Consider the following 69,454-nt stretch of genomic DNA (forward strand, 5'->3'; position numbering starts at 1 on the left):
TGTGTTACTGGGTGTCAGTGTGTGTTTGTGTTCCAGCTGTCGGTGCATCTCTGTGTTACTGGGTGTCAGTGTGTGTCTCTGATGTTACTTAGTGCCCGTTTGCATCTGTGTTACTGGGTAACAGTGTGTGTTTGTTTGTATTAGGGGTGTCAGTGTGAGTCTGTGACATTGGGACTCAGTGTGTGTTTGTGTTAATGGGTGTCAGTGTGTGTTTGTGTTACTGGGTGTCAGGGTATGTCTGTGTTACAGGGTGTCAGTTTGTGTTTGTGACACTGGGTGTCAGGGTGTGTGTGTGTTACTGGGTGTCAGTGTGTGTTTGTGACAATGGGTGTCAGGGTGTGTCTGTGTTACTGGGTGTCAGTGTGTGTTTGTGTTCCAGGTGTCGGTGCATCTCTGTGTAACATCTCTGTTTCATTGCAGCAGCTTTTTCGGGAGCAGTGAGTGAGCGAGTGAGCAGCTGGGAAGGTCAGTTTGAAAGTAAATTTAATTTCCTTTTGGTTTTCGGTGGAGGCCAGGGGGCTGCTGGGTAAGTAAAACACTATATATTTGGGCGCTTTAAAATAACTTTCCTTTCATTGCAGCAGCTTTTTCGGGAGCAGTGAGTGAGCGAGTGAGCAGCTGGGAAGGTCAGTTTGAAAGTAAATTTAATTTCCTTTTGTTTTTCGGTGGAGGCCAGGGGGCTGCTGGGTAAGTAAAACACTATATATTTGGGCGCTTTAAAATAACTTTCCTTTCATTGCAGCAGCTTTTTCGGGAGCAGTGAGTGAGCGAGTGAGCAGCTGGGAAGGTCAGTTTGAAAGTAAATTTAATTTCCTTTTGTTTTTCGGTGGAGGCCAGGGGGCTGCTGGGTAAGTAAAACACTATATATTTGGGCGGTTTAAAATAACTTTCCTTTCATTGCAGCAGCTTTTTCGGGAGCAGTGAGTGAGCGAGTGAGCAGCTGGGAAGGTCAGTTTGAAAGTAAGTTTAATTTCCTTTTGTTTTTCGGTGGAGGCCAGGGGGCTGCTGGGTAAGTAAAACACTATATATTTGGGCGGTTTAAAATAACTTTCCTTTCATTGCAGCAGCTTTTTCGGGAGCAGTGAGTGAGCGAGTGAGCAGCTGGGAAGGTCAGTTTGAAAGTAAATTTAATTTCCTTTTGGTTTTCGGTGGAGGCCAGGGGGCTGCTGGGTAAGTAAAACACTATATATTTGGGCGGTTTAAAATAACTTTCCTTTCATTGCAGCAGCTTTTTCGGGAGCAGTGAGTGAGCGAGTGAGCAGCTGGGAAGGTCAGTTTGAAAGTAAATTTAATTTCCTTTTGTTTTTCGGTGGAGGCCAGGGGGCTGCTGGGTAAGTAAAACACTATATATTTGGGCGCTTTAAAATAACTTTCCTTTCATTGCAGCAGCTTTTTCGGGAGCAGTGAGTGAGCGAGTGAGCAGCTGGGAAGGTCAGTTTGAAAGTAAATTTAATTTCCTTTTGTTTTTCGGTGGAGGCCAGGGGCTGCTGGGTAAGTAAAGCACTATATATTTGGGCGCTTTAAAATAACTTTCCTTTCATTGCAGCAGCTTTTTCGGGAGCAGTGAGTGAGCGAGTGAGCAGCTGGGAAGGTCAGTTTGAAAGTAAATTTAATTTCCTTTTGTTTTTCGGTGGAGGCCAGGGGGCTGCTGGGTAAGTAAATCACTATATATTTGGGCGCTTTAAAATAACTTTCCTTTCATTGCAGCAGCTTTTTCGGGAGCAGTGAGTGAGCGAGTGAGCAGCTGGGAAGGTCAGTTTGAAAGTAAATTTAATTTCCTTTTGTTTTTCGGTGGAGGCCAGGGGGCTGCTGGGTAAGTAAAACACTAGATATTTGGGCGGTTTAAAATAACTTTCCTTTCATTGCAGCAGCTTTTTCGGGAGCAGTGAGTGAGCGAGTGAGCAGCTGGGAAGGTCAGTTTGAAAGTAAATTTAATTTCCTTTTGTTTTTCGGTGGAGGCCAGGGGGCTGCTGGGTAAGTAAAACACTATATATTTGGGCGGTTTAAAATAACTTTCCTTTCATTGCAGCAGCTTTTTCGGGAGCAGTGAGTGAGCGAGTGAGCAGCTGGGAAGGTCAGTTTGAAAGTAAATTTAATTTCCTTTTGTTTTTCGGTGGAGGCCAGGGGGCTGCTGGGTAAGTAAAACACTATATATTTGGGCGGTTTATAATAACTTTCCTTTCATTGCAGCAGATTTTTCGGGAGCAGTGAGTGAGTGAGTGAGCAGCTGGGAAGGTCAGTTTGAAAGTAAATTTAATTTCCTTTTGTTTTTCGGCGGAGGCCAGGGGGCTGCTGGGTAAGTAAAACACTATATATTTGGGCGCTTTAAAATAACTTTCCTTTCATTGCAGCAGCTTTTTCGGGAGCAGTGAGTGAGCGAGTGAGCAGCTGGGAAGGTCAGTTTGAAAGTAAATTTAATTTCCTTTTGTTTTTCCGTGGAGGCCAGGGGCTGCTGGGTAAGTAAAACACTATATATTTGGGCGGTTTAAAATAACTTTCCTTTCATTGCAGCAGCTTTTTCGGGAGCAGCGAGTGAGCGAGTGAGCAGCTGGGAAGATCAGTTTGAAAGTAAATTTAATTTCCTTTTGTTTTTCGGTGGAGGCCAGGGGGCTGCTGGGTAAGTAAAACACTAGATATTTGGGCGGTTTAAAATAACTTTCCTTTCATTGCAGCAGCTTTTTCGGGAGCAGTGAGTGAGCGAGTGAGCAGCTGGGAAGGTCAGTTTGAAAGTAAATTTAATTTCCTTTTGTTTTTCGGCGGAGGCCAGGGGGCTGCTGGGTAAGTAAAACACTATATATTTGGGCGGTTTAAAATAACTTTCCTTTCATTGCAGCAGCTTTTTCGGGAGCAGTGAGTGAGCGAGTGAGCAGCTGGGAAGGTTAGTTTAAAAGTAAATTTAATTTCCTTTTGTTTTTCGGTGGAGGCCAGGGAACTGCTGGGTAAGTAAAACACTATATATTTGGGCGCTTTAAAATAACTTTCCTTTCATTGCAGCAGCTTTTTCGGGAGCAGTGAGTGAGCGAGTGAGCAGCTGGAAAGGTCAGTTTGAAAGTAAATTTAATTTCCTTTTGTTTTTCGGCGGAGGCCAGGGGGCTGCTGGGTAAGTAAAACTCTATATATTTCGGCGCTTTAAAATAACTTTCCTTTCATTGCAGCAGCTTTTTCGGGAGCAGTGAGTGAGCGAGTGAGCAGCTGGGAAGGTCAGTTTGAAAGTAAATTTAATTTCCTTTTGTTTTTCGGTGGAGGCCAGGGGGCTGCTGGGTAAGTAAAACACTATATATTTGGGCGGTTTAAAATAACTTTCCTTTCATTGCAGCAGCTTTTTCGGGAGCAGTGAGTGAGCGAGTGAGCAGCTGGGAAGGTCAGTTTGAAAGTAAATTTAATTTCCTTTTGTTTTTCGGTGGAGGCCAGGGGGCTGCTGGGTAAGTAAAACACTATATATTTGGGCGGTTTAAAATAACTTTCCTTTCATTGCAGCAGCTTTTTCGGGAGCAGTGAGTGAGCGAGTGAGCAGCTGGGAAGGTTAGTTTAAAAGTAAATTTAATTTCCTTTTGTTTTTCGGTGGAGGCCAGGGAGCTGCTGGGTAAGTAAAACACTATATATTTGGGCGCTTTAAAATAACTTTCCTTTCATTGCAGCAGCTTTTTCGGGAGCAGTGAGTGAGCGAGTGAGCAGCTGGAAAGGTCAGTTTGAAAGTAAATTTAATTTCCTTTTGGTTTTCGGTGGAGGCCAGGGGGCTGCTGGGTAAGTAAAACACTATATATTTGGGCGGTTTAAAATAACTTTCCTTTCATTGCAGCAGCTTTTTCGGGAGCAGTGAGTGAGCGAGTGAGCAGCTGGGAAGGTCAGTTTGAAAGTAAATTTAATTTCCTTTTGTTTTTCGGCGGAGGCCAGGGGGCTGCTGGGTAAGTAAAACACTATATATTTGGGCGGTTTAAAATAACTTTCCTTTCATTGCAGCAGCTTTTTCGGGAGCAGTGAGTGAGCGAGTGAGCAGCTGGGAAGGTCAGTTTGAAAGTAAATTTAATTTCCTTTTCTTTTTCGGTGGAGGCCAGGGGGCTGCTGGGTAAGTAAAACACTATATATTTGGGCGGTTTAAAATAACTTTCCTTTCATTGCAGCAGCTTTTTCGGGAGCAGTGAGTGAGCGAGTGAGCAGCTGGGAAGTTCAGTTTGAAAGTAAGTTTAATTTCCTTTTGTTTTTCGGTGGAGGCCAGGGGGCTGCTGGGTAAGTAAAACACTATATATTTGGGCGGTTTAAAATAACTTTCCTTTCATTGCAGCAGCTTTTTCGGGAGCAGTGAGTGAGCGAGTGAGCAGCTGGGAAGGTCAGTTTGAAAGTAAATTTAATTTCCTTTTGGTTTTCGGTGGAGGCCAGGGGGCTGCTGGGTAAGTAAAACACTATATATTTGATCGGTTTAAAATAACTTTCCTTTCATTGCAGCAGCTTTTTCGGGAGCAGCGAGTGAGCGAGTGAGCAGCTGGGAAGATCAGTTTGAAAGTAAATTTAATTTCCTTTTGTTTTTCGGTGGAGGCCAGGGGGCTGCTGGGTAAATAAAACACTAGATATTTGGGCGGTTTAAAATAACTTTCCTTTCATTGCAGCAGCTTTTTCTGGAGCAGTGAGTGAGCGAGTGAGCAGCTGGGAAGGTCAGTTTGAAAGTAAATTTAATTTCCTTTTGTTTTTCGGTGGAGGCCAGGGGGCTGCTGGGTAAGTAAAACACTATATATTTGGGCGGTTTAAAATAACTTTCCTTTCATTGCAGCAGCTTTTTCGGGAGCAGTGAGTGAGCGAGTGAGCAGCTGGGAAGGTTAGTTTAAAAGTAAATTTAATTTCCTTTTGTTTTTCGGTGGAGGCCAGGGAACTGCTGGGTAAGTAAAACACTATATATTTGGGCGCTTTAAAATAACTTTCCTTTCATTGCAGCAGCTTTTTCGGGAGCAGTGAGTGAGCGAGTGAGCAGCTGGAAAGGTCAGTTTGAAAGTAAATTTAATTTCCTTTTGTTTTTCGGCGGAGGCCAGGGGGCTGCTGGGTAAGTAAAACTCTATATATTTCGGCGCTTTAAAATAACTTTCCTTTCATTGCAGCAGCTTTTTCGGGAGCAGTGAGTGAGCGAGTGAGCAGCTGGGAAGGTCAGTTTGAAAGTAAATTTAATTTCCTTTTGTTTTTCGGTGGAGGCCAGGGGGCTGCTGGGTAAGTAAAACACTATATATTTGGGCGGTTTAAAATAACTTTCCTTTCATTGCAGCAGCTTTTTCGGGAGCAGTGAGTGAGCGAGTGAGCAGCTGGGAAGGTCAGTTTGAAAGTAAATTTAATTTCCTTTTGTTTTTCGGTGGAGGCCAGGGGGCTGCTGGGTAAGTAAAACACTATATATTTGGGCGGTTTAAAATAACTTTCCTTTCATTGCAGCAGCTTTTTCGGGAGCAGTGAGTGAGCGAGTGAGCAGCTGGGAAGGTCAGTTTGAAAGTAAGTTTAATTTCCTTTTGTTTTTCGGTGGAGGCCAGGGGGCTGCTGGGTAAGTAAAACACTATATATTTGGGCGGTTTAAAATAACTTTCCTTTCATTGCAGCAGCTTTTTCGGGAGCAGTGAGTGAGCGAGTGAGCAGCTGGGAAGGTCAGTTTGAAAGTAAATTTAATTTCCTTTTGGTTTTCGGTGGAGGCCAGGGGGCTGCTGGGTAAGTAAAACACTATATATTTGGGTTCTTTAAAATAACTTTCCTTTCATTGCAGCAGCTTTTTCGGGAGCAGTGAGTGAGCGAGTGAGCAGCTGGGAAGGTCAGTTTGAAAGTAAATTTAATTTCCTTTTGTTTTTCGGTGGAGGCCAGGGGGCTGCTGGGTAAGTAAAACACTATATATTTGGGCGCTTTAAAATAACTTTCCTTTCATTGCAGCAGCTTTTTCGGGAGCAGTGAGTGAGCGAGTGAGCAGCTGGGAAGGTCAGTTTGAAAGTAAATTTAATTTCCTTTTGTTTTTCGGTGGAGGCCAGGGGGCTGCTGGGTAAGTAAAACACTAGATTTTTGGGCGGTTTAAAATAACTTTCCTTTCATTGCAGCAGCTTTTTCGGGAGCAGCGAGTGAGCGAGTGAGCAGCTGGGAAGATCAGTTTGAAAGTAAATTTAATTTCCTTTTGTTTTTCGGTGGAGGCCAGGGGGCTGCTGGGTAAGTAAAACACTAGATATTTGGGCGGTTTAAAATAACTTTCCTTTCATTGCAGCAGCTTTTTCGGGAGCAGCGAGTGAGCGAGTGAGCAGCTGGGAAGGTCAGTTTGAAAGTAAATTTAATTTCCTTTTGTTTTTCGGTGGAGGCCAGGGGGCTGCTGGGTAAGTAAAACACTATATATTTGGGCGGTTTAAAATAACTTTCCTTTCATTGCAGCAGCTTTTTCGGGAGCAGTGAGTGAGTGAGTGAGCAGCTGGGAAGGTCAGTTTGAAAGTAAATTTAATTTCCTTTTGGTTTTCGGTGGAGGCCAGGGGGCTGCTGGGTAAGTAAAACACTATATATTTGGGCGCTTTAAAATAACTTTCCTTTCATTGCAGCAGCTTTTTCGGGAGCAGTGAGTGAGCGAGTGAGCAGCTGGGAAGGTCAGTTTGAAAGTAAATTTAATTTCCTTTTGTTTTTCGGTGGAGGCCAGGGGGCTGCTGGGTAAGTAAAACACTATATATTTGGGCGCTTTAAAATAACTTTCCTTTCATTGCAGCAGCTTTTTCGGGAGCAGTGAGTGAGCGAGTGAGCAGCTGGGAAGGTCAGTTTGAAAGTAAATTTAATTTCCTTTTGTTTTTCGGTGGAGGCCAGGGGGCTGCTGGGTAAGTAAAACACTAGATTTTTGGGCGGTTTAAAATAACTTTCCTTTCATTGCAGCAGCTTTTTCGGGAGCAGCGAGTGAGCGAGTGAGCAGCTGGGAAGAACAGTTAGAAAGTAAATTTAATTTCCTTTTGTTTTTCGGTGGAGGCCAGGGGGCTGCTGGGTAAGTAAAACACTATATATTTGGGCGCTTTAAAATAACTTTCCTTTCATTGCAGCAGCTTTTTCGGGAGCAGTGAGTGAGCGAGTGAGCAGCTGGGAAGGTCAGTTTGAAAGTAAATTTAATTTCCTTTTGTTTTTCGGTGGATTCCAGGGGGCTGCTGGGTAAGTAAAACACTATATATTTGGGCGGTTTAAAATAACTTTCCTTTCATTGCAGCAGCTTTTTCGGGAGCAGTGAGTGAGCGAGTGAGCAGCTGGGAAGGTCAGTTTGAAAGTAAATTTAATTTCCTTTTGTTTTTCGGTGGAGGCCAGGGGGCTGCTGGGTAAGTAAAACACTAGATTTTTGGGCGGTTTAAAATAACTTTCCTTTCATTGCAGCAGCTTTTTCGGGAGCAGCGAGTGAGCGAGTGAGCAGCTGGGAAGATCAGTTTGAAAGTAAATTTAATTTCCTTTTGTTTTTCGGTGGAGGCCAGGGGGCTGCTGGGTAAGTAAAACACTAGATATTTGGGCGGTTTAAAATAACTTTCCTTTCATTGCAGCAGCTTTTTCGGGAGCAGCGAGTGAGCGAGTGAGCAGCTGGGAAGGTCAGTTTGAAAGTAAATTTAATTTCCTTTTGTTTTTCGGTGGAGGCCAGGGGGCTGCTGGGTAAGTAAAACACTATATATTTGGGCGGTTTAAAATAACTTTCCTTTCATTGCAGCAGCTTTTTCGGGAGCAGTGAGTGAGTGAGTGAGCAGCTGGGAAGGTCAGTTTGAAAGTAAATTTAATTTCCTTTTGGTTTTCGGTGGAGGCCAGGGGGCTGCTGGGTAAGTAAAACACTATATATTTGGGCGCTTTAAAATAACTTTCCTTTCATTGCAGCAGCTTTTTCGGGAGCAGTGAGTGAGCGAGTGAGCAGCTGGGAAGGTCAGTTTGAAAGTAAATTTAATTTCCTTTTGTTTTTCGGTGGAGGCCAGGGGGCTGCTGGGTAAGTAAAACACTATATATTTGGGCGCTTTAAAATAACTTTCCTTTCATTGCAGCAGCTTTTTCGGGAGCAGTGAGTGAGCGAGTGAGCAGCTGGGAAGGTCAGTTTGAAAGTAAATTAAATTTCCTTTTGTTTTTCGGTGGAGGCCAGGGGGCTGCTGGGTAAGTAAAACACTAGATTTTTGGGCGGTTTAAAATAACTTTCCTTTCATTGCAGCAGCTTTTTCGGGAGCAGCGAGTGAGCGAGTGAGCAGCTGGGAAGAACAGTTAGAAAGTAAATTTAATTTCCTTTTGTTTTTCGGTGGAGGCCAGGGGGCTGCTGGGTAAGTAAAACACTAGATATTTGGGCGGTTTCAAATAACTTTCCTTTCATTGCAGCAGCTTTTTCGGGAGCAGCGAGTGAGCGAGTGAGCAGCTGGGAAGATCAGTTTGAAAGTAAATTTAATTTCCTTTAGTTTTTCGGTGGAGGCCAGGGGGCTGCTGGGTAAGTAAAACACTATATATTTGGGCGGTTTAAAATAACTTTCCTTTCATTGCAGCAGCTTTTTCGGGAGCAGTGAGTGAGTGAGTGAGCAGCTGGGAAGGTCAGTTTGAAAGTAAATTTAATTTCCTTTTGGTTTTCGGTGGAGGCCAGGGGGCTGCTGGGTAAGTAAAACACTATATATTTGGGCGCTTTAAAATAACTTTCCTTTCATTGCAGCAGCTTTTTCGGGAGCAGTGAGTGAGCGAGTGAGCAGCTGGGAAGGTCAGTTTGAAAGTAAATTTAATTTCCTTTTGTTTTTCGGTGGAGGCCAGGGGGCTGCTGGGTAAGTAAAATACTATATATTTGGGCGCTTTAAAATAACTTTCCTTTCATTGCAGCAGCTTTTTCGGGAGCAGTGAGTGAGCGAGTGAGCAGCTGGGAAGGTCAGTTTGAAAGTAAATTTAATTTCCTTTTGTTTTTCGGTGGATTCCAGGGGGCTGCTGGGGAAGTAAAACACTATATATTTGGGCGGTTTAAAATAACTTTCCTTTCATTGCAGCAGCTTTTTCGGGAGCAGTGAGTGAGCGAGTGAGCAGCTGGGAAGGTCAGTTTGAAAGTAAATTTAATTTCCTTTTGTTTTTCGGCGGAGGCCAGGGGGCTGCTGGGTAAGTAAAACACTATATATTTGGGCGGTTTAAAATAACTTTCCTTTCATTGCAGCAGCTTTTTCGGGAGCAGTGAGTGAGCGAGTGAGCAGCTGGGAAGGTCAGTTTGAAAGTAAATTTAATTTCCTTTTGTTTTTCGGTGGAGGCCAGGGGGCTGCTGGGTAAGTAAAACACTATATATTTGGGCGGTTTAAAATAACTTTCCTTTCATTGCAGCAGCTTTTTCGGGAGCATTGAGTGAGCGAGTGAGCAGCTGGGAAGGTCAGTTTGAAAGTAAATTTAATTTCCTTTTGTTTTTCCGTGGAGGCCTGGTGGCTGCTGGGTAAGTAAAACACTACATATATTTGGGCGGTTTAAAATAACTTTCCTTTCATTGCAGCAGCTTTTTCGGGAGCAGCGAGTGAGCGAGTGAGCAGCTGGGAAGATCAGTTTGAAAGTAAATTTAATTTCCTTTTGTTTTTCGGTGGCGGCCAGGGGGCTGCTGGGTAAGTAAAACACTAGATATTTGGGCGGTTTAAAATAACTTTCCTTTCATTGCAGCAGCTTTTTCGGGAGCAGTGAGTGAGCGAGTGAGCAGCTGGGTAGGTCAGTTTGAAAGTAAATTTAATTTCCTTTTGTTTTTCGGCGGAGGCCAGGGGGCTGCTGGGTAAGTACAACACTATATATTTGGGCGCTTTAAAATAACTTTCCTTTCATTGCAGCAGCTTTTTCGGTGGCAGTGAGTGAGCGAGTGAGCAGCTGGGAAGGTCAGTTTGAAAGTAAATTTAATTTCCTTTTGTTTTTCGGTGGAGGCCAGGGGGCTGCTGGGTAACTAAAACACTATATATTTGGGCGCTTTAAAATAACTTTCCTTTCATTGCAGCAGCTTTTTCGGGAGCAGTGAGTGAGCGAGTGAGCAGCTGGGAAGGTCAGTTTGAAAGTAAATTTAATTTCCTTTTGGTTTTCGGTGGAGGCCAGGGGGCTGCTGGGTAAGTAAAACACTATATATGTGGGCGCTTTAAAATAACTTTCCTTTCATTGCAGCAGCTTTTTCGGGAGCAGTGAGTGAGCGAGTGAGCAGCTGGGAAGGTCAGTTTGAAAGTAAATTTAATTTCCTTTTGTTTTTCGGTGGAGGCCAGGGGGCTGCTGGGTAAGTAAAACACTACATATTTGGGCGGTTTAAAATAACTTTCCTTTCATTGCAGCAGCTTTTTCGGGAGCAGTGAGTGAGCGAGTGAGCAGCTGGGAAGGTCAGTTTGAAAGTAAATTTAATTTCCTTTTGTTTTTCGGTGGAGGCCAGGGGGCTGCTGGGTAAGTAAAACACTATATATTTGGGCGCTTTAAAATAACTTTCCTTTCATTGCAGCAGCTTTTTCGGGAGCAGTGAGTGAGCGAGTGAGCAGCTGGGAAGGTCAGTTTGAAAGTAAATTTAATTTCCTTTTGTTTTTCGGTGGAGGCCAGGGGGCTGCTGGGTAAGTAAAACACTATATATTTGGGCGGTTTAAAATAACTTTCCTTTCATTGCAGCAGCTTTTTCGGGAGCAGTGAGTGAGCGAGTGAGCAGCTGGGAAGGTCAGTTTGAAAGTAAATTTAATTTCCTTTTGGTTTTCGGTGGAGGCCAGGGGGCTGCTGGGTAAGTAAAACACTATATATTTGGGCGCTTTAAAATAACTTTCCTTTCATTGCAGCAGCTTTTTCGGGAGCAGTGAGTGAGCGAGTGAGCAGCTGGGAAGGTCAGTTTGAAAGTAAATTTAATTTCCTTTTGTTTTTCGGTGGAGGCCAGGGGCTGCTGGGTAAGTAAAACACTATATATTTGGGCGGTTTAAAATAACTTTCCTTTCATTGCAGCAGCTTTTTCGGGAGCAGTGAGTGAGCGAGTGAGCAGCTGGGAAGGTCAGTTTGAAAGTAAATTTAATTTCCTTTTGTTTTTCGGTGGAGGCCAGGGGGCTGCTGGGTCAGTAAAACACTATATATGTGGGCGGTTTAAAATAACTTTCCTTTCATTGCAGCAGATTTTTCGGGAGCAGTGAGTGAGCGAGTGAGCAGCTGGGAAGGTCAGTTTGAAAGTAAATTTAATTTCCTTTTGTTTTTCGGTGGAGGCCAGGGGGCTGCTGTGTAAGTAAAACACTATATATTTGGGCGGTTTAAAATAACTTTCCTTTCATTGCAGCAGCTTTTTCGGGAGCAGTGAGTGAGCGAGTGAGCAGCTGGGAAGGTCAGTTTGAAAGTAAATTTAATTTCCTTTTGTTTTTCGGTGGAGGCCAGGGGGCTGCTGGGTAAGTAAAACATTATATATTTGGGCGGTTTAAAATAACTTTCCTTTCATTGCAGCAGCTTTTTCGGGAGCAGTGAGTGAGCGAGTGAGCAGCTGGGAAGGTCAGTTTGAAAGTAAATTTAATTTCCTTTTGTTTTTCGGTGTAGGCCAGGGGGCTGCTGGGTAAGTAAAACACTATATATTTGGGCGGTTTAAAATAACTTTCCTTTCATTGCAGCAGCTTTTTCGGGAGCAGCGAGTGAGCGAGTGAGCAGCTGGGAAGGTCAGTTTGAAAGTAAATTTAATTTCCTTTTGTTTTTCGGTGGAGGCCAGGGGGCTGCTGGGTAAGTAAAACACTATATATTTGGGCGGTTTAAAATAACTTTCCTTTCATTGCAGCAGCTTTTTCGGGAGCAGTGAGTGAGCGAGTGAGCAGCTGGGAAGGTCAGTTTGAAAGTAAATTTAATTTCCTTTTAGTTTCCGGTGGAGGCCAGGGGGCTGCTGGGTAAGTAAAACTATATATTTGGGCGCTTTAAAATAACTTTCCTTTCATTGCAGCAGCTTTTTCGGGAGCAGTGAGTGAGCGAGTGAGCAGCTGGGAAGGTCAGTTTGAAAGTAAATTTAATTTCCTTTTGTTTTTCGGTGGAGGCCAGGGGCTGCTGGGTAAGTAAAACACTATATATTTGGGCGGTTTAAAATAACTTTCCTTTCATTGCAGCAGCTTTTTCGGGAGCAGTGAGTGAGCGAGTGAGCAGCTGGGAAGGTCAGTTTGAAAGTAAATTTAATTTCCTTTTGTTTTTCGGTGGAGGCCAGGGGGCTGCTGGGTCAGTAAAACACTATATATGTGGGCGGTTTAAAATAACTTTCCTTTCATTGCAGCAGATTTTTCGGGAGCAGTGAGTGAGCGAGTGAGCAGCTGGGAAGGTCAGTTTGAAAGTAAATTTAATTTCCTTTTGTTTTTCGGTGGAGGCCAGGGGGCTGCTGTGTAAGTAAAACACTATATATTTGGGCGGTTTAAAATAACTTTCCTTTCATTGCAGCAGCTTTTTCGGGAGCAGTGAGTGAGCGAGTGAGCAGCTGGGAAGGTCAGTTTGAAAGTAAATTTAATTTCCTTTTGTTTTTCGGTGGAGGCCAGGGGGCTGCTGGGTAAGTAAAACATTATATATTTGGGCGGTTTAAAATAACTTTCCTTTCATTGCAGCAGCTTTTTCGGGAGCAGTGAGTGAGCGAGTGAGCAGCTGGGAAGGTCAGTTTGAAAGTAAATTTAATTTCCTTTTGTTTTTCGGTGGAGGCCAGGGGGCTGCTGGGTAAGTAAAACACTATATATTTGGGCGGTTTAAAATAACTTTCCTTTCATTGCAGCAGCTTTTTCGGGAGCAGTGAGTGAGCGAGTGAGCAGCTGGGAAGGTCAGTTTGAAAGTAAATTTAATTTCCTTTTGTTTTTCGGTGGAGGCCAGGGGGCTGCTGGGTAAGTAAAACACTATATATTTGGGCGGTTTAAAATAACTTTCCTTTCATTGCAGCAGCTTTTTCGGGAGCAGTGAGTGAGCGAGTGAGCAGCTGGGAAGGTCAGTTTGAAAGTAAATTTAATTTCCTTTTAGTTTCCGGTGGAGGCCAGGGGGCTGCTGGGTAAGTAAAACTATATATTTGGGCGCTTTAAAATAACTTTCCTTTCATTGCAGCAGCTTTTTCGGGAGCAGTGAGTGAGCGAGTGAGCAGCTGGGAAGGTCAGTTTGAAAGTAAATTTAATTTCCTTTTGTTTTTCGGTGGAGGCCAGGGGGCTGCTGGGTAAGTAAAACACTATATATTTGGGCGGTTTAAAATAACTTTCCTTTCATTGCAGCAGCTTTTTCGGGAGCAGTGAGTGAGCGAGTGAGCAGCTGGGAAGGTCAGTTTGAAAGTAAATTTAATTTCCTTTTGTTTTTCGGTGGAGGCCAGGGGGCTGCTGGGTAAGTAAAACACTATATATTTGGGCGCTTTAAAATAACTTTCCTTTCATTGCAGCAGCTTTTTCGGGATAAGTGAGTGAGTGAGTGAGCAGCTGGGAAGGTCAGTTTGAAAGTAAATTTAATTTCCTTTTGGTTTTCGGTGGAGGCCAGGGGGCTGCTGGGTAAGTAAAACACTATATATTTGGGCGCTTTAAAATAACTTTCCTTTCATTGCAGCAGCTTTTTCGGGAGCAGTGAGTGAGCGAGTGAGCAGCTGGGAAGGTCAGTTTGAAAGTAAAATTAATTTCCTTTTGTTTTTCGGTGGAGGCCAGGGGGCTGCTGGGTAAGTAAAACACTATATATTTGGGCGCTTTAAAATAACTTTCCTTTCATTGCAGCAGCTTTTTCGGGAGCAGTGAGTGAGCGAGTGAGCAGCTGGGAAGGTCAGTTTGAAAGTAAATTTAATTTCCTTTTGTTTTTCGGTGGAGGCCAGGGGGCTGCTGGGTAAGTAAAACACTATATATTTGGGCTGTTTAAAATAACTTTCCTTTCATTGCAGCAGCTTTTTCGGGAGCAGTGAGTGAGCGAGTGAGCAGCTGGGAAGGTCAGTTTGAAAGTAAATTTAATTTCCTTTTGTTTTTCGGTGGAGGCCAGGGGGCTGCTGGGTAAGTAAAACACTATATATTTGGGCGGTTTAAAATAACCTTCCTTTCATTGCAGCAGCTTTTTCGGGAGCAGTGAGTGAGCGAGTGAGCAGCTGGGAAGGTCAGTTTGAAAGTAAATTTAATTTCCTTTTGTTTTTCGGTGGAGGCCAGGGGGCTGCTGGGTAAGTAAAACACTATATATTTGGGCGCTTTAAAATAACTTTCCTTTCATTGCAGCAGCTTTTTCGGGAGCAGTGAGTGAGCGAGTGAGCAGCTGGGAAGGTCAGTTTGAAAGTAAATTTAATTTCCTTTTGGTTTTCGGTGGAGGCCAGGGGGCTGCTGGGTAAGTAAAACACTATATATTTGGGCGCTTTAAAATAACTTTCCTTTCATTGCAGCAGCTTTTTCGGGAGCAGTGAGTGAGCGAGTGAGCAGTTGGGAAGGTCAGTTTGAAAGTAAATTTAATTTCCTTTTGTTTTTCGGTGGAGGTCAGGGGGCTGCTGGGTAAGTAAAACACTATATATTTGGGCGCTTTAAAATAACTTTCCTTTCATTGCAGCAGCTTTTTCGGGAGCAGTGAGTGAGCGAGTGAGCAGCTGGGAAGGTCAGTTTGAAAGTAAATTTAACTTCCTTTTGTTTTTCCGTGGAGGCCAGGGGGCTGCTGGTTAAGTAAAACACTATATATTTGGGCGGTTTAAAATAACTTTCCTTTCATTGCAGCAGCTTTTTCGGGAGCAGTGAGTGAGCGAGTGAGCAGCTGGGAAGGTCAGTTTGAAAGTAAATTTAATTTCCTTTTGTTTTTCGGTGGAGGCCAGGGGGCTGCTGGGTAAGTAAAACACTATATATTTGGGCGCTTTAAAATAACTTTCCTTTCATTGCAGCAGCTTTTTCGGGAGCAGTGAGTGAGCGAGTGAGCAGCTGGGAAGGTCAGTTTGAAAGTAAATTTAATTTCCTTTTGTTTTTCGGTGGAGGCCAGGGGGCTGCTGGGTAAGTAAAACACTATATATTTGGGCGGTTTCTGAACCCGAGGCACCACACTTGTCGTGTCTCCCACCCCCCCTCCTACTCTAACCAAAAAAAAAGGACTCGGTGGTGTGTTTATAAGGTAAGGCTTTTTCGATTTCTCTGGTTTATTGTGATAAAAACTTTTTGTTCCTTTTTCATTTAACTAAGTTAAGCTTAAGATTAAAAATGGCAGGAGATCTCAGACCCGTGTCATGCTCCTCTTGCTCAATGTGGGAGCTCAGGGACACGGCTGATGTCAGGATGTGTCTGTTACTGAGTGTCAGTGTGTGTTTGTGTTCCAGGTGTCGGTGCATCTCTGTGTAAAATCTCTGTTTCATTGCAGCAGCTTTTTCGGGAGCAGTGAGTGAGCGAGTGAGCAGCTGGGAATGTCAGTTTAAAAGTAAATTTAATTTCCTTTTGTTTTTCGGTGGAGGCCAGGGGGCTGCTGGGTAAGTAAAACACTATATATTTGGGTGGTTTCTGAACCCGAGACACCACACTTGTCGTGTCTCCCACCCGCCCTCCTCCTCTAACCAAAAAAAAAGGACTCGGTGGGGTGTTTATAAGGTAAGGCTTTTTCGATTTCTCTGGTTTATTGTGATTGGTAAAAACTTTTCGTTCCTTTTTCATTTAACTAAGTTAAGCTTAAGATTAAAAATGGCAGGAGATCTCAGACCAGTGTCATGCTCCTCTTGCTCAATGTGGGAGCTCAGGGACACGGCTGATGTCCCTGACTCCTTCACGTGCAGGAAGTGTGTCCAACTGTAGCTCTTGTTAGACCGCATGACGGCTCTCGAGCTGCGGATGGACTCACTTTGGAGCATGCGCGATGCTGAGGAGGTCGTGGATAGCACGTTTAGTGAATTGGTCACACCGCAGATTAGGATTGCTGAGGGAGAAAGGGAATGGGTGACCAAAAGGCAGAGAACGAGCAGGAAGACAGCGCAGGAGTCCCCTGCGGTCATCTCCCTCCAAAACAAGTATACCGTTTTGGATACTGTTGGGGGAGATGGCTCACCAGGGGAAGGCAGCAGTAGCCAGGTCCATGGCACCGTGGCTGGCTCTGCTGTTCAGAAGGGCGGGAAAAAGAGTGGAAGGGCTATAGTCATAGGGGACTCGATTGTAAGGGGAGTAGATTGGCGGTTCTGTGGTCGAAAACGAGGCTCCCGAATGGTATGTTGCCTCCCAGGTGCACGGGTCAGGGATGTCTCAGATCGGCTGCAGAACATTCTAAAGGGGGAGGGTGAACAGCCAGTTGTCATTGTGCACATAGGCACTAATGATGCAGGTAAAAAACGGGATGAGGTCCTACAAGCAGAGTTTAGGGAGTTAGGAGCCAAGATAAAAAGCAGGACCTCAGAGGTAGTAATCTCAGGATTACTACCAGTGCCACGTGATAGTCAGAGTAAAAATGAAAGAATAGTCAGGATGAATGCGTGGCTTGAGATGGTGCAGGAAGGAGGGGTTCAGATTTTTGGGACATTGGGACCGGTTCTGGGGGAGGTGGGACTATTACAAATTGGACGGTCTACACCTGGGCCAGACTGGAACCAATGTCCTTGGAGGTGCTTTTGCTAACGCTGTTGGGGAGGGTTTAAACTAATGTGGCAGGGGGATGGGAACCAATTGAGGTCAGTTGACAGTAAGGAGGCAGTAACTAAAGCCTGAAAGGAACTAGATAATGAAGTCAGTGTGACTAAGGGGAAGAACAGGCAGGGAGCAGATGATGAATATAAAGGGACTGGTGGTCTGAGGTGCATTTGTTTTAATGTAAGAAGTGTAGTAGGTAAGGCAGATGAACTTAGGGCTTGGATTAGTACCTGGGAGTATGATGTTATTGCTATTACTGAGACTTGGTTGAGGGAAGGGCATGATTGGCAACTAAATATCCCAGGATATCGATGCTTCAGGCGGGATAGAGAGGGAGGTAAAGGGGGTGGAGGAGTTGCATTACTGGTCAAAGAGGATATCACAGCTGTGCTGAAGGAGGGCACGATAGAGGACTCGAGCAGTGAGGCAATATGGACAGAACTCAGAAATAGGAAGGGTGCGGTAACAATGTTGGGGCTGTACTACAGGCTTCCCAACAGCGAGCGTGAGATAGAGGTACAAATATGTAAACAGATTATGGAAAGATGTAGGAGCAACAGGGTGGTGGTGATAGGAGATTTTAATTTTCCCAACATTGACTGGGATTCGCTTAGTGTTAGAGGTCCAGATGGAGCAGAATTTGTAAGGAGCATCCAGGAAGGTTTTCTAGAGCAGTATGTAAATAGTCCAACTCGGGAAGGGGCCATACTGGACCTGGTGTTGGGGAATGAGCCCGGCCAGGTTGTTGAAGTTTCAGTAGGGGACTACTTTGGGAATAGTGATCACAATTCTGTAAGCTTTAAAATACTCATGGACAAAGACGAGAGTGGTCCTAAAGGAAGAGTGCTAAATTGGGGGAAGGCCAACTATACCAAAATTCGGCAGGAGCTGGGAAATGTAGATTGGGAGCAGCTGTTTGAAGGTAAATCCACATGTGATATGTGGGAGGCTTTTAAAGAGAGGTTGATTAGCGTTCAGGAGAGACATGTTCCTGTGAAAATGAGGGATAGAAATGGCAAGATTAGGGAACCATGGATGACAGGTGAAATTGTGAGACTAGCTAAGAGGAAAAGAAGCATACATAAGGTGTAGGCGGCTGATGAAAGACGAAGCTTTGAAAGAATATCGGGAATGTCGGACCAATCTGAAACGAGGAATTAAGAGGGCTAAAAGGGGTCATGAAATATCTTTCGCAAACAGGGTTAAGGAAAATCCCAAAGCCTTTTATTCATATATAAGGAGAAAGAGGGTAACTAGAGAAAGGATTGGCCCACTAAAGGACAAAGGAGGAATGTTATGCTTGGACTCAGAGAAAATGGGTGAGATTCTAAACGAGTACTTTGCATCGGTATTCACCAAGGAGAGGGACATGACGGATGTTGAGGTTAGGAACAGATGTTTGATTACTCTAGGTCAAGTCGGCATAAGGAGGGAGGAAGTGTTGGGTATTCTAAAGGGCATTAAGGTGGACAAGTCCCCAGGTCCGGATGGGATCTATCCCAGGTTACTGAGGGAAGCGAGAGAGGAAATAGCTGGGGCCTTAACAGATATCTTTGCAGCATCCTTAAACACGGGTGAGGTCCCGGAGGACTGGAGAATTACTAATGTTGTCCCCTTGTTTAAGAAGGGTAGCAGGGGTAATCCAGGTAATTATAGACCGGTGAGCCTGACGTCAGTGGTAGGGAAGCTGCTGGAGAAGATACTGAGGGATGAGATCTATTCCCATTTGGAAGAAAATGGGCTCATCAGTGATAGGCAACATGGTTTTGTGCAGGGAAGGTCATGTCTTACCAACTTAATAGAATTCTTTGAGGAAGTGACAAAGTTGATTGATGAGGGAAGGGCTGTCGATGTCATATACATGGACTTCAGTAAGGCGTTTGATAAGGTTCCCCATGGCAGGCTGATGGAGAAAGTGAAGGCGCTTGGGGTCCAAGGTGTACTAGCTAGATGGATAAAGAACTGGCTGGGCAACAGGAGACAGAGAGTAGCAGTAGAGGAGAGTTTCTCAAAATGGAGACGTGTGACCAGTGGTGTTCCACAGGGATCCGTGCTGGGACCACTGTTGTTTGTGATATACATTAATGATTTGGAGGAAAGTATAGGTGGACTGATTAGCAAGTTTGCAGACGACACTAAGATTGGTGGAGTAGCAGATAGTGAAGGGGACTGTCAAAGAATACAGCAGAATATAGATAGATTAGAGAGTTGGGCAGAGAAATGGCAGATGGAGTTCAATCATGGCAAATGCGAGGTGATGCATTTTGGAAGATCCAATTCAAGAGTGAACTATACAGTAAATGGAAAAGTCCTGGGGAAAATTGATGTCCAGAGAGATTTGGGTGTTCAGGTCCACTGTTCCCTGAAGGTGGCAACGCAGGTAAATAGAGTGGTCAAGAAGGCATACGGCATGCTTTCCTTCATCGGACGGGGCATTGAGTACAAAAGTTGGCAGGTCATGTTACAGTTGTATAGGACTTTGGTTCGGCCACATTTGGAATACTGCGTACAGTTCTGGTCGCCACATTATCAAAAGGATGTGGATGCTTTGGAGAGGGTGCAGAGGAGGTTCACCAGGATGTTGCCTGGTATGGAGGGCGCTAGCTATGAAGAGGTTGAGTAGATTAGGATTATTTTCATTAGAAAGACGGAGGTTGAGGGGGGACCTGATTGAGGTGTACAAAACCATGAGAGGTCTCGACAGGGTGGACAGCAAGAGGCTTTTTCCCAGAGTGGGGGTTTCAATTACTAGAGGACACGAGTTCAAAGTGAAAGGGGAAATGTTTAGGGGGGATATGCGTGGAAAGTTCTTTACACAGAGGGTGGTGGGCACCTGGAACGCGTTGCCAGCGGAGGTGGTAGATGCGGGCACGATGGAGTCTTTTAAGATGTATCTAGACAGATACATGAATGGGCAGGAAGAAAAGAGATACAGAAGCTGAGAAAATAGGCGACATGTTTAGAGAGAGGATCTGGATCGGCGCAGGCTTGGAGGGCCGAAGGGCCTGTTCCTGTGCTGTAATTATCTTTGTGTCTGCTAATGTTACTTAGTGTCCGTTTGCATCTGGGTTACTGGGTGTCAGTGTGTGTCTGTTTGTGTTACTGGGTTTCACTGTCTGTGTTCCTGGTGTTGGTGCATCTCTGTGTTACAGTGCGCTATTGCGTGATGTTTATTTTACTCACTTTCAGTGTGTGTCTGTGATACAGGTGTCAGTGTGTATCTGTGTTACTGTGTGTCACTGTGTGTATCTGTGTTACTGGGTGTCACTGTGTGTATCTGTGTTACTGGGTGTCAGTGTGTATCTGTGTTACTGGGTGTCAGTGTGTGTTTGTTTGTGACACTAGGTGTCAGTGTGTGTCTGTGACACTAGGTGTCAGTGTGTGTCTGTGTAACTGTCACTGTTTTTGTTAGTGTTACTGTGCATCAGTGTTTGTCTGTGTTACTGGGTGTCAGTGTGTATTTGTGTTCCTGGGTGTCAGTGTCAGTTTATTTGTGTTACTGCGTGTCATTGTGTGTCTGTGACACTAGGTGTCAGTGTGTGTCTGTGTTACTGGGAGTCAGTGTGTGTCTGTGTTAATGGGGATCAGTGTGTGTTTCTAACTGGGTGTCAGTGTGTGTATGTTACTGGGTGTCAGTCTGTCTGTTTGTGTTACTGGGTTTCACTGTGTGTCTGTGTTCCTGGTGTTAGTGCATCTCTGTTACAGTGTGTTAGTGCGTGATGTTTGTTTTGCTGACTTTTAGTGTGTGTCTGTGTTTCTGGGTCTCAGTCTGTGTCTGTGACACTAGGTGTCAGTGTGTGTCTGTGTTACCGGGTGTCAGTGTATGTCTTTGTTACTTGGTGTCAGTGTATGCCTTTGTTACTTGGTGTAAGTGTGTGTCTGTGTTACTGGGTATCAGTGTATGTCTTTGTTACTTGGTGTCAGTGTATGTCTGTGTTACTTGGTGTAAGTGTGTGTCATTGTTACTTGGTATCAGTGTATGTCTGTGTTACTTGGTGTCAGTGTGTGTCTGTGTTACTGGGTATCAGTGTATGTCTTTGTTACTTGGTGTCAGTGTGTGTCTGTGTTACTGGGTGTCAGTGTATGTCTTTGTTACTTGGTGTAAGTGTGTGTCTGTGTTACTGGGTATCAGTGTATGTCTTTGTTACTTGGTGCTAGTGTGTGTCTGTGTTACTTGGTGCTAGTGTGTGTCTGTGTTACTTGGTGCTAGTGTGTGTCTGTGTTACTTGGTGCTAGTGTGTGGCTGTGCTACTGGGTGTCAGTGTATGTCTTGTTACTTGGTGTCAGTGTGTCTGTGTTACTGGGTGTCAGTGTGTTTGTTTGTGCTACTGGGTGTCAGTGTGTGTCTGTGTTACTTGGTGTACGTGTGTGTCTTTGTTACATGGTGTCCGTGTGTGTCTGTGTTACTGGGTGTCAGTGTGTCTTTGTGACTTGGTGTCAGTGAGTGTCTTTGTGACTTGGTGTCAGTGAGTGTCTTTGTGACTTCGTGTCAGTGAGTGTCTTTGTTACTTGGTGTAAGTGTGTGTCTGTGTTACTGGGTATCAGTGTATGTCTTTGTTACTTGGTGTAAGTGTGTGTCTTTGTTACTTGGTGTAAGTGTGTCTTTGTTACTTGGTGTAAGTGTGTGTCTTTGTTACTTGGTGTAAGTGTGTGTCTGTGTTGCTTGGTGTCAGTGTATGTATTGGTTACTGTGTATCAGTGTGTGTTACTGGGTATCAGTGTCTGTCCTTGTTACTTGGTTTCAGTGCTTGTCAAAATACTTGGTGCAAGTTTATGTCTTTGTTACTTGGTGTCAGTGAGTGTCTTTGTTACTTGGTGTAAGTGTGTGTTTGTGTTACTTGGTGTAAGTGTGTGTTTGTGTTACTTGGTGTAAGTGTGTGTCTTTGTTACTTGGTGTAAGTGTGTGTCTTTGTTACTTGGTGTAAGTGTGTGTCTTTGTTACTTGGTGTAAGTGTGTGTCTGTGTTCTTGGGTGTCAGTGTATGTATTGGTTACTGTGTATCAGTGTATGTCTTTGTTACTTGGTGTAATTGTCTGTCTTTGTTACTTGGTGTCAGTGTATGTCTGTGTTACTTGGTGTAAGTGTGTGTCTTTGTTACTTGGTGTAAGTGTGTGTCTTTGTTACTTGGTGTAAGTGTGTCTTTGTTACTTGGTGTAAGTGTGTGTCTTTGTTACTTGGTGTACGTGTGTGTCTGTTACTTGGTGTCAGTCTGTGTCTTTGTTACTTGGTGTCAGTGTATGTCTTTGTTACTTGGTGTCAGTGTGTGTCTTTGTTACTTGGTGTCAGTGTGTGTCTTTGTTACTTGGTGTCAGTGTATGTCTTTGTTACTTGGTGTCAGTGTATTTCTTTGTTACTTGGTGTAAGAGTGTGTCTTTGTTACTTGGTGTAAGTGCGTGTCTGTGTTACTGGGTAAGAGTGCATGTCTTTGTTACTTGGTGTCAGTGTATGTCTGTGTTACTGAGTGTCAGTGTATGACTTTGTTACTTGGTGTCATTGTATGTCTATGTTAATTTGTGTCATTGTATGTCTGTTACTTGGTGTAAGTGTGTGTCTGTGTTACTGGGTATCAGTGTATGTCTTTGTTACTTGGTGTCAGTGTGTGTCTGTGTTAATTGGTGTCAGTGTATGTCTTTGTTAATTGGTGTCAGTGTATGTCTTTGTTACTTGGTGTCAGTGTATGACTTTGTTACTTGGTGTCAGTGTGTGTCTGTGTTACTTGGTGTACGTGTGTGTCTTTGTTACTTGGTGTCAGTCTGTGTCTTGTTACTTGGTGTCAGTGTATGTCTTTATTACTTGGTGTCAATGTTTGTCTGTGTTAATGGGTATCAGTGTATGTCTTTGTTAATTGGTGTCAGTGTGTCTGTGTTACTGGGGGTCAGTGTATGTTTCTAACTGGGTGTCCGTGTGTCTGTGTCACTGTGTCAGTGTATGTCTTTGTTACTGTGTGTCAGTGTATGTCTTTGTTACTTGGTGAAAGTGTATGTCTTTGTTACTGTGTGTCAGTGTATGTCTTTGTTACTGTGTGTCCGTGTATGTCTTTGTTACTTGGTGTACGTGTGTGTCCGTGTTACTGGGTATCAGTGTATATCTTTGTTACTTTGTGTCAGTGTATGTCTGTGTTACTTGATGTAAGTGTATGTCTTTGTTACTTGGTGTAATTGTGTGTCTTTGTTACTTGGTGTCAGTGTATGTCTTTGTTACTGGGTGTCAGTGTATGTCTTTGTTACTGGGTGTCAGTGTATGTCTTTGTTACTTGGTGTAAGTGTGTGTCTTTGTTACTTGGTGTGATTGTGTGTCTTTGTTACTTGGTGTCAGTGTATGTCTTTGTGACTTGGTGTCAGTGTATGTCTTTGTTACTGGGTGTCAGTGTATGTCTTTGTTACTTGGTGTAAGTGTGTGTCTGTGTAGCTTGATGTAAGTGTATGTCTTTGTTACTTGGTGTAATTGTGTGTCTTTGTTACTGGGTATCAGTGTCTGACTTTGTTACTTGGTGTCAGTGCATGTCTGTGTTACCTGGTGTTAGTGTGTGTCTGTGTTACTGGGTGTCAGTGTGTTTGTTTGTGTTACTGGGTGTCAGTGTGTGTCTTTGTTACTTGGTGTAAGTGTGTGTCTTTGTTACATGGTGTCCGTGTGTGTCTTTGTTACATGGTGTCCGTGTGTGTCTTTGTTACTTGGTGTCCGTGTGTGTCTGTGTTGCTTGGTGTAAGTGTGTGTCTTTGTTACTTGGTGTCAGTGTGTGTCTGTGTTCCTGGGTGTCAGTGTATGTGTTTGTTACTGTGTATCAGTGTGTGTTACTGGGTATCAGTGTATGTCTTTGTTACTTGGTTTCAGTGCATGTCAAAATACTTGGTGCAAGTTTCTGTCTTTGTTACTTGGTGTCAGTGTATGTCTGTGTTACTTGATGTAAGTGTATGTCTTTGTCACTTGGCGTAAGTGTGTGTCTTTGTGACTTGGTGTCAGTGTACGTCTTTCTTACTTGGTGTCAGTGTATATCTTTGTTACTTGGTGTAAGTGTGTGTCCGTGTTACTGGGTATCAGTGTATATCTTTGTTACTGGGTGTCAGTGTATATCTTTGTTACTTGGTGTAAGTGTGGGTCTGTGTTCCTGGGTATCAGTGCATGTCTTTGTTACTTGGTGTCAGTGTATGTCTGTGTTACTTGGTGTAAGTGTGTGTCTTTGTTACTTGGTGTAATTGCATGTCTGTGTTAATGGGTGTCAGTGTATGTCTGTGTTAATGGGTGTCAGTGTATGTCTTTGTTACTTAGTGTCAGTGTATGTCTTTGTTACTTGGTGTCAGTGTATGTCTTTGTTACTTGGTGTCAGTGTATGTCTTTGTTACTTGGTGTAAGAGTGTGTCTGTGTAACTTGGTGTAAGTGTGTGTCTCTGTTACTTTGTATCAGTGTAGGTCTTTGTTACTTGGTGTAAGTGTGTGTCTGTGTTACTGGGTAACAGTGTATGTCTGTGTTACTGGGTGTCAGTGTATGTCTTTGTTACTTAGTGTCAGTGTATGTCTTTGTTACTTGTTGTAATTGTATGTCTTTGTTATTGGTGTCAGTGTGTGTCTGTGTTACTTGGTGTAAGTGTGTGTCTGTGTTACTTGGTGTAAGTGTGTGTCTGTGTTAATGGGTATCAGTGTATGTCTGTGTTAATGGGTATCAGTGTATGTCTTTGTTACTTGGTGTCAGTGTGTGTCTGTGTTACTGGGGGTCAGTGTATGTTTCTAACTGGGTGTCCGTGTGTGTCTGTGTTAATGGGTGTCAGTGTATGTCTTTGTTACTGTGTGTCAGTGTATGTCTTTGTTACTTGGTGAAAGTGTATGTCTTTGTTACTTGGTGTAAGTGTGTGTCTTTGTTACTGTGTGTCAGTGTATGTCTTTGTTACTTGGTGAAAGTGTATGTCTGTGTTACTTGGCGTAAGTGTGTGTCTTTGTCACTTGGCGTAAGTGTGTATCTTTGTGACTTGGTGTCAGTGTACGTCTTTGTGACTTGTTGTCAGTGTATGTCTGTGTCACTTGGCGTAAGTGTGTGTCTTTGTCACTTGGCGTAAGTGTGTGTCTTTGTGACTTGGTGTCAGTGTACGTCTTTGTGACTTGGTGTCAGTGTATGTCTTTGTTACTTGGTGTACGTGTGTGTCCGTGTTACTGGGTATCAGTGTATATCTTTGTTACTTGGTGTAAGTGTGTGTCTGTGTTCCTGGGTATCAGTGCATGTCTTTGTTACTTGGTGTCAGTGCATGTCTTTGTTACTTGGTGTCAGTGTATGTCTGTGTTACTTGTTGTCAGTGTATGTCTGTGTTAATTGGTGTCAGTGTATTTCTTTGTTACTTGGTGTCAGTGTATGTCTTTGTTACTTGGTGTAAGAGTGTGTCTGTGTTACTTGGTGTAAGTGTGTGTCTGTGTTACTTTGTATCAGTGGATGTCTTTGTTACTTGGTGTAAGAGTGTGTCTGTGTAACTTGGTGTAAGTGTGTGTCTCTGTTACTTTGTATCAGTGTAGGTCTTTGTTACTTGGTGTAAGTGTGTGTCTGTGTTACTTGGTGTAAGTGTGTGTCTTTGTTACTTGGTGTAATTGCATGTCTGTGTTAATGGGTGTCAGTGTATGTCTGTGTTAATGGGTGTCAGTGTATGTCTTTGTTACTTAGTGTCAGTGTATGTCTTTGTCAATTGGTGTCAGTGTATGTCTTTGTTACTTGGTGTCAGTGTATGTCTTTGTTACTTGGTGTAAGAGTGTCTGTGTAACTTGGTGTAAGTGTGTGTCTCTGTTACTTTGTATCAGTGTAGGTCTTTTGTTACTTGGTGTAAGTGTGTGTCTGTGTTACTGGGTAACAGTGTATGTCTGTGTTACTGGGTGTCAGTGTATGTCTTTGTTACTTAGTGTCAGTGTATGTCTTTGTTACTTGTTGTAATTGTATGTCTTTGTTATTGGTGTCAGTGTGTGTCTGTGTTACTTGGTGTACGTGTGTGTCTGTGTTACTTGGTGTAAGTGTGTGTCTGTGTTAATGGGTATCAGTGTATGTCTGTGTTAATGGGTATCAGTGTATGTCTTTGTTACTTGGTGTCAGTGTGTGTCTGTGTTACTGGGGGTCAGTGTATGTTTCTAACTGGGTGTCCGTGTGTGTCTGTGTTAATGGGTGTCAGTGTATGTCTTTGTTACTGTGTGTCAGTGTATGTCTTTGTTACTTGGTGTAAGTGTGTGTCTTTGTTACTGTGTGTCAGTGTATGTCTTTGTTACTTGGTGAAAGTGTATGTCTGTGTTACTTGGCGTAAGTGTGTGTCTTTGTCACTTGGCGTAAGTGTGTATCTTTGTGACTTGGTGTCAGTGTAAGTCTTTGTGACTTGTTGTCAGTGTATGTCTATGTTACCTGGCGTAAGTGTGTGTCTTTGTCACTTGGCGTAAGTGTGTGTCTTTGTGACTTGGTGTCAGTGTACGTCTTTGTGACTTGGTGTCAGTGTATGTCTTTGTTACTTGGTGTACGTGTGTGTCCGTGTTACTGGGTATCAGTGTATATCTTTGTTACTTGGTGTAAGTGTGTGTCTGTGTTCCTGGGTATCAGTGTATGTCTTTGTTACTTGGTGTCAGTGTATGTCTGTGTTACTTGTTGTCAGTGTATGTCTGTGTTAATTGGTGTCAGTGTATGTCTTTGTTACTTGGTGTCAGTGTATGTCTTTGTTACTTGGTGTAAGAGTGTGTCTGTGTTACTTGGTGTAAGTGTGTGTCTGTGTTACTTTGTATCAGTGTAGGTCTTTGTTACTTGGTGTAAGTGTGTTGCTGTGTTACTGGGTATCAGTGTATGTCTTTGTTACTTAGTGTCAGTGTATGTCTTTGTTACTTGGTGTCAGTGTATGTCTTTGTTACTTGGTGTCAGTGTATGTCTTTGTTACTTGGTGTAAGAGTGTCTGTGTAACTTGGTGTAAGTGTGTGTCTCTGTTGCATTGTATCAGTGTAGGTCTTTGTTACTTGGTGTAAGTGTGTGTCTGTGTTACTGGGTAACAGTGTATGTCTGTGTTACTGGATGTCAGTGTATGTCTTTGTTACTTAGTGTCAGTGTATGTCTTTGTTACTTGTTGTAATTGTATGTCTTTGTTATTGGTGTCAGTGTGTGTCTGTGTTACTTGGTGTACGTGTGTGTCTGTGTTACTTGGTGTAAGTGTGTGTCTGTGTTAATGGGTATCAGTGTATGTCTGTGTTAATGGGTATCAGTGTATGTCTTTGTTACTTGGTGTCAGTGTGTGTCTGTGTTACTGGGGGTCAGTGTATGTTTCTAACTGGGTGTCCGTGTGTGTCTGTGTTAATGGGTGTCAGTGTATGTCTTTGTTACTGTGTGTCAGTGTATGTCTTTGTTACTTGGTGTAAGTGTGTGTCTTTGTTACTGTTTGTCAGTGTATGTCTTTGTTACTTGGTGAAAGTGTATGTCTGTGTTACTTGGCGTAAGTGTGTGTCTTTGTCACTTGGCGTAAGTGTGTATCTTTGTGACTTGGTGTCAGTGTAAGTCTTTGTGACTTGTTGTCAGTGTATGTCTATGTTACCTGGCGTAAGTGTGTGTCTTTGTCACTTGGCGTAAGTGTGTGTCTTTGTGACTTGGTGTCAGTGTACGTCTTTGTGACTTGGTGTCAGTGTATGTCTTTGTTACTTGGTGTACGTGTGTGTCCGTGTTACTGGGTATCAGTGTATATCTTTGTTACTTGGTGTAAGTGTGTGTCTGTGTTCCTGGGTATCAGTGCATGTCTTTGTTACTTGGTGTCAGTGTATGTCTGTGTTACTTGTTGTCAGTGTATGTCTGTGTTAATTGGTGTCAGTGTATGTCTGTGTTAATTGGTGTCAGTGTATGTCTTTGTTACTTGGTGTAAGAGTGTGTCTGTGTTACTTGGTGTAAGTGAGTGTCTGTGTTACTTTGTATCAGTGTAGGTCTTTGTTACTTGGTGTAAGTGTGTTGCTGTGTTACTGGGTATCAGTGTATGTGTTTGTTACTTGGTGTCAGTGTATGTCTTTGTTACTTGGTGTCAGTGTATGTCTTTGTTACTGGGTGTCAGTGTATGTCTGTGTTACTTGGTGTAAGTGTGTGTCTGTGTTACTTGGTGTAAGTGTGTGTCTTTGTTACTTGGTGTAATTGTAAGTCTTTGTTAATTGGTGTCAGTGTATGTCTGTGTTACTTGGTGACAGAGTGTGTCTTTGTTACTGAGTGTCAGAGAATGACTTTGTTACTTGGTCTCAGTGTATGTCTTTGTGACTTGGTGTGAGTGTATGTCTTTGTTACTGAGTGTCAGTGTATGACTTTGTTACTTGGTGTCATTGTATGTCTTTGTTAATTGTTGTCAGTGTATGTCTTTGTTACTTGGTGTAAGTGTGTATCTTTGTTACTTGGTGTCAGTGTATGTCTTTGTTACTTGGTGTCAGTGTATGTCTTTATTACTTGGTGTCAGTGTATGTCTGAGTTACTTGGTGTCAGTGTATGTCTTTGTTACTGTGTGTCAGTGTATGTCTTTGTTACTGTGTGTCAGTGTATGTCTTTGTTACTTGGTGAAAGTGTATGTCTTTGTTACTGGCTATCAGTGTCTGTCTTTGTTACTGGGTATCAGTGTCTCTTTGTTACTGGGTATCAGTGTCTGTCTTTGTTACTTGGTGTCACTATGTCTATGTTACCTGGTGTAAGTGTGTGTCTGTTACTGGGTATCAGTGTATCTTTTTGTTACTTGGTGTCAGTGTATGTCAAAATACTTGGTGTCAGTGTATGTCTTTGTTACTGGGTGTCAGTGTATGTCTTTGTTACTGGGTGTCAGTGTATGTCTTTGTTACTTGGTGTAAGTGTGTGTCTGTGTTACTTGATGTAAGTGTATGTCTTTGTTACTTGGTGTAATTGTGTGTCTTTGTTACTTGGTGTCAGTGTATGTCTTTGTGACTTGGTGTCAGTGTATGTCTTTGTTACTGGGTGTCAGTGCATGACTTTGTTACTGGGTGTCAGTGTATGTCTTTGTTACTTGGTGTAAGTGTGTGTCTGTGTTACTTGATGTAAGTGTATGTCTTTGTTACTTGGTGTAATTGTGTGTCTTTGTTACTGGGTATCAGTGTCTGACTTTGTTACTTGGTGTCAGTGTATGTCTGTGTTACCTGGTGTTAGTGTGTGTCTGTGTTACTGGGTGTCAGTGTGTTTGTTTGTGTTACTGGGTGTCAGTGTGTGTCTTTGTTACTTGGTGTAAGTGTGTGTCTTTGTTACTTGGTGTAAGTGTGTGTCTTTGTTACATGGTGTCCGTGTGTGTCTTTGTTACATGGTGTCCGTGTGTGTCTTTGTTTCTTGGTGTCCGTGTGTGTCTGTGTTGCTTGGTGTCAGTGTGTGTCTGTGTTCCTGGGTGTCAGTGTATGTGTTTGTTACTGTGTATCAGTGTGTGTTACTGGGTATCAGTGTATGACTTTGTTACTTGGTTTCAGTGCATGTCAAAATACTTGGTGCAAGTTTCTGTCTTTGTTACTTGGTGTAATTGTGTGTCTTTGTTACTTGGTGTCAGTGTATGTCTTTGTGACTTGGTGTCAGTGTATGTCTTTGTTACTGGGTGACAGTGTATGTCTTTGTTACTGGGTGTAAGTGTGTGTCCGTGTTACTGGGTATCAGTGTATATCTTTGTTAGTTGGTGTAAGTGTGGGTCTGTGTTCCTGGGTATCAGTGCATGTCTTTGTTACTTGGTGTCAGTGTATGTCTGTGTTACTTGGTGTAAGTGTGTGTCTTTGTTACTTGGTGTAATTGCATGTCTGTGTTAATGGGTGTCAGTGTATGTCTGTGTTAATGGGTGTCAGTGTATGTCTTTGTTACTTAGTGTCAGTGTATGTCTTTGTTACTTGGTGTCAGTGTATGTCTTTGTTACTTGGTGTAAGAGTGTGTCTGTGTAACTTGGTGTAAGTGTGTGTCTGTTACTTTGTATCAGTGTTGGTCTTTGTTACTTGGTGTAAGTGTGTGTCTGTGTTACTGGGTAACAGTGTATGTCTGTGTTACTGGGTGTCAGTGTATGTCTTTGTTACTTAGTATCAGTGTATGTCTTTGTTACTTATTGTCAGTGTATGTCTTTGTTACTTGTTGTAATTGTATGTCTTTGTTATTGGTGTCAGTGTGTGTCTGTGTTACTTGGTGTAAGTGTGTGTCTGTGTTAATGGGTATCAGTGTATGTCTGTGTTAATGGGTATCAGTGTATGTCTTTGTTACTTGGTGTCAGTGTGTGTCTGTGTTACTGGGGGTCAGTGTATGTTTCTAACTGGGTGTCCGTGTGTGTCTGTGTTAATGGGTGTCAGTGTATGTCTTTGTTACTGTGTGTCAGTGTATGTCTTTGTTACTTGGTGAAAGTGTATGTCTTTGTTACTTGGTGAAAGTGTATGTCTTTGTTACTTGGTGTAAGTGTGTGTCTTTGTTACTTGGCGTAAGTGTGTGTCTTTGTGACTTGGTGTCAGTGTACGTCTTTCTTACTTGGTGTCAGTGTATATCTTTGTTACTTGGTGTAAGTGTGTGTCCGTGTTACTGGGTATCAGTGTATATCTTTGTTACTTGGTGTAAGTGTGGGTCTGTGTTCCTGGGTATCAGTGCATGTCTTTGTTACTTGGTGTCAGTGTATGTCTGTGTTACTTGGTGTAAGTGTGTGTCTTTGTTACTTGGTGTAATTGCATGTCTGTGTTAATGGGTGTCAGTGTATGTCTGTGTTAATGGGTGTCAGTGTATGTCTTTGTTACTTGGTGTCAGTGTATGTCTTTGTTACTTGGTGTAAGAGTGTGTCTGTGTTACTTGGTGTAAGTGTGTGTCTTTGTTACTTGGTGTAATTGCATGTCTGTGTTAATGGGTGTCAGTGTATGTCTGTGTTAATGGGTGTCAGTGTATGTCTTTGTTACTTGGTGTCAGTGTATGTCTTTGTTACTTGGTGTAAGAGTGTGTCTGTGTAACTTGGTGTAAGTGTGTGTCTGTTACTTTGTATCAGTGTTGGTCTTTGTTACTTGGTGTAAGTGTGTGTCTGTGTTACTGGGTAACAGTGTATGTCTGTGTTCCTGGGTGTCAGTGTATGTCTTTGTTACTGAGTGTCAGTGTATGTCTTTGTTACTTAGTGTCAGTGTATGTCTTTGTTACTTGTTGTAATTGTATGTCTTTGTTATTGGTGTCAGTGTGTGTCTGTGTTACTTGGTGTAAGTGTGTGTCTGTGTTACTTGGTGTAAGTGTGTGTCTGTGTTAATGGGTATCAGTGTATGTCTGTGTTAATGGGTATCAGTGTATTTCTTTGTTACTTGGTGTCAGTGTGTGTCTGTGTTACTGGGGGTCAGTGTATGTTTCTAACTGGGTGTCCGTGTGTGTCTGTGTTAATGGGTGTCAGTGTATGTCTTTGTTACTGTGTGTCAGTGTATGTCTTTGTTACTTGGTGAAAGTGTATGTCTTTGTTACTTGGTGAAAGTGTATGTCTTTGTTACTTGGTGTAAGTGTGTGTCTTTGTTACTGTGTGTCAGTGTATGTCTTTGTTACTTGGTGAAAGTGTATGTCTGTGTTACTTGGCGTAAGTGTGTGTCTTTGTCACTTGGCGTAAGTGTGTATCTTTGTGACTTGGTGTCAGTGTACGTCTTTGTGACTTGTTGTCAGTGTATGTCTGTGTTACCTGGCGTAAGTGTGTGTCTTTGTCACTTGGCGTAAGTGTGTGTCTTTGTGACTTGGTGTCAGTGTACGTCTTTGTGACTTGGTGTCAGTGTATGTCTTTGTTACTTGGTGTACGTGTGTGTCCGTGTTACTGGGTATCAGTGTATATCTTTGTTACTTGGTGTAAGTGTGTGTCTGTGTTCCTGGGTATCAGTGCATGTCTTTGTTACTTGGTGTCAGTGCATGTCTTTGTTATTTGGTGTCAGTGTATGTCTGTGTTACTTGTTGTCAGTGTATGTCTGTGTTAATTGGTGTCAGTGTATGTCTTTGTTACTTGGTGTCAGTGTATGTCTTTGTTACTTGGTGTAAGAGTGTGTCTGTGTTACTTGGTGTAAGTGTGTGTCTGTGTTACTTTGTATCAGTGGATGACTTTGTTACTTGGTGTAAGAGTGTGTCTGTGTAACTTGGTGTAAGTGTGTGTCTCTGTTACTTTGTATCAGTGTAGGTCTTTGTTACTTGGTGTAAGTGTGTGTCTGTGTTACTTGGTGTAAGTGTGTGTCTTTGTTACTTGGTGTAATTGCATGTCTGTGTTAATGGGTGTCAGTGTATGTCTGTGTTAATGGGTGTCAGTGTATGTCTTTGTTACTTAGTGTCAGTGTATGTCTTTGTTACTTGGTGTCAGTGTATGTCTTTGTTACTTGGTGTCAGTGTATGTCTTTGTTACTTGGTGTAAGAGTGTGTCTGTGTAACTTGGTGTAAGTGTGTGTCTCTGTTACTTTGTATCAGTGTAGGTCTTTGTTACTGGGTGTCAGTGTATGTCTTTGTTACTTAGTGTCAGTGTATGTCTTTGTTACTTGTTGTAATTGTATGTCTTTGTTATTGGTGTCAGTGTATGTCTGTGTTAATGGGTATCAGTGTATGTCTTTGTTACTTGGTGTCAGTGTGTGTCTGTGTTACTGGGGGTCAGTGTATGTTTCTAACTGGGTGTCCGTGTGTGTCTGTGTTAATGGGTGTCAGTGTATGTCTTTGTTACTGTGTGTCAGTGTATGTCTTTGTTACTTGGTGTAAGTGTGTGTCTTTGTTACTGTTTGTCAGTGTATGTCTTTGTTACTTGGTGTCAGTGTATGTCTGTGTTACTTGGTGAAAGTGTATGTCTTTGTTACTTGGTGAAAGTGTATGTCTTTGTTACTTGGTGTTTGTGTGTGTCTTTGTTACTGTGTGTCAGTGTATGTCTTTGTTACTTGGTGAAAGTGTATGTCTGTGTTACTTGGCGTAAGTGTGTGTCTTTGTCACTTGGCGTAAGTGTGTATCTTTGTGACTTGGTGTCAGTGTACGTCTTTGTGACTTGTTGTCAGTGTATGTCTGTGTTACCTGGCGTAAGTGTGTGTCTTTGTCACTTGGCGTAAGTGTGTGTCTTTGTGACTTGGTGTCAGTGTACGTCTTTGTGACTTGGTGTCAGTGTATGTCTTTGTTACTTGGTGTACGTGTGTGTCCGTGTTACTGGGTATCAGTGTATATCTTTGTTACTTGGTGTCAGTGTATGTCTGTGTTACTTGTTGTCAGTGTATGTCTGTGTTAATTGGTGTCAGTGTATGTCTTTGTTACTTTGTGTCAGTGTATGTCTTTGTTACTTGGTGTAAGAGTGTGTCTGTGTTACTTGGTGTAAGTGTGTGTCTGTGTTACTTTGTATCAGTGTAGGTCTTTGTTACTTGGTGTAAGTGTGTTGCTGTTTTACTGGGTATCAGTGTATGTCTTTGTTACTTGGTGTCAGTGTATGTCTTTGTTACTTGGTGTCAGTGTATGTCTTTGTTACTTGGTGTCAGTGTATGTCTGTGTTACTTGGTGTAAGTGTGTGTCTTTGTTACTTGGTGTAATTGTAAGTCTTTGTTAATTGGTGTCAGTGTATGTCTGTGTTACTTGGTGACAGTGTGTGTCTTTGTTACTGAGTGTCAGAGAATGACTTTGTTACTTGGTCTCAGTGTATGTCTTTGTGACTTGGTGTGAGTGTATGTCTTTGTTACTGAGTGTCAGTGTATGACTTTGTTACTTGGTGTCATTGTATATCTTTGTTAATTGTTGTCAGTGTATGTCTTTGTTACTTGGTGTAAGTGTGTGTCTTTGTTACTTGGTGTCAGTGTATGTCTTTGTTACTTGGTGTCAGTGTATGTCTTTATTACTTGGTGTCAGTGTATGTCTTTGTTACTTGGTGTCAGTGTATGTCTTTGTTACTTGGTGTAAGAGTGTCTGTGTAACTTGGTGTAAGTGTGTGTCTCTGTTACATTGTATCAGTGTAGGTCTTTGTTACTTGGTGTAAGTGTGTGTCTGTGTTACTGGGTAACAGTGTATGTCTGTGTTACTGGATGTCAGTGTATGTCTTTGTTACTTAGTGTCAGTGTATGTCTTTGTTACTTGTTGTAATTGTATGTCTTTGTTATTGGTGTCAGTGTGTGTCTGTGTTACTTGGTGTACGTGTGTGTCTGTGTTACTTGGTGTAAGTGTGTGTCTGTGTTAATGGGTATCAGTGTATGTCTGTGTTAATGGGTATCAGTGTATGTCTTTGTTACTTGGTGTCAGTGTGTGTCTGTGTTACTGGGGGTCAGTGTATGTTTCTAACTGGGTGTCCGTGTGTGTCTGTGTTAATGGGTGTCAGTGTATGTCTTTGTTACTGTGTGTCAGTGTATGTCTTTGTTACTTGGTGTAAGTGTGTGTCTTTGTTACTGTGTGTCAGTGTATGTCTTTGTTACTTGGTGAAAGTGTATGTCTGTGTTACTTGGCGTAAGTGTGTGTCTTTGTCACTTGGCGTAAGTGTGTATCTTTGTGACTTGGTGTCAGTGTAAGTCTTTGTGACTTGTTGTCAGTGTATGTCTATGTTACCTGGCGTAAGTGTGTGTCTTTGTCACTTGGCGTAAGTGTGTGTCTTTGTGACTTGGTGTCAGTGTACGTCTTTGTGACTTGGTGTCAGTGTATGTCTTTGTTACTTGGTGTACGTGTGTGTCCGTGTTACTGGGTATCAGTGTATATCTTTGTTACTTGGTGTAAGTGTGTGTCTGTGTTCCTGGGTATCAGTGCATGTCTTTGTTACTTGGTGTCAGTGTATGTCTGTGTTACTTGTTGTCAGTGTATGTCTGTGTTAATTGGTGTCAGTGTATGTCTGTGTTAATTGGTGTCAGTGTATGTCTTTGTTACTTGGTGTAAGAGTGTGTCTGTGTTACTTGGTGTAAGTGAGTGTCTGTGTTACTTTGTATCGGTGTAGGTCTTTGTTACTTGGTGTAAGTGTGTTGCTGTGTTACTGGGTATCAGTGTATGTGTTTGTTACTTGGTGTCAGTGTATGTCTTTGTTACTTGGTGTCAGTGTATGTCTTTGTTACTGGGTGTCAGTGTATGTCTGTGTTACTTGGTGTAAGTGTGTGTCTGTGTTACTTGGTGTAAGTGTGTGTCTTTGTTACTTGGTGTAATTGTAAGTCTTTGTTAATTGGTGTCAGTGTATGTCTGTGTTACTTGGTGACAGTGTGTGTCTTTGTTACTGAGTGTCAGAGAATGACTTTGTTACTTGGTCTCAGTGTATGTCTTTGTGACTTGGTGTGAGTGTATGTCTTTGTTACTGAGTGTCAGTGTATGACTTTGTTACTTGGTGTCATTGTATGTCTTTGTTAATTGTTGTCAGTGTATGTCTTTGTTACTTGGTGTAAGTGTGTATCTTTGTTACTTGGTGTCAGTGTATGTCTTTGTTACTTGGTGTCAGTGTATGTCTTTATTACTTGGTGTCAGTGTATGTCTGAGTTACTTGGTGTCAGTGTATGTCTTTGTTACTGTGTGTCAGTGTATGTCTTTGTTACTGTGTGTCAGTGTATGTCTTTGTTACTTGGTGAAAGTGTATGTCTTTGTTACTGGCTATCAGTGTCTGTCTTTGTTACTGGGTATCAGTGTCTCTTTGTTACTGGGTATCAGTGTCTGTCTTTGTTACTTGGTGTCACTATGTCTATGTTACCTGTTGTAAGTGTGTGTCTGTTACTGGGTATCAGTGTATCTTTTTGTTACTTGGTGTCAGTGTATGTCAAAATACTTGGTGTCAGTGTATGTCTTTGTTACTGGGTGTCAGTGTATGTCTTTGTTACTGGGTGTCAGTGTATGTCTTTGTTACTTGGTGTAAGTGTGTGTCTGTGTTACTTGATGTAAGTGTATGTCTTTGTTACTTGGTGTAATTGTGTGTCTTTGTTACTTGGTGTCAGTGTATGTCTTTGTGACTTGGTGTCAGTGTATGTCTTTGTTACTGGGTGTCAGTGCATGTCTTTGTTACTGGGTGTCAGTGTATGTCTTTGTTACTTGGTGTAAGTGTGTGTCTGTGTTACTTGATGTAAGTGTATGTCTTTGTTACTTGGTGTAATTGTGTGTCTTTGTTACTGGGTATCAGTGTCTGACTTTGTTACTTGGTGTCAGTGTTTGTCTGTGTTACCTGGTGTTAGTGTGTGTCTGTGTTACTGGGTGTCAGTGTGTTTGTTTGTGTTACTGGGTGTCAGTGTGTGTCTTTGTTACTTGGTGTAAGTGTGTGTCTTTGTTACTTGGTGTAAGTGTGTGTCTTTGTTACATGGTGTCCGTGTGTGTCTTTGTTACATGGTGTCCGTGTGTGTCTTTGTTACATGGTGTCCGTGTGTGTCTTTGTTTCTTGGTGTCCGTGTGTGTCTGTGTTGCTTGGTGTCAGTGTGTGTCTGTGTTCCTGGGTGTCAGTGTATGTGTTTGTTACTGTGTATCAGTGTGCGTTACTGGGTATCAGTGTATGACTTTGTTACTTGGTTTCAGTGCATGTCAAAATACTTGGTGCAAGTTTCTGTCTTTGTTACTTGGTGTAATTGTGTGTCTTTGTTACTTGGTGTCAGTGTATGTCTTTGTGACTTGGTGTCAGTGTATGTCTTTGTTACTGGGTGACAGTGTATGTCTTTGTTACTGGGTGTAAGTGTGTGTCCGTGTTACTGGGTATCAGTGTATATCTTTGTTAGTTGGTGTAAGTGTGGGTCTGTGTTCCTGGGTATCAGTGCATGTCTTTGTTACTTGGTGTCAGTGTATGTCTGTGTTACTTGGTGTAAGTGTGTGTCTTTGTTACTTGGTGTAATTGCATGTCTGTGTTAATGGGTGTCAGTGTATGTCTGTGTTAATGGGTGTCAGTGTATGTCTTTGTTACTTAGTGTCTGTGTATGTCTTTGTTACTTGGTGTCAGTGTATGTCTTTGTTACTTGGTGTAAGAGTGTGTCTGTGTAACTTGGTGTAAGTGTGTGTCTGTTACTTTGTATCAGTGTTGGTCTTTGTTACTTGGTGTAAGTGTGTGTCTGTGTTACTGGGTAACAGTGTATGTCTGTGTTACTGGGTGTCAGTGTATGTCTTTGTTACTTAGTGTCAGTGTATGTCTTTGTTACTTAGTGTCAGTGTATGTCTTTGTTACTTGTTGTAATTGTATGTCTTTGTTATTGGTGTCAGTGTGTGTCTGTGTTACTTGGTGTAAGTGTGTGTCTGTGTTAATGGGTATCAGTGTATGTCTGTGTTAATGGGTATCAGTGTATGTCTTTGTTACTTGGTGTCAGTGTGTGTCTGTGTTACTGGGGGTCAGTGTATGTTTCTAACTGGGTGTCCGTGTGTGTCTGTGTTAATGGGTGTCAGTGTATGTCTTTGTTACTGTGTGTCAGTGTATGTCTTTGTTACTTGGTGAAAGTGTATGTCTTTGTTACTTGGTGAAAGTGTATGTCTTTGTTACTTGGTGTAAGTGTGTGTCTTTGTTACTTGGCGTAAGTGTGTGTCTTTGTGACTTGGTGTCAGTGTACGTCTTTCTTACTTGGTGTCAGTGTATATCTTTGTTACTTGGTGTAAGTGTGTGTCCGTGTTACTGGGTATCAGTGTATATCTTTGTTACTTGGTGTAAGTGTGGGTCTGTGTTCCTGGGTATCAGTGCATGTCTTTGTTACTTGGTGTCAGTGTATGTCTGTGTTACTTGGTGTAAGTGTGTGTCTTTGTTACTTGGTGTAATTGCATGTCTGTGTTAATGGGTGTCAGTGTATGTCTGTGTTAATGGGTGTCAGTGTATGTCTTTGTTACTTAGTGTCAGTGTATGTCTTTGTTACTTGGTGTAAGAGTGTGTCTGTGTTACTTGGTGTAAGTGTGTGTCTTTGTTACTTGGTGTAATTGCATGTCTGTGTTAATGGGTGTCAGTGTATGTCTGTGTTAATGGGTGTCAGTGTATGTCTTTGTTACTTGGTGTCAGTGTATGTCTTTGTTACTTGGTGTAAGAGTGTGTCTGTGTAACTTGGTGTAAGTGTGTGTCTGTTACTTTGTATCAGTGTTGGTCTTTGTTACTTGGTGTAAGTGTGTGTCTGTGTTACTGGGTAACAGTGTATGTCTGTGTTCCTGGGTGTCAGTGTATGTCTTTGTTACTGAGTATCAGTGTATGTCTTTGTTACTTAGTGTCAGTGTATGTCTTTGTTACTTGTTGTAATTGTATGTCTTTGTTATTGGTGTCAGTGTGTGTCTGTGTTACTTGGTGTAAGTGTGTGTCTGTGTTACTTGGTGTAAGTGTGTGTCTGTGTTAATGGGTATCAGTGTATGTCTGTGTTAATGGGTATCAGTGTATGTCTTTGTTACTTGGTGTCAGTGTGTGTCTGTGTTACTGGGGGTCAGTGTATGTTTCTAACTGGGTGTCCGTGTGTGTCTGTGTTAATGGGTGTCAGTGTATGTCTTTGTTACTGTGTGTCAGTGTATGTCTTTGTTACTTGGTGAAAGTGTATGTCTTTGTTACTTGGTGAAAGTGTATGTCTTTGTTACTTGGTGTAAGTGTGTGTCTTTGTTACTGTGTGTCAGTGTATGTCTTTGTTACTTGGTGAAAGTGTATGTCTGTGTTACTTGGCGTAAGTGTGTGTCTTTGTCACTTGGCGTAAGTGTGTATCTTTGTGACTTGGTGTCAGTGTACGTCTTTGTGACTTGTTGTCAGTGTATGTCTGTGTTACCTGGCGTAAGTGTGTGTCTTTGTCACTTGGCGTAAGTGTGTGTCTTTGTGACTTGGTGTCAGTGTACGTCTTTGTGACTTGGTGTCAGTGTATGTCTTTGTTACTTGGTGTACGTGTGTGTCCGTGTCACTGGGTATCAGTGTATATCTTTGTTACTTGGTGTAAGTGTGTGTCTGTGTTCCTGGGTATCAGTGCATGTCTTTGTTACTTGGTGTCAGTGCATGTCTTTGTTATTTGGTGTCAGTGTATGTCTGTGTTACTTGTTGTCAGTGTATGTCTGTGTTAATTGGTGTCAGTGTATGTCTTTGTTACTTGGTGTCAGTGTATGTCTTTGTTACTTGGTGTAAGAGTGTGTCTGTGTTACTTGGTGTAAGTGTGTGTCTGTGTTACTTTGTATCAGTGGATGACTTTGTTACTTGGTGTAAGAGTGTGTCTGTGTAACTTGGTGTAAGTGTGTGTCTCTGTTACTTTGTATCAGTGTAGGTCTTTGTTACTTGGTGTAAGTGTGTGTCTGTGTTACTTGGTGTAAGTGTGTGTCTTTGTTACTTGGTGTAATTGCATGTCTGTGTTAATGGGTGTCAGTGTATGTCTGTGTTAATGGGTGTCAGTGTATGTCTTTGTTACTTAGTGTCAGTGTATGTCTTTGTTACTTGGTGTCAGTGTATGTCTTTGTTACTTGGTGTCAGTGTATGTCTTTGTTACTTGGTGTAAGAGTGTGTCTGTGTAACTTGGTGTAAGTGTGTGTCTCTGTTACTTTGTATCAGTGTAGGTCTTTGTTACTGGGTGTCAGTGTATGTCTTTGTTACTTAGTGTCAGTGTATGTCTTTGTTACTTGTTGTAATTGTATGTCTTTGTTATTGGTGTCAGTGTATGTCTGTGTTAATGGGTATCAGTGTATGTCTTTGTTACTTGGTGTCAGTGTGTGTCTGTGTTACTGGGGGTCAGTGTATGTTTCTAACTGGGTGTCCGTGTGTGTCTGTGTTAATGGGTGTCAGTGTATGTCTTTGTTACTGTGTGTCAGTGTATGTCTTTGTTACTTGGTGTAAGTGTGTGTCTTTGTTACTGTTTGTCAGTGTATGTCTTTGTTACTTGGTGTCAGTGTATGTCTGTGTTACTTGGTGAAAGTGTATGTCTTTGTTACTTGGTGAAAGTGTATGTCTTTGTTACTTGGTGTTTGTGTGTGTCTTTGTTACTGTGTGTCAGTGTATGTCTTTGTTACTTGGTGAAAGTGTATGTCTGTGTTACTTGGCGTAAGTGTGTGTCTTTGTCACTTGGCGTAAGTGTGTATCTTTGTGACTTGGTGTCAGTGTACGTCTTTGTGACTTGTTGTCAGTGTATGTCTGTGTTACCTGGCGTAAGTGTGTGTCTTTGTCACTTGGCGTAAGTGTGTGTCTTTGTGACTTGGTGTCAGTGTACGTCTTTGTGACTTGGTGTCAGTGTATGTCTTTGTTACTTGGTGTACGTGTGTGTCCGTGTTACTGGGTATCAGTGTATATCTTTGTTACTTGGTGTCAGTGTATGTCTGTGTTACTTGTTGTCAGTGTATGTCTGTGTTAATTGGTGTCAGTGTATGTCTGTGTTACTTTGTGTCAGTGTATGTCTTTGTTACTTGGTGTAAGAGTGTGTCTGTGTTACTTGGTGTAAGTGTGTGTCTGTGTTACTTTGTATCAGTGTAGGTCTTTGTTACTTGGTGTAAGTGTGTTGCTGTTTTACTGGGTATCAGTGTATGTCTTTGTTACTTGGTGTCAGTGTATGTCTTTGTTACTTGGTGTCAGTGTATGTCTGTGTTACTTGGTGTAAGTGTGTGTCTTTGTTACTTGGTGTAATTGTAAGTCTTTGTTAGTTGGTGTCAGTGTATGTCTGTGTTACTTGGTGACAGTGTGTGGCTTTGTTACTGAGTGTCAGAGAATGACTTTGTTACTTGGTCTCAGTGTATGTCTTTGTGACTTGGTGTGAGTGTATGTCTTTGTTACTGAGTGTCAGTGTATGACTTTGTTACTTGGTGTCATTGTATATCTTTGTTAATTGTTGTCAGTGTATGTCTTTGTTACTTGGTGTAAGTGTGTGTCTTTGTTACTTGGTGTCAGTGTATGTCTTTGTTACTTGGTGTCAGTGTATGTCTTTATTACTTGGTGTCAGTGTATGTCTTTGTTACTGTGTGTCAGTGTATGTCTTTGTTACTTGGTGAAAGTGTATGTCTTTGTTACTGGCTATCAGTGTCTGTCTTTGTTACTGGGTATCAGTGACTCTTTGTTACTGGGTATCAGTGTCTGTCTTTGTTACTGGGTATCATTGTATGTCTTTGTTACTTGGTGTCACTATGTCTATGTTACCTGGTGTAACTGTGTGTCTGTTACTGGGTATCAGTGTATGTCTTTGTTACTTGGTGTCAGTGTATGTCAAAATACTTGGTGTTAGTGTATGTCTTTGTTACTTGGTGTAATTGTCAGTCTTTGTTACTTGGTGTCAGTTTATGTCTGTGTTACTTGGTGTAAGTGTGTGTCTTTGTTACTTGGTGTATGTGTGTTTCTTTGTTACTTGGTGTCAGTGTATGTCTTTGTTACTTGGTGTAAGTGTGTGTCTTTGTTACTTGGTGTAATTGCATGTCTGTGTTAATGGGTGTCAGTGTATGTCTGTGTTAATGGGTGTCAGTGTATGTCTTTGTTACTTAGTGTCAGTGTATGTCTTTGTTACTTAGTGTCAGTGTATGTCTTTGTTACTTGTTGTAATTGTATGTCTTTGTTATTGGTGTCAGTGTGTGTCTGTGTTACTTGGTGTAAGTGTGTGTCTGTGTTACTTGGTGTAAGTGTGTGTCTGTGTTAATGGGTATCAGTGCATGTCTGTGTTAATGGGTATCAGTGTATGTCTTTGTTACTTGGTGTCAGTGTATGTCTTTGTTACTGTGTGTCAGTGTATGTCTTTGTTACTTGGTGAAAGTGTATGTCTTTGTTACTGTTTGTCAGTGTATGTCTTTGTTACTTGGTGTAAGTGTGTGTCTTTGTTACTGTTTGTCAGTGTATGTCTTTGTTACTTGGTGTCAGTGTATGTCTGTGTTACTTGGTGAAAGTGTATGTCTTTGTTACTTGGTGAAAGTGTATGTCTTTGTTACTTGGTGTAAGTGTGTGTCTTTGTTACTGTGTCAGTGTATGTCTTGTTACTGGGTGTCAGTGTATGTCTTTGTTACTTAGTGTCAGTGTATGTCTTTGTTACTTAGTGTCAGTGTATGTCTTTGTTACTTGTTGTAATTGTATGTCTTTGTTATTGGTGTCAGTGTGTGTCTGTGTTACTTGGTGTAAGTGTGTGTCTGTGTTAATGGGTATCAGTGTATGTCTGTGTTAATGGGTATCAGTGTATGTCTTTGTTACTTGGTGTCAGTGTGTGTCTGTGTTACTGGGGGTCAGTGTATGTTTCTAACTGGGTGTCCGTGTGTGTCTGTGTTAATGGGTGTCAGTGTATGTCTTTGTTACTGTGTGTCAGTGTATGTCTTTGTTACTTGGTGAAAGTGTATGTCTTTGTTACTTGGTGAAAGTGTATGTCTTTGTTACTTGGTGTAAGTGTGTGTCTTTGTTACTTGGCGTAAGTGTGTGTCTTTGTGACTTGGTGTCAGTGTACGTCTTTCTTACCTGGTGTCAGTGTATATCTTTGTTACTTGGTGTAAGTGTGTGTCCGTGTTACTGGGTATCAGTGTATATCTTTGTTACTTGGTGTAAGTGTGGGTCTGTGTTCCTGGGTATCAGTGCATGTCTTTGTTACTTGGTGTCAGTGTATGTCTGTGTTACTTGGTGTAAGTGTGTGTCTTTGTTACTTGGTGTAATTGCATGTCTGTGTTAATGGGTGTCAGTGTATGTCTGTGTTAATGGGTGTCAGTGTATGTCTTTGTTACTTAGTGTCAGTGTATGTCTTTGTTACTTGGTGTAAGAGTGTGTCTGTGTTACTTGGTGTAAGTGTGTGTCTTTGTTACTTGGTGTAATTGCATGTCTGTGTTAATGGGTGTCAGTGTATGTCTGTGTTAATGGGTGTCAGTGTATGTCTTTGTTACTTGGTGTCAGTGTATGTCTTTGTTACTTGGTGTAAGAGTGTGTCTGTGTAACTTGGTGTAAGTGTGTGTCTGTTACTTTGTATCAGTGTTGGTCTTTGTTACTTGGTGTAAGTGTGTGTCTGTGTTACTGGGTAACAGTGTATGTCTGTGTTCCTGGGTGTCAGTGTATGTCTTTGTTACTGAGTATCAGTGTATGTCTTTGTTACTTAGTGTCAGTGTATGTCTTTGTTACTTGTTGTAATTGTATGTCTTTGTTATTGGTGTCAGTGTGTGTCTGTGTTACTTGGTGTAAGTGTGTGTCTGTGTTACTTGGTGTAAGTGTGTGTCTGTGTTAATGGGTATCAGTGTATGTCTGTGTTAATGGGTATCAGTGTATGTCTTTGTTACTTGGTGTCAGTGTGTGTCTGTGTTACTGGGGGTCAGTGTATGTTTCTAACTGGGTGTCCGTGTGTGTCTGTGTTAATGGGTGTCAGTGTATGTCTTTGTTACTGTGTGTCAGTGTATGTCTTTGTTACTTGGTGAAAGTGTATGTCTTTGTTACTTGGTGAAAGTGTATGTCTTTGTTACTTGGTGTAAGTGTGTGTCTTTGTTACTGTGTGTCAGTGTATGTCTTTGTTACTTGGTGAAAGTGTATGTCTGTGTTACTTGGCGTAAGTGTGTGTCTTTGTCACTTGGCGTAAGTGTGTATCTTTGTGACTTGGTGTCAGTGTACGTCTTTGTGACTTGTTGTCAGTGTATGTCTGTGTTACCTGGCGTAAGTGTGTGTCTTTGTCACTTGGCGTAAGTGTGTGTCTTTGTGACTTGGTGTCAGTGTACGTCTTTGTGACTTGGTGTCAGTGTATGTCTTTGTTACTTGGTGTACGTGTGTGTCCGTGTCACTGGGTATCAGTGTATATCTTTGTTACTTGGTGTAAGTGTGTGTCTGTGTTCCTGGGTATCAGTGCATGTCTTTGTTACTTGGTGTCAGTGCATGTCTTTGTTATTTGGTGTCAGTGTATGTCTGTGTTACTTGTTGTCAGTGTATGTCTGTGTTAATTGGTGTCAGTGTATGTCTTTGTTACTTGGTGTCAGTGTATGTCTTTGTTACTTGGTGTAAGAGTGTGTCTGTGTTACTTGGTGTAAGTGTGTGTCTGTGTTACTTTGTATCAGTGGATGACTTTGTTACTTGGTGTAAGAGTGTGTCTGTGTAACTTGGTGTAAGTGTGTGTCTCTGTTACTTTGTATCAGTGTAGGTCTTTGTTACTTGGTGTAAGTGTGTGTCTGTGTTACTTGGTGTAAGTGTGTGTCTTTGTTACTTGGTGTAATTGCATGTCTGTGTTAATGGGTGTCAGTGTATGTCTGTGTTAATGGGTGTCAGTGTATGTCTTTGTTACTTAGTGTCAGTGTATGTCTTTGTTACTTGGTGTCAGTGTATGTCTTTGTTACTTGGTGTCAGTGTATGTCTTTGTTACTTGGTGTAAGAGTGTGTCTGTGTAACTTGGTGTAAGTGTGTGTCTCTGTTACTTTGTATCAGTGTAGGTCTTTGTTACTGGGTGTCAGTGTATGTCTTTGTTACTTAGTGTCAGTGTATGTCTTTGTTACTTGTTGTAATTGTATGTCTTTGTTATTGGTGTCAGTGTATGTCTGTGTTAATGGGTATCAGTGTATGTCTTTGTTACTTGGTGTCAGTGTGTGTCTGTGTTACTGGGGGTCAGTGTATGTTTCTAACTGGGTGTCCGTGTGTGTCTGTGTTAATGGGTGTCAGTGTATGTCTTTGTTACTGTGTGTCAGTGTATGTCTTTGTTACTTGGTGTAAGTGTGTGTCTTTGTTACTGTTTGTCAGTGTATGTCTTTGTTACTTGGTGTCAGTGTATGTCTGTGTTACTTGGTGAAAGTGTATGTCTTTGTTACTTGGTGAAAGTGTATGTCTTTGTTACTTGGTGTTTGTGTGTGTCTTTGTTACTGTGTGTCAGTGTATGTCTTTGTTACTTGGTGAAAGTGTATGTCTGTGTTACTTGGCGTAAGTGTGTGTCTTTGTCACTTGGCGTAAGTGTGTATCTTTGTGACTTGGTGTCAGTGTACGTCTTTGTGACTTGTTGTCAGTGTATGTCTGTGTTACCTGGCGTAAGTGTGTGTCTTTGTCACTTGGCGTAAGTGTGTGTCTTTGTGACTTGGTGTCAGTGTACGTCTTTGTGACTTGGTGTCAGTGTATGTCTTTGTTACTTGGTGTACGTGTGTGTCCGTGTTACTGGGTATCAGTGTATATCTTTGTTACTTGGTGTCAGTGTATGTCTGTGTTACTTGTTGTCAGTGTATGTCTGTGTTAATTGGTGTCAGTGTATGTCTGTGTTACTTTGTGTCAGTGTATGTCTTTGTTACTTGGTGTAAGAGTGTGTCTGTGTTACTTGGTGTAAGTGTGTGTCTGTTTTACTTTGTATCAGTGTAGGTCTTTGTTACTTGGTGTAAGTGTGTTGCTGTTTTACTGGGTATCAGTGTATGTCTTTGTTACTTGGTGTCAGTGTATGTCTTTGTTACTTGGTGTCAGTGTATGTCTGTGTTACTTGGTGTAAGTGTGTGTCTTTGTTACTTGGTGTAATTGTAAGTCTTTGTTAGTTGGTGTCAGTGTATGTCTGTGTTACTTGGTGACAGTGTGTGTCTTTGTTACTGAGTGTCAGAGAATGACTTTGTTACTTGGTCTCAGTGTATGTCTTTGTGACTTGGTGTGAGTGTATGTCTTTGTTACTGAGTGTCAGTGTATGACTTTGTTACTTGGTGTCATTGTATATCTTTGTTAATTGTTGTCAGTGTATGTCTTTGTTACTTGGTGTAAGTGTGTGTCTTTGTTACTTGGTGTCAGTGTATGTCTTTGTTACTTGGTGTCAGAGTATGTCTTTATTACTTGGTGTCAGTGTATGTCTTTGTTACTGTGTGTCAGTGTATGTCTTTGTTACTTGGTGAAAGTGTATGTCTTTGTTACTGGCTATCAGTGTCTGTCTTTGTTACTGGGTATCAGTGACTCTTTGTTACTGGGTATCAGTGTCTGTCTTTGTTACTGGGTATCATTGTATGTCTTTGTTACTTGGTGTCACTATGTCTATGTTACCTGGTGTAACTGTGTGTCTGTTACTGGGTATCAGTGTATGTCTTTGTTACTTGGTGTCAGTGTATGTCAAAATACTTGGTGTTAGTGTATGTCTTTGTTACTTGGTGTAATTGTCAGTCTTTGTTACTTGGTGTCAGTTTATGTCTGTGTTACTTGGTGTAAGTGTGTGTCTTTGTTACTTGGTGTATGTGTGTTTCTTTGTTACTTGGTGTCAGTGTATGTCTTTGTTACTTGGTGTAAGTGTGTGTCTTTGTTACTTGGTGTAATTGCATGTCTGTGTTAATGGGTGTCAGTGTATGTCTGTGTTAATGGGTGTCAGTGTATGTCTTTGTTACTTAGTGTCAGTGTATGTCTTTGTTACTTAGTGTCAGTGTATGTCTTTGTTACTTGTTGTAATTGTATGTCTTTGTTATTGGTGTCAGTGTGTGTCTGTGTTACTTGGTGTAAGTGTGTGTCTGTGTTACTTGGTGTAAGTGTGTGTCTGTGTTAATGGGTATCAGTGCATGTCTGTGTTAATGGGTATCAGTGTATGTCTTTGTTACTTGGTGTCAGTGTATGTCTTTGTTACTGTGTGTCAGTGTATGTCTTTGTTACTTGGTGAAAGTGTATGTCTTTGTTACTGTTTGTCAGTGTATGTCTTTGTTACTTGGTGTAAGTGTGTGTCTTTGTTACTGTTTGTCAGTGTATGTCTTTGTTACTTGGTGTCAGTGTATGTCTGTGTTACTTGGTGAAAGTGTATGTCTTTGTTACTTGGTGAAAGTGTATGTCTTTGTTACTTGGTGTAAGTGTGTGTCTTTGTTACTGTGTCAGTGTATGTCTTGTTACTTGGTGAAAGTGTATGTCTGTGTTACTTGGCGTAAGTGTGTGTCTTTGTCACTTGGCGTAAGTGTGTATCTTTGTGACTTGGTGTCAGTGTACGTATTTGTGACTTGTAGTCAGTGTATGTCTGTGTTACCTGGCGTAAGTGTGTGTCTTTGTCACTTGGCGTAAGTGTGTGTCTTTGTCACTTGGCTTAAGTGTATGTCTTTGTTACTTGGTGTACGTGTGTGTCCGTGTTACTGGGTATCAGTGTATATCTTTGTTACTTGGTGTAAGTGTGTGTCTGTGTTCCTGGGTATCAGTGCATGTCTTTGTTACTTGGTGTCATTGTATGTCTGTTACTTGTTGTCAGTGTATGTCTGTGTTAATTGGTGTCAGTGTATGTCTTTGTTACTTGGCGTCAGTGTATGTCTTTGTTACTTGGTGTAAGAGTGTGTCTGTGTTACTTGGTGTAAGTGTGTGTCTGTGTTACTTTGTATCAGTGTATGTCTTTGCTACTTGGTGTAAGGGTGTGTCTGTGTAACTTGGTGTAAGTGTGTGTCTCTGTTACTTTCTATCAGTGTAGGTCTTTGATACTTGGTGTAAGTGTGTGTCTGTGTTACTTGGTGTAAGTGTGTGTCTTTGTTACTTGGTGTAATTGCATGTCTGTGTTAATGGGTGTCAGTGTATGTCTGTGTTAATGGGTGTCAGTGTATGTCTTTGTTACTTAGTGTCAGTGTATGTCTTTGTTACTTAGTGTCAGTGTATGTCTTTGTTACTTGGTGTCAGTGTATGTCTTTGTTACTTGGTGTAAGAGTGTGTCTGTGTAACTTGGTGTAAGTGTGTGTCTCTGTTACTTTGTATCAGTGTAGGTCTTTGTTACTTGGTGTAAGTGTGTGTCTGTGTTACTGGGTAACAGTGTATGTCTGTGTTACTTGGTGTCAGTGAGTGTCTTTGTTACTTGGTGTCAGTGAGTGTCTTTGTGACTTGGTGTCAGTGTACGTCTTTGTGACTTGTTGTCAGTGTATGTCTGTGTTACCTGGCGTAAGTGTGTGTCTTTGTCACTTGGCGTAAGTGTGTGTCTTTGTGACTTGGTGTCAGTGTACGTCTTTGTGACTTGGTGTCAGTGTATGTCTTTGTTACTTGGTGTACGTGTGTGTCCGTGTTACTGGGTATCAGTGTATATCTTTGTTACTTGGTGTAAGTGTGTGTCTGTGTTCCTGGGTATCAGTGCATGTCTTTGTTACTTGGTGTCAGTGTATGTCTGTGTTACTTGTTGTCAGTGTATGTCTGTGTTAATTGGTGTCAGTGTATGTCTTTGTTACTTGGTGTCAGTGTATGTCTTTGTTACTTGGTGTAAGAGTGTGTCTGTGTTACTTGGTGTAAGTGTGTGTCTGTGTTACTTTGTATCAGTGTAGGTCTTTGTTACTTGGTGTAAGTGTGTTGCTGTGTTACTGGGTATCAGTGTATGTCTTTGTTACTTGGTGTCAGTGTATGTCTTTGTTACTTGGTGTCAGTGTATGTCTGTGTTACTTGGTGTAAGTGTGTGTCTTTGTTACTTGGTGTAATTGTAAGTCTTTGTTAATTGGTGTCAGTGTATGTCTGTGTTACTTGGTGACAGTGTGTGTCTTTGTTACTGAGTGTCCGAGAATGACTTTGTTACTTGGTCTCAGTGGATGTCTTTGTGACTTGGTGTCAGTGTATGTCTTTGTTACTGAGTGTCAGTGTATGACTTTGTTACTTGGTGTCATTGTATGTCTTTGTTAATTGGTGTCAGTGTATGTCTTTGTTACTTGGTGTAAGTGTGTGTCTTTGTTACTTGGTGTCAGTGTATGTCTTTGTTACTTGGTGTCAGTGTATGTCTTTATTACTTGGTGTCAGTGTATGTCTTTGTTACTGTGTGTCAGTGTATGTCTTTGTTACTGTGTGTCAGTGTATGTCTTTGTTACTTGGTGTCAGTGTATGTCAAAATACTTGGTGTTAGTGTATGTCTTTGTTACTTGGTGTAATTGTCTGTCTTTGTTACTTGGTGTCAGTTTATGTCTGTGTTACTTGGTGTAAGTGTGTGTCTTTGTTACTTAGTGTATGTGTGTTTCTTTGTTACTTGGTGTCAGTGTATGTCTTTGTTACTTGGTGTCAGTGTGTGTCTTTGTTACTTGGTGTCAGTGTGTGTCTGTGTTCCTGGGTGTCAGTGTATGTCTTTGTTACTGTTTATCAGTGTGTGTTACTGGGTATCAGTGTATGTCAAAATACTTGGTGTAAGTTTATGTCTTTGTTCCTTGGTGTAATTGTGCGTCTTTGTTACTTGGTGTAACAGCATGTCTTTGTTACTTGATGCCAGTGTATGTCTTTGTTACTTGGTGTCAGTGAGTGTCTTTGTTACTTGGTGTCAGTGAGTGTCTTTGTTACTTGGTGTAAGTGTGTGTCTGTGTTACTTGGTGTAAGTGTGTCTGTGTTACTTGGTGTAAGTGTGTGTCTGTGTTACTTGGTGTAAGTGTGTGTCTGTGTTACTGGGTAACAGTGTATGTCTTTGTTACTTGATGTCAGAGTATGTCTGTGTTACTTGGTGTAAGTGTGTGTCTGATTTACTATGTATCAGTGTATGTCTTTGTTACTTGGTGTAAGTGTGTGTCTGTGTTACTGGGTGACAGGGTATGTCTTTGTTACTTGTTGTAATTGTATGTCTTTGTTACTTGGTGTCAGTGTATGTCTTTGTTACTTGGTGTAAGTGTGTGTTTGTGTTACTTGTTGTAAGTGTGTGTCTGTGTTTCTTGGTATCAGTGTATGTCTTTGTTACTTGGTGCATGTGTGTGTCTGTGTTACTTGGTGTCAGTGTATGTCTTTGTTACTTGGTGTCAGTGTATGTCTGTGTTACTTGGTGTCACTGCATGTCTGTGTTACTGGGTATCAGTGTATGTCTTTGTTACTTGGTGTCAGTGTATTTCTGTGTTACATGGTGTCAGTGTGTGTCTTTGCTACTGGGTGTCAGTGTATGTCTTTGTTACTTGGTGTAAGTGTGTGTCTGTGTTACTGGGTATCAGTGTTTGTCTTTGTTACTTGGTGTAAGTGTATGTCTTTGTGACTTGGTGTCAGTGTATGTGTTTGTGACTTGGTGTCAGTGTAATTCTGTGTTACATGGTGTCAGTGTAATTCTGTGTTACATGGTGACAGTGTGTGTCTTTGTTACTGGGTGTCAGTGTGTGTCTCGAACTGGGTGTCAGTGTGTGTGTTAATGGGTGTCAGTGTATGTCGTTGTTACTGGGTGTCAGTGTATGTCTTTGTTACTTGGTGTAAGTGTGTGTCTGTGTTACTGTGTATCCGTGTCTGTCTTTGTTACTTGGTGTCAGTGTGTGTCTGTGTTACTGGGTATCAGTGTATGTCTTTGTTACTTGGTGTCAGTGTATGTCTGTGTTACTTGGTGTAAGTGTGTGTCTGTGTTACTGGGTGTCAGTGTCTGTCTTTGTTACTTGGTGTCAGTGTGTCTGTGTTACTGGGTGTCATTATGTTTGTTTGTGTTACTGGGTGTCAGTGTGTGTCTGTTACTTGGTGTAAGTGTGTGTCTTTGTTACTTGGTGTCAGTGCATGTCAAAATACTTGGTGTACGTGTATGTCTTTGTTACTTAGTGTAATTGTGTGTATTTGTAACTTGGTGTCAGTGTATGTCTGTTACTTGGTGTAAGTGTGTGTCTTTGTTACTTGGTGTAAGTGTATGTCTTGGTTACTGGGTGTCAGTGTATGTCTTTGTTACTTGGTGTCAGTGTATGTCTTTGTTACTTGGTGTCACTGTACGTCTGTTACTTGGTGTCAGTGTGTGTCTGTGTTCCTGGGTATTAGTGCATGTCTTTGTTACTTCGTGTCAGTGTATGTATGTGTTACTTGGTGTAAGTGCGTGCCTTTGTTACTTGGTGTAATTGCATGTCTTTGTTACTAGGTGTAATTGTATGTCTGTGTTCCTGGGTGTCGGTGTATGTCTTTATTACTTGGTGTCAGTGTATGTCTTTGTTACTTTGTGTAAATGTGTATCTGTGTTACTTGGTGTAAGTGTGTATCTGTGCTACTGGGTAACAGTGTATGTCTTTGTTACTTGGTGTCAGAGTATTTCTGTGTTACTTGGTGTAAGTGTGTGTCTTTGTACTTGTTGTAATTGTATGTCTTTGTTATTGGTGTCAGTGTATGTCTTAGTAACTTGGTGTAAGTGTGTGTCGGTGCTACTGGGTAACAGTGTATGTCTTTGTTACTTGGTGGAAGTGTGTGTCTGTGTTACTCGGTTTCAGTGTATGTCTTTGTTACTCGGTTTCAGTGTATGTCTTTGTTACTCGGTTTCAGTGTATGTCTGTGTTACTTGGTGTAAGTGTGTGTCTTTGTTACTTGGTGTAAGTGTGTGTCTTTGTTACTTGGTGTAAGTGTGTGTCTTTGTTACTTGGTGTAATTGTAAGTCTTTGTTACTTGGTGTCAGTGTATGTCTGTGTTAATTGGTGTAAGTGTATGTCTTTGTTACTGGGTGTCAGTGTATGTCTTTGATACTGGGTGTCAGTGTATGTCTTTGTGACCTGGTATCAGTGTATGTCTTTGTGACTTGGTGTCAGTGTATGTCTTTGTTGCTTGGTGTCAGTGTATGTCTTTGTGACTTGGTGTCAGTGTATGTCTTTGTGACTTTGTTTCAGTGTATGTCTTCGTTACTGGGTGTCAGTGTCTGTTTTTGTGACTTGGTGTCAGTGTATGTCTTTGTTACTTGGTGTCAGAGTATGTCTGTGTTAATTGGTGTAAGTGTATGTCTTTGTTACTGGGTGTCAGTGTATGTCTTTGATACTGGGTGTCAGTGTATGTCTTTGTGACCTGGTATCAGTGTATGTCTTTGTGACTTGGTGTCAGTGTATGTCTTTGTTGCTTGGTGTCAGTGTATGTCTTTGTGACTTGGTGTCAGTGTATGTCTTTGTGACTTGGTTTCAGTGTATGTCTTTGTTACTTCGTGTAATTGTGTGTCTTTGTTACTTGGTGTAAGTGTGTCTCTTTGTACTTGTTGTAATTGTATGTCTTTGTTATTGGTGTCAGTGTATGTCTTAGTTACTTGGTGTAAGTGTGTGTCGGTGCTACTGGGTAACATTGTATGTCTTTGTTACTTTGTGTCAGTGTATGTCTTTGTTACTTTGTGTCAGTGTATGTGTTTGTGACTTTGTCAGTGTGTGTCTTTGTTACTTGGTGTAAGTGTTTTTCTTCGTTACTTGGTTCAGTGTATGTCTTTGTTACTTCGTGTAATTGTGTGTCTTTGTTACTTGGTGGCAGTGTGTGTCTTTGTTACTGGGTGTCAGTGTACGTCTTTGTTACTTGGTGTAAGTGTGTGTCTGTGTTACTGGGTATCAGTTTTTATCTTTGTTACTTGGTGTAAGTGTGTGTCTGTGTTCCTGGGTATCAGTGCATGTCTTTGTTACTTGGTGTCAGTGTATGCATGTGTTAGTTGGTGTAAGTGTGTGTCTTTGTTACTTGGTGTAATTGCATGTCTTTGTTACTTGGTGTACTTGTATGTCTGTGTTACTGGGTGTAAGAGTATGTCTTTGTTACTTGGTGTCAGTGTGTGTCTGTGTTACTTGGTGTAAGTGTGTGTCTGTGTTACTTTGTATCAGTGTATGTCTTAGTTACTTGGTGTAAGTGTGTGTCTTTGTTACTTGTTGTAATTGGATGTCTTTGTTATTGGTGTCAGTGTATGTCTTTGTTACTTGGTGTCAGTGTATGTCTTTGTTACTTGGTGTCAGTGTACGTCTGTTACTTGGTGTCAGTGTGTGTCTGTGTTCCTGGGTATCAGTGCATGTCTTTGTTACTTGGTGTCATTGTATGTATGTGTTACTTGGTGTAAGTGCGTGCCTTTGTTACTTGGTGTAATTGCATGTCTTTGTTACTTGGTGTAAGTGTGTGTCTGTGCTACTGGGTAACAGTGTATGTCTTTGTTACTTGGTGTCAGAGAATGTCTGTGTTACTTGGTGTAAGTGTGTGTCTTTGTACTTGTTGTAATTGTATGTCTTTGTTATTGGTGTCAGTGTATGTCTTAGTTACTTGGTGTAAGTGTGTGTCGGTGCTACTGGGTAACAGTGTATGTCTTTGTTACTTGGTGGAAGTGTGTGTCTGTGTTACTGGGTAACAGTGTATGTCTTTGTTACTCGGTTTCATTGTATGTCTGTGTTACGTGGTGTAAGTGTTTGTCTTTGTTACTTGGTGTAAGTGTGTGTCTTTGTTACTTGGTGTAAGTGTGTGTCTTTGTTACTTGGTGTAAGTGTGTGTCTTTGTTACTTGGTGTAATTGTAAGTCTTTGTTACTTGGTGTCAGTGTATGTCTGTGTTAATTGGTGTAAGTGTATGTCTTTGTTACTGGGTGTAAGTGTATGTCTTTGTTACTGGGTGTAAGTGTATGTCTTTGTGACTTGATGTCAGTGTATGTCTTTGTGACTTGGTGTCAGTGTATGTCTTTGTTACTTGGTGTAAGTGTGTGTCTGCGTTACTGGGTATCAGTGTATGTCTTTGTTACTTGGTGTCAGTGTTTGTCTGTGTTACATGGTGTCAGTGTGTGTCTTTGTTACTGGGTATCAGTGTATGTCTTTGTTACTTGATGTCAGTGTATGTCTTTGTTACTTGGTGTCAGTGTATGTCTTTGTTACTTGGTGTCAGTGTTTGTCTGTGTTACTTGGTATCAGTGTCTGTCTTTGTTACTGGGTGTCAGTGTATGTCTTAGTTACATGGTGTCAGTGTATGTCTTAGATACTGGGTGTCAGTGTATGTCTTTGTTACTTGGTGTTAGTGTATGTCTTTGTTACTAGGTGTCAGTGTATGTCTGTGTTACTTGGTGTCAGTGTGTGTCTTTGATACTGGGTGTCAGTGTGTGTCTTTGATACTGGTCTCAGTGTATGTCTTTGTTACTTGGCGTAAGTGTATGTCTGTGTTACTGGGTATCAGTGTATGTCTTTGTTACTTGGTGTAAGTGCATGTCTTTGTTACTTTGTGTCAGTGTATGTGTGTGTTACTTTGTGTCAGTGTATGTGTTTGTGACTTTGTGTCAGTGTGTGTCTGTGTTACTTGATGTAAGTGTGTGTCTGTGTTACTTGATGCAAGTGTGTGTCTTTGTTACTTCGTGTAATTGTGTGTCTTTGTTACTTGGTGTCAGTGTGTTTCTTTGTTACTGGGTGTCAGTGTGTGTCTGTGTTACTTGGTATCAGTGTATGTCTTTGTTACTCGGTTTCAGTGTATGTCTGTGTTACGTGTTGTAAGTGTGTGTCTTTGTTACTTGGTGTAAGTGTGTGTCTTTGTTACTTGGTGTAAGTGTGTGTCTTTGTTACTTGGTGTAATTGTAAGTCTTTGTTAATTGGTGTAAGTGTATGTCTTTGTTACTGGGTGTCAGTGTATGTCTTTGTGACTTGTTGTCAGTATATGTCTTTGTGACTTGGTGTCAGTGTATGTCTTTGTTACTTGGTGTCAGTGTATGTCTTTGTGACTTGGTATCAGTGTATGTCTTTGTGACTTGGTGTCAGTGTCTGTTTTTGTGACTTGGTGTCAGTGTCTGTTTTTGTGACTTGGTGTCAGTGTATGTCTTTGTTACTTGGTGTCAATGTTTGTCTGTGTTACTTGGTATCAGTGTATGTCTTTGTTACTTGGTGTCAGTGTATGTCTTTGTTACTTGGTGTAAGTGTATGTCTTTGTTACTTGGTGTCAGTGTATGTCTGTGTTACTTGGTGTCAGTGCATGTCTGTGTTACTTGGTGTCAGTGTACGTCTGTGTTACTTGGTGTCAGTGTGTGTCTGTGTTACTGGGTATCAGTGTATGTCTTTGTTACTTGGTGTCAGTGTATGTCTTTGTTACTTGGTGTCAGTGTGTGTCTGCGTTACTGGGTATCAGTGTATGTCTTTGGGACTTGGTGTCAGTGTTTGTCTGTGTTACATGGTGTCAGTGTGTGTCTTTGTTACTGGGTGTCAGTGTCTGTTTTTGTGACTTGGTGTCAGTGTATTTCTTTGTTACTTGGTGTCAGTGTTTGTCTGTGTTACTTGGTATCAGTGTATGTCTTTGTTACTTGGTGTCAGTGTATGTCTTTGTTAATTGGTGTAAGTGTGTGTCTGCGTTACTGGGTATCAGTGTATGTCTTTGATACTTGGTGTCAGTGTTTGTCTGTGTTACATGGTGTCAGTGTGTGTCTTTGTTACTGGGTGTCAGTGTATGCCATTGTTACTTGGTGTAAGTGTGTGTCTGTGTTACTGGGTACCAGTGCATGTCTTTGTTACTTGGTGTAAGTGTGTGTCTTTGTTACTTGGTGTCAGTGTATGTGTTTGTAACTTGGTGTCAGTGTATATCTTTGTTACTTGGTGTCAGTGTATGTCTTTGTTACTTGGTGTCAGTGTATGTCTGTGTTACTTGGTGTCAGTGTATGTCTGTGTTACTTGGTGTCAGTGTACGTCTGTGTTACTTGGTGTCAGTGTGTGTCTGTGTTACTGGGTATCAGTGTATGTCTTTGTTACTTGATGTCAGTGTATGTCTTTGTTACTTGATGTCAGTGTATGTCTTTGTTACTTGGTGTCAGTGTATGTCTTAGTTACATGGTGTCAGTGTATGTCTTAGTTACATGGTGTCAGTGTCTGTCTTTGTTACTGGGTGTCAGTGTATGTCTTTGTTACTTGGTGTCAGTGTATGTCTTTGTTACTTGGTGTCAGTGTATGTCTGTGTTACTTGGTGTCAGTGTGTGTCTTTGATACTGGGTGTCAGTGTCTGTTTTTGTGACTTGGTGTCATTGTATGTCTTTGTTACTTGGTGTCAGTGTTTGTCTGTGTTACTTGGTATCAGTGTATGTCTTTGTTACTTGGTGTCAGTGTATGTCTTTGTTACTTGGTGTAAGTGTGTGTCTGCGTTACTGGGTATCAGTGTATGTCTTTGTTACTTGGTGTCAGTGTGTGTCTGTGTTACTGGGTGTCATTGTGTTTGTTTGTGTTACTTGGCGTCCGTGTATGTCTTTGTTACTGGGTGTCAGTGTATGTCTTTGTTACTGGGTGTCAGTGTTTGTCTTTGTTACTTGGTGTCAGTGTATGACTTTGTTACTTGGTGTCAGTGTATTTCTGTGTTACTTGGTGTAAGTGTGTGTCTTTGTTACTGGGTGTCAGTGTTTGTCTTTGTTACTTGGTGTCGGTGTATGACTTTGTTACTTGGTGTCAGTGTATGTCTGTGTTACTTGGTGTAAGTGTGTCTGTGTTACTTGGCATCAGTGTATGTCTTTGTTACTTGGTGTCAGTGTATGTCTTTGTTACTTGGTGTCAGTGTGTGTCTTTGTTACTTGGTGTCAGTGTGTGTCTTTGTTACTTGGTGTCAGTGTATGTCTTTGTTACTTGGTGTCAGTGTATGTCTTTGTTACTTGGTGTCAGTGTATGACTGTGTTACATGGTGTCAGTGTGTGTCTTTGTTACTTGGTGTCAGTGTGTGTCTTTGTTACTTGGTGTCAGTGTATGTCTTTGTTACTTGGTGTCAGTGTGTGTCTTTGTTACTTGGTGTCAGTGTGTGTCTTTGTTACTTGGTGTCAGTGTATGTCTTTGTTACTTGGTGTCAGTGTTTGTCTGTGTTACATGGTGTCAGTGTGTGTCTTTGTTACTGGGTGTCAGTGTATGCCTTTGTTACTTGGTGTAAGTGTGTGTCTGTGTTACTGGGTATCAGTGCATGTCTTTGTTACTTGGTGTAAGTGTGTGTCTTTGTTACTTGGTGTCAGTGTATGTGTTTGTAACTTGGTGTCAGTGTATGTCTTTGTTACTGGGTGTCAGTGTATGTCTTTGTTACTTGGTGTAAGTGTGTGTCTTTGTTACTGGGTGTCAGTGTATGTCTTTGTTACTTGGTGTCAGTGTATGTCTTTGTTACTTGGTGTCAGTGCATGTCTGTGTTACTTGGTGTCAGTGTACGTCTGTGTTACTTGGTGTCAGTGTGTGTCTGTGTTACTGGGTATCAGTGTATGTCTTTGTTACTTGATGTCAGTGTTTGTCTGTGTTACTTGGTATCAGTGTATGTCTTTGTTACTTGGTGTCAGTGTATGTCTTTGTTACTTGGTGTAAGTGTGTGTCTGCGTTACTGGGTATCAGTGTATGTCTTTGTGACTTGGTGTCAGTGTTTGTCTGTGTTACATGGTGTCAGTGTGTGTCTTTGTTACTGGGTGTCAGTGTCTGTTTTTGTGACTTGGTGTCAGTGTATGTCTTTGTTACTTGGTGTCAGTGTTTGTCTGTGTTACTTGGTATCAGTGTACGTCTTTGTTACTTGGTGTCAGTGTATGTCTTTGTTACTTGGTGTCAGTGTGTGTCTGCGTTACTGGGTATCAGTGTATGTCTTTGGGACTTGGTGTCAGTGTTTGTCTGTGTTACATGGTGTCAGTGTGTGTCTTTGTTACTGGGTGTCAGTGTCTGTTTTTGTGACTTGGTGTCAGTGTATTTCTTTGTTACTTGGTGTCAGTGTTTGTCTGTGTTACTTGGTATCAGTGTATGTCTTTGTTACTTGGTGTCAGTGTATGTCTTTGTTAATTGGTGTAAGTGTGTGACTGCGTTACTGGGTATCAGTGTATGTCTTTGATACTTGGTGTCAGTGTTTGTCTGTGTTACATGGTGTCAGTGTGTGTCTTTGTTACTGGGTGTCAGTGTATGCCATTGTTACTTGGTGTAAGTGTGTGTCTGTGTTACTGGGTACCAGTGCATGTCTTTGTTACTTGGTGTAAGTGTGTGTCTTTGTTACTTGGTGTCAGTGTATGTGTTTGTAACTTGGTGTCAGTGTATATCTTTGTTACTTGGTGTCAGTGTATGTCTTTGTTACTTGGTGTCAGTGTATGTCTGTGTTACTTGGTGTCAGTGTATGTCTGTGTTACTTGGTGTCAGTGTACGTCTGTGTTACTTGGTGTCAGTGTGTGTCTGTGTTACTGGGTATCAGTGTATGTCTTTGTTACTTGATGTCAGTGTATGTCTTTGTTACTTGGTGTCAGTGTATGTCTTAGTTACATGGTGTCAGTGTATGTCTTAGTTACATGGTGTCAGTGTGTGTCTTTGTTACTGGGTGTCAGTGTATGTCTTTGTTACTTGGTGTCAGTGTATGTCTTTGTTACTTGGTGTCAGTGTATGTCTGTGTTACTTGGTGTCAGTGTGTGTCTTTGATACTGGGTGTCAGTGTCTGTTTTTGTGACTTGGTGTCAGTGTATGTCTTTGTTACTTGGTGTCAGTGTTTGTCTGTGTTACTTGGTATCAGTGTATGTCTTTGTTACTTGGTGTCAGTGTATGTCTTTGTTACTTGGTGTAAGTGTGTGTCTGCGTTACTGGGTATCAGTGTATGTCTTTGTTACTTGGTGTCAGTGTGTGTCTGTGTTACTGGGTGTCATTGTGTTTGTTTGTGTTACTTGGCATCCGTGTATGTCTTTGTTACTGGGTGTCAGTGTATGTCTTTGTTACTGGGTGTCAGTGTTTGTCTTTGTTACTTGGTGTCAGTGTATGACTTTGTTACTTGGTGTCAGTGTTTTCTGTGTTACTTGGTGTAAGTGTGTGTCTTTGTTACTTGGTGTAAGTGTATGTCTTTGTTACTGGGTGTCAGTGTTTGTCTTTGTTACTTGGTGTCGGTGTATGACTTTGTTACTTGGTGTCAGTGTATGTCTGTGTTACTTGGTGTAAGTGTGTCTGTGTTACTTGGCATCAGTGTATGTCTTTGTTACTTGGTGTCAGTGTATGTCTTTGTTACTTGGTGTCAGTGTGTGTCTTTGTTACTTGGTGTCAGTGTGTGTCTTTGTTACTTGGTGTCAGTGTATGTCTTTGTTACTTGGTGTCAGTGTATGTCTTTGTTACTTGGTGTCAGTGTATGACTGTGTTACATGGTGTCAGTGTGTGTCTTTGTTACTTGGTGTCAGTGTGTGTCTTTGTTACTTGGTGTCAGTGTATGTCTTTGTTACTTGGTGTCAGTGTGTGTCTTTGTTACTTGGTGTCAGTGTGTGTCTTTGTTACTTGGTGTCAGTGTATGTCTTTGTTACTTGGTGTCAGTGTTTGTCTGTGTTACATGGTGTCAGTGTGTGTCTTTGTTACTGGGTGTCAGTGTATGCCTTTGTTACTTGGTGTAAGTGTGTGTCTGTGTTACTGGGTATCAGTGCATGTCTTTGTTACTTGGTGTAAGTGTGTGTCTTTGTTACTTGGTGTCAGTGTATGTGTTTGTAACTTGGTGTCAGTGTATGTCTTTGTTACTGGGTGTCAGTGTATGTCTTTGTTACTTGGTGTAAGTGTGTGTCTTTGTTACTGGGTGTCAGTGTATGTCTTTGTTACTTGGTGTCAGTGTATGTCTTTGTTACTTGGTGTCAGTGCATGTCTGTGTTTCTTGGTGTCAGTGTACGTCTGTGTTACTTGGTGTCAGTGTGTGTCTGTGTTACTGGGTATCAGTGTATGTCTTTGTTACTTGATGTCAGTGTTTGTCTGTGTTACTTGGTATCAGTGTATGTCTTTGTTACTTGGTGTCAGTGTATGTCTTTGTTACTTGGTGTAAGTGTGTGTCTGCGTTACTGGGTATCAGTGTATGTCTTTGTGACTTGGTGTCAGTGTTTGTCTGTGTTACATGGTGTCAGTGTGTGTCTTTGTTACTGGGTGTCAGTGTCTGTTTTTGTGACTTGGTGTCAGTGTATGTCTTTGTTACTTGGTGTCAGTGTTTGTCTGTGTTACTTGGTATCAGTGTATGTCTTTGTTACTTGGTGTCAGTGTATGTCTTTGTTACTTGGTGTCAGTGTGTGTCTGCGTTACTGGGTATCAGTGTATGTCTTTGTTAATTGGTGTCAGTGTTTGTCTGTGTTACATGGTGTCAGTGTGTGTCTTTGTTACTGGGTGTCAGTGTATGCCTTTGTTACTTGGTGTAAGTGTGTGTCTGTGTTACTGGGTATCAGTGCATGTCTTTGTTACTTGGTGTAAGTGTGTGTCTTTGTTACTTGGTGTCAGTGTATGTGTTTGTAACTTGGTGTCAGTGTATGTCTTTGTTACTTGGTGTAAGTGTGTGTCTTTGTTACTGGGTGTCAGTGTGTGTCTTTGTTACTGGGTGTCAGTGTATGTCTTTGTTACTTGGTGTCAGTGTATATCTTTGTTACTTGGTGTCAGTGTATGTCTTTGTTACTTGGTGTCAGTGTATGTCTTTGTTAATTGGTGTCAGTGTATGTCTGTGTTATATGGTGTCAGTGTGTTTCTTTGTTACTGGGTGTCAGTGTATGTGTTTGTTACTGGGTGTCAGTGTATGTCTTTGTTACTTGGTGTAAGTGTATGTCTTTGTTAATTGGTGTCAGTGTATGTCTGTGTTACATGGTGTCAGTGTGTTTCTTTGTTACTGGGTGTCAGTGTATGCCTTTGTTACTTGGTGTAAGTGTGTGTTGGTGTTTCTGGGTATCAGTGTATGTCTTTGTTACTTGGTGTCAGTGTATGTCTTTCTTACTTGGTGTCCGTGTGTGTCTTTGTTACTTGTTGTCAGTGTATGTCTTTGTTACTTGGTGTCAGTGTGTGTCTGTGTTACTGGGTGTCAGTGTGTTTGTTTGTGTTACTGGGTGTCAGTGTGTGTCTGTGTTACTGGGTGTCAGTGTGTGTCTTTGTTACTTGGTGTAAGTGTGTGTCTTTGTGACTTGGTGTCAGTGTATGTCTTTGTTACTTGGTGCAAGTGTGTGTCTGTGTTACTGGGTGTCAGTGTATGTCTTTGTTACTTTGTGTCAGTGCATGTCTGTGTTATATGGTGTCAGTGTGTGTCTTTGTTACTGGGTGTCAGTGTATGTCTTTGTTGGTGTAAGTGTGTGTCTGTGTTACTGGGTGTCAGTGTGTGTCTTTGTTACTTGGTGTCAGTGTGTGTCTGTGTTACTGGGGGTCAGTGTGTGTTTTTAACTGGGTGTCAGTGTGTGTCTGTGTTACTGGGGGTCACTGTGTGTCTGTTACTGGGGGTCAGTGTGTGTTTCTAACTGGGTGTCAGTGTGTGTGTGTGTGTTACTGGGCGTCAGTGTGTGTCTGCTGATGATACTTAGTGTCCGTTTGCATCTGGGTTACTGGGTGACAGTGTGTGTTTGTGACACTGGGTCTTCGTGTGTGTTTGTTTGTTTCACTGGGTGTCAGTGTGTGTCTGTGTGACTGGGTGTCAGTGTGTGTCTGTTTGTGTTACTGGGTTTCACTGTGTCTGTGTTCCTGGTGTTGGTGCATCTCTGTTTCCGTGTGTTCGTGCGTGATGTTTGTTTTACTGACTTTCAGTGTGTGTCTGTGATACAGGTGTCAGTGTGTATCTGTTACTGTGTGTCACTGTCAGTGTTACTGTGTATCAGTGTTTGTCAGTGACACTACGTGTCAGTGTGTGTCTGTTTTATTGCGTGTCAGTGTGTTTCAGTGTTACTGGGTGTCATCGTGTGTCTGTGTTAATGGGGGTCTGTGTGTGTTTCTAACTGGGTGTCAGTGTGTGTGTGTTACTGGGTGTCAGTCTGTGTCTGTTTGTGTTACTCGGTTTCACTGTGTCTGTGTTCCTGGTGTTAGTGCATCTCTGTTACAGTGTGTTAGTGCGTGATGTTTGTTTTACTGACTTTTAGTGTGTGTCTGTGATACAGGTGTCAGTGTGTCTCTGTTACTGTGTTTCACTGTGTTTGTTTGTGTTACTGTCTATCAGTGTGTGTCTGTGACACTCGGTGTCACTGTGTCTGTGTTACTGTGTGTCAGTGTGTTTCTGTGTTACTGAGGGTCAATGTGTGTGTGTTTGTGTTACTGGGTCTCAGTGTGTGTCTGTGACACTAGGTGTCAGTGTGTTTCTTTGTTACTGGGTGTCAGTGTATGTCTTTGTGACTTGGTGTCAGTGTATGTCTATGTTACTTGGTGTCAGTGTATGTCTTTGTTACTTGGTGTGTGTGTGTGTCTGTTACTGGGTATCAGTGTAGGTCTTTGTTACTTGGTGTCAGTGTATGTCTTTGTTACTTGGTGTAAGTGTGTGTCTGCGTTACTTGGTGCAAGTGTGTGTCTGCGTTACTTGGTCTAAGTGCGTGTCTTTGTTACTTGGTGTAAGTGTATGTCTGTTACTTGGTGTAAGTGTATGTCTTTGTTACTTGGTGTCAGTGTATGTCTGTGTTACATGGTGTCAGTGTGTTTCTTTGTTACTGTGTCAGTGTATGCCTTTGTTACTTGGTGTAAGTGTGTGTCTGTGTTTCTGGGTATCAGTGTATGTCTTTGTTACTTGGTGTCAGTGTGTGTGTTTGTGACTTGGTGTCAGTGTATGTGTTTGTGACTTGGTGTCAGTGTATGTGTTTGTTACTGGGTGTCAGTGTATGTCTTTGTTACTTAGTGTAAGTGTGTGTCTTTGTTACATGGTGTCAGTCTATGTCTTTGTTACTTGGTGTCAGTGTATGTCTTTGTTACATGGTGTCAGTCTATGTCTTTGTTACTTGGTGTAAGTGTGTGTCTGTGTTACTGCGTATCAGTGTCTGTCTTTGTTACTTGGTGTCAGTGTGTGTCTGTGTTACTGGGTGTCAGTGTCTCTCTTTGTTACTTGGTGTCAGTGTGTGTCTGTGTTACTGGGTGTCATTGTGTTTGTTTGTGTTACTGGGTGTCAGTGTATGTCTTTGTTACTTGGTGTCAGTGTATGTCTTTGTTACTTGGTGTCAGTGTATGTCAAAATACTTGGTGTAAGTTTATGTCTTTGTTACTTGGTGTAATTGTCTGCCTTTGTTACTTGGTGTCAGTGTATGTCTGTGTTACTTGGTGTAAGTGTGTGTCTGTTACTTGGTGTAAGTGTGTGTCTTTGTTACTTGGTGTAAGTGTGTGTCTTTGTTACTTGGTGTCAGTGTATGACTTTGTTACTTGGTGTCAGTGTATGTCTGTGTTACTTGGTGTAACTGTGTGTCTGTGTTACTTGGTATCAGTGTATGTCTTTGTTACTTGGTGTCAGTGTGTGTCTTTGTTACTTGGTGTCAGTGTATGTCTTTGTTACTTGGTGTCAGTGTATGTCTGTTACATGGTGTCAGTGTGTTTCTTTGTTACTGGGTGTCAGTGTGTTTCTTTGTTCCTTGGTGTAAGTGTGTGTCTGTGTTTCTGGGTATCAGTGTATGTCTTTGTTACTTGGTGTAAGTGTATGTCTTTGTTACTTGGTGTCAGTGTATGTGTTTGTGACTTGGTGTCAGTGTATGTGTTTGTTACTGGGTGTCAGTGTATGTCTTTGTTACTTGGTGTCAGTGTATGTCTTTGTTACTTGGTGTCAGTGTATGTCTTTGTTACTTGGTGTCAGTGTATGTCTGTGTTACATGGTGTCAGTGTGTTTCTTTGTTACTGGGTGTCAGTGTATGCCTTTGTTACTTGGTGTAAGTGTGTGTCTGTGTTTCTGGGTATCAGTGTATGTCTTTGTTACTTGGTGTAAGTGTATGTCTTCGTTACTTGGTGTCAGTGTATGTGTTTGTGACTTGGTGTCAGTGTATGTGTTTGTTACTGGGTGTCAGTGTATGTCTTTGTTACTTGGTGTAAGTGTATGTCTTTGTTACTTGGTGTCAGTGTCTGTCTTTGTTACAGGGTATCAGTGTACGTCTGTGTTACTGGGGGTCAGTGTGTGTCTGTGTTACTAGGGGTCAGTGTTTGTTTCGAACTGGGTGTCAGTGTGTGTGTTAATGGGTGTCAGTGTATGTCTTTGTTGCAGTGTGCCACTGTATGTCTTTGTTACTTGGTGTAAGTGGGTGTCTTTGTTACTTGGTGTCAGTATATGTCTTTGCTACTTGGTGTCAGTGTATGTCTTTGTTACTGGGTGTCAGTGTATGTCTTTGTTACTTGGTGTCAGTGCATGTGTTTGTGACTTGGTGTCAGTGTATGTCTTTGTTACATGGTGTCAGTGTATGTCTTTGTTACTGGGTATCAGTGTATGTCTTTGTTACTGGGTATCAGTGTGTGTCTGTGTTACTGGGGGTCAGTGTGTGTCTGTTACTGGGGGTCAGTGTGTGTCTGTTACTGGGCGTCAGTGTGTGTTTCGAACTGTGTGTCAGTGTGTGTGTTATTGGGAGTCAGTGTATGTCTTTGTTACAGTGTGCCACTATATGTCTTTGTTACTTGGTGTAAGTGTATGTCTTTGTTACTTGGTGTAAGTGTGAGTCTTTGTTACTTGGTGTCAGTATATGTCTTTGTTACTGTGTGTCAGTTTATGTCTTTGTTACTTGGTGTCAGTGTGTTTCTTTGTTACTGGGTGTCAGTGTATGCCTTTGTTACTTGGTGTAATTGTGTGTCTATGTTACTTGGTGTCAGTGTGTTTGTTTGTGTTACTGGGTGTCAGTGTATGTCTTTGTTACTTGGTGTCAGTGTGAGTCTTTGTTACTTGTTGCCAGTGTATATCTTTGTTACTTGGTGTCTGTGTATGTGTTTGTGACTTGGTGTCAGTGTATGTGTTTGTTACTGGGTGTCAGTGTATGTCTTTGTTACTTGGTGTAAGTGTATGTCTTTGTTACTTGGTGTCAGTGTCTGTCTTTGTTACATGGTGTCAGTGTATGTCTTTGTTACTTGGTGTAAGTGTGTGTCTGTGTTACTGGGTATCAGTGTACGTCTGTGTTACTGGGGGTCAGTGTGTGTCTGTGTTTCTGGGGGTCAGTGTGTGTTTCGAACTGGGTGTCAGTGTGTGTGTTAATGGGTGTCAGTGTATGTCTTTGTTGCAGTGTGCCACTGTATGTCTTTGTTACTTGGTGTAAGTGTGTGTCTTTGTTACTTGGTGTCAGTATATGTCTTTGCTACTTGGTGTCAGTGTATGTCTTTGTTACTGGATGTCAGTGTTGTCTTTGTTACTGGGTGTCAGTGTTGTCTTTGTTACTGGGTGTCAGTGTATGTCTTTGTTACTGGGTGTCAGTGTATGTCTTTGTTACTGGGTGTCAGTGTCTCTCTTTGTTACTTGGTGTAAGTGTGTGTCTGTGTTACTGGGTATCAGTGTCTGCCTTTGTTACTTGGTGTCAGTGTGTGTCTGTGTTACTGGGTATCAGTGTATGTCTTTGTTACTTGGTGTAAGTGTGTGTCAGTGTTACTGGGTATCAGTGTCTGTCTTTGTTACTTGGTTTACGTGTGTGTCTGTGTTACTGAGTGTCAGTGTCTCTCTTTGTTACTTGGTGTCAGTGTGTGTCTGTGTTACTGGGTGTCATTGTGTTTGTTTGTGTTACTTGGTGTCCGTGTTTGTCTGTGTTACTGGGTGTCAGTGTATGTCTTTGTTACTTGGTGTCAGTGTATGTCAAAATACTTGGTGTAAGTGTATGTCTTTGTTACTTGGTGTAATTGTCTGCCTTTGTTACTTGGTGTAATTGTCTGCCTTTGTTACTTGGTGTCAGTGTATGTCTGTGTTACTTGGTGTAAGTGTGTGTCTTTGTTACTTGGTGCAAGTGTATGTCTGTGTTACATGGTGTCAGTGTGTGTCTTTGTTCCTTGGTGTCAGTGTATGTCTTTGTAACTTGGTGCAAGTGTGTGTCTTTGTTACTTGGTGTCAGTGTATGTCTTTGTGACTTGGTGTCAGTGTATGTCTTTTTTACTTGTTGTCAGTGTATGTCTTTGTTACTTGGTGTCAGTGTGTGTCTGTGTCACTGGGTGTCCGTGTGTTTGTTTGTGTTACTGGGTGTCAGTGTATGTCTTTGTTACTTGGTGTCAGTGTGTGTCTTTGTTACTTGTTGTCAGTGTATGTCTTTGTTACTTGGTGTCAGTGTGTGTCTGTGTTACTGGGTGTCAGTGTGTGTCTGTGTTACTGGGTGTCAGTGTGTTTGTTTGTGTTACTGGGTGTCAGTGTGTCTTTGTTACTTGTTGTCAGTGTATGTCTTTGTTACTGGGTGTCAGTGTGTTTGTTTGTGTTACTGGGTGTCAGTGTGTGTCTGTGTTACTTGGTGTCAGTGTGTGTCTGTGTTACTTGGTGTAAGTGTGTGTCTATGTTACTTGGTGTCCGTGTGTTTCTTTGTTACTGGGTGTCAGTGTATGTCTTTGTTACTGGGTGTCAGTGTATGTCTTTGTTACTTGGTGTAAGTGTGTGTCTGTTACAGGGTGTCAGTGTATGTCTTTGTTACTTTGTGTCAGTGTATGTCTGTTATATGGTGTCAGTGTGTGTCTTTGTTACTGGGTGTCAGTGTATGTCTTTGTTGGTGTAAGTGTGTGTCTGTGTTACTGGGTGTCAGTGTGTGTCTTTGTTACTTGGTGTCAGTGTGTGTCTGTGTTACTGGGGGTCAGTGTGTGTTTTTAACTGGGTGTCAGTGTGTGTCTGTGTTACTGGGGGTCAGTGTGTGTCTGTTACTGGGGGTCAGTGTGTGTTTCTAACTGGGTGTCAGTGTGTGTGTGTGTGTTACTGGGCGTCAGTGTGTGTCTGCTGATGTTACTTAGTGTCCGTTTGCATCTGGGTTACTGGGTGACAGTGTGTGTTTGTGACACTGGGTCTTCGTGTGTGCTTGTGTTACTGGGTGTCATTGTATGTTTCTGTTGCTGCGTGTCAATGTGTGTTTGCATTGCTGGGTGTCAGTGTCTGTTTCTGACACTGTGTCAGTGTGTGTTTGTTTGTTTCACTGGGTGTCAGTGTGTGTCTGTTTGTGTTACTGGGTTTCACTGTGTCTGTGTTCCTGGTGTTGGTGCATCTCTGTTTCCGTGTGTTCGTGCGTGATGTTTGTTTTACTGACTTTCAGTGTGTGTCTGTGATACAGGTGTCAGTGTGTATCTGTGTTACTGTGTGTCACTGTCAGTGTTACTGTGTATCAGTGTTTGTCTGTGACACTACGTGTCAGTGTGTGTCTGTTTTATTGCGTGTCAGTGTGTTTCTGTGTTACTGGGTGTCAGTGTGTGTCTGTGTTAATGGGGGTCAGTGTGTGTTTCTAACTGGGTGTCAGTCTGTGTCTGTTTGTGTTACTCGGTTTCACTGTGTCTGTGTTCCTGGTGTTAGTGCATCTCTGTTACAGTGTGTTAGTGCTTGATGTTTGTTTTACTGACTTTTAGTGTGAGTCTGTGATACAGGTGTCAGTGTGTCTCTGTTACTGTGTTTCACTGTGTTTGTTTGTGTTACTGTCTATCAGTGTGTGTCTGTGACACTAGGTGTCACTGTATCTGTGTTACTGTGTGTCAGTGTGTTTCTTTGTTACTGGGTGTCAGTGTGTTTCTTTGTTACTGGGTGTCAGTGGATGTCTTTGTGACTTGGTGTCAGTGTATGTCTATGTTACTTGGTGTCAGTGTATGTCTTTGTTACTTGGTGTGAGTGTGTGTCTGTTACTGGGTATCAGTGTATGTCTTTGTTACTTGGTGTCAGTGTATGTCTTTGTTACTTGGTGTAAGTGTGTGTCTGCGTTACTTGGTGTAAGTGCGTGTCTTTGTTACTTGGTGTCAGTGTATGTCTGTGTTACTTGGTGTAAGTGTATGTCTTTGTTACTTGGGTGTCAGTGTGTGTCTTTGTGACTTGGTATCAGTGTATGTCTTTGTACTTGGTGTAAGTGTGTGTCTGTTACTGGGTGTCAGTGTATGTCTTTGTTACTTGGTGTCAGTGTGTGTCTGTGTTACATGGTGTCAGTGTGTGTCTTTGTTACTTGGTGTAAGTGTGTGTCTGTGTTACTGGGTATCAGTGTATGTCTTTGTTACTTGGTGTCAGTGTGTCTCTGCAAATGTTACTTAGTGTCCGTTTGCATCTGGGTTACTAGGTGACAGTGTGTGATTGTGTTACTGGGTGTCAGTGTGTTTTTCTGTTGCTGCGTGACAGTGTGTGTTTGCATTGCTGGGTGTCAGTGTGTGTCTGTTTGTGTTACTGGGTTTCACTGTGTGTCTGTGTTCCTTGTGTTGGTGCATCTGTGTTACCGTGTGTTAGTGCGTGATGTTTGTTTTACTGACTTTCAGTGTGTGTCTGTGATACAGGTGTCAGTGTGTATCTGTGTTACTGTGTGTTTGTTAATGTTACTGTGTATCAGTGTTTGTCAGTGACACTCGGTTTCAGTATTTAGTTTAATTTAGAGATACAGCACTGAAACAGGCCTTTCGGCCCACCGAGTCTGTGCCGACCATCAACCACCCATTTGTACTAATCCTACACGAATCCCATGTTCCAATAACATCCCCACCGGTCCCTATATATTTCCCTACCACCTACCTATACTAGAGGCAATTTATAGTGGCCAATTATCCTATCAACCTGGAAGTATTTGGCATGTGGGAGGAAACCGAAGCACCCGGAGGAAACCCACGCAGACACAGGGAGAATTTGCAAACTCCGCACAGGCAGTACCCAGAATCGAACCCGGGTCCCTGGAGCTGTGAGGCCGCAGTGCTAACCACTGAACCACTGTGCCGCCCAGTGTGTGTCTGTGTTGCTGGATATCAGTGTCTGTCTTTGTTACTTAGTGTCAGTGGCTGTCTTCGTTACTTGGTGTCAGTGTGTGTCTTTGTTACTGGGTGTCTGTGTATGTCTGTGATACTTGCTGTAAGTGTGTGTCTGTGTGGCTTGGTGTCTTTGTATGTCTTTGTTACTTGGTGTAAGTGTATGTCTTTGTTACTTGGTGTCAGTGTATGTCTTTGTTACTTGGTGTAAGTGTGTGTCTGTGTTACTGGGGATCAGTGAATGTCTTTGTTACTTGGTGTCAGTTTATGTTTTTGTTTCTGTGTGTCAGTGTATGTTTTTGTTACTGGCGGTCAGTGTCTGTCTTTGTTACTTGGTGTCAGTGTTTGTCTTTGTTACTTGGTGTAAGTGTGTGTCTGTGTTACTGGGTATCAGTGAATGTCTTTGTTACTTGGTGTCAGTGTATGTCTTTGTTACTTGGTGTAAGTGTGTGTCTGTGTTACTGGGTATCAATGTATGTCTTTGTTACTTGGTGTCATTGTGTGTCTTTGTTACTGGGTTTCAGTGTATGTCTTTGTTACTGGGTGTCAGTTTATGTCTTTGTGACTTGGTGTAAGTGTGTGTCTGCGTTACTGGGTATCAGTGTCTGTCATTGTTACTTCGTGTAAGTGTGTGTCTGTGTTACTGGGTATCAGTGTATGTCTTTGTTACTTGGTGTCAGTGTATGTCTGTGTTACTTGGTGTAAGTGTGTGTCTTTGTTACTTGGTGTCAGTGTATTTCTGTGTTATTTGGTGTAAGTGTATGTCTTTGTTACTTGGTGTCAGTGTATGTCTTTGTGACTTGGTGTCAGTGTATTTCTTTGTTACATGATGTAAGTGTGTGTCTGTGTTACTGGGTATCAGTGTATGTCTTTGTTACTTGGTGTAAGTGTATGTCTTTGCTACTTGGTGTCAGTGTATGTCTTTGATACTTGGTGTCAGTGTATGTCTTTGATACTTGGTGTAAGTGTATGTCTGTGTTACTGGGTATCAGAGTATGTCTTTGTTACTTGGTGTCAGTGTATGTCTTTTTTACTTGGTGTAAGTGTATGTCTTTGTTACTTGGTGTCAGTGTATGTCTTTGTTACTTGGTGTATGTGTGTGTCTGTGTTACTGGGTATCAGTGTATGTCTTTGTTAATTGGTGTCAGTGTATGTCTTTGTTACTTGGTGTAAGTGTGTGTCTGTGTTACTGGGTATCAGTGTATGTCTTTGTTACTTGGTGTAAGTGTACGTCTTTGTTACTTGGTGCCCGTGCATGTCTTTGTTACTTGGTGTAAGCGTATGCCTTTGTTACTTGGTGTCAGTGTATGTCTCTGTTACTTGGTGTAAGTGTGTGTCTGTGTTACTGGGTATCAGTGTATGTCTTTGTTACTTGGTGTCATTGTCTGTCTTTGTTACTTGGTGTAAGTGTGTGTCTGTGTTACTGGGTATCAGTGTATGTCTTTGTTACATGGTGTCAGTGTATGTCTGTGTTACTTGGTGTAAATGTATGTCTTTGTTATTTGGTGTCAGTGCATGTCTTTGTTACTTGGTGTCAGTGTATGTCTTTGTTACTTGGTGTAAGTGTATGTCTTTGCTGCTTGGTGTCAGTGTATGTCTTTGTTACTTGGTGTCAGTGTATGTCTTTGATACTTGGTGTAAGTGTATGTCTGTGTTACTGGGTATCAGTGTCTCTCTTTGTTACTTGGTGTAAGTGTGTGTCTGTGTTCCTGGGTATCAGTGTATGTCTTTGTTACTTGGTGTCAGTGTATGTCTTTTTCACTTGGTGTAAGTGTATGTCTTTGTTACTTGTTGTCAGTGTCTGTCTTTGTTACTTGGTGTAAGTGTGTGTCTGTTTTACTGGGTATCAGTGTATGTCTTTGTTAATTGTTGTCATTGTATGTCTTTGTTACTGGGTGTCAGTGCATGTCTTTGTTACTTGGTGTAAGAGTATGTCTTTGTTACTTGGTGTCAGTGTGTGCCTTTGTTACTGGGTGTCAGTGCATGTCTGTGTTACTGGGTATCAGTGTCTCACTTTGTTACTTGGTGTAAGTGTGTGTCTGTGTTCCTGGGTATCAATGTATGTCTTTGTTACTTGGTGTCAGTGTATGTCTTTTTCACTTGGTGTCAGTGTGTGTCTTTGTTACTTGGTGTCAGTGTCTGTCTTTGTTACTTGGTGTCAGTGTGTGTCTGTTTTACTGGGTATCAGTGTATGTCTTTGTTAATTGTTGTCA

Source organism: Heterodontus francisci, unplaced genomic scaffold (genome assembly GCF_036365525.1).
Source record: "Heterodontus francisci isolate sHetFra1 unplaced genomic scaffold, sHetFra1.hap1 HAP1_SCAFFOLD_52, whole genome shotgun sequence".
Taxonomy (NCBI): Eukaryota; Metazoa; Chordata; class Chondrichthyes; order Heterodontiformes; family Heterodontidae; genus Heterodontus; species Heterodontus francisci.